At 35.6% G+C, this 71,556-nt stretch overlaps 5 protein-coding genes and 1 long non-coding RNA gene across 17 annotated transcripts in view; 3 read left to right on the top strand and 3 right to left on the bottom strand.

Moving 5' to 3' along the window:
- Positions 1-14,928: 14,928 nt before the first annotated feature.
- Hdc (histidine decarboxylase) lies at positions 14,929-29,024 on the top strand. 3 transcript variants are annotated; one of them, XM_017610635.1, is made up of 11 exons: positions 14,929-15,420; positions 19,046-19,624; positions 19,730-19,839; positions 22,984-23,037; positions 23,098-23,273; positions 23,335-23,603; positions 23,670-23,924; positions 25,277-25,422; positions 25,522-25,573; positions 25,685-25,846; positions 26,201-29,024. In XM_017610635.1, the coding sequence occupies exons 1-11, from the start codon at positions 15,393-15,395 to the stop codon at positions 27,286-27,288; spliced, it is 2,919 nt and encodes a 972-aa protein (XP_017466124.1). In that variant the 5' UTR covers positions 14,929-15,392; the 3' UTR covers positions 27,289-29,024. The 3 variants fall into 3 exon arrangements, with proteins under 3 accessions (XP_017466124.1, XP_017466207.1, XP_017466064.1); XM_017610718.1 differs by lacking the exon at positions 22,984-23,037; XM_017610575.1 differs by having other exon boundaries at positions 19,046-19,839.
- On the bottom strand, positions 19,764-25,738 carry LOC108360990 (uncharacterized). Of its 2 annotated transcripts, XR_001847213.1 has the most exons (4): positions 25,647-25,738; positions 25,496-25,570; positions 25,260-25,420; positions 19,764-19,851 (listed from the first exon to the last, which is right to left on the bottom strand). It is a non-coding gene; the product is annotated as an uncharacterized LOC108360990 (long non-coding RNA). The 2 variants fall into 2 exon arrangements; XR_001847224.1 differs by lacking the exon at positions 19,764-19,851 and having other exon boundaries at positions 25,346-25,433.
- Positions 29,025-29,082: 58 nt separating the features above from the next.
- On the bottom strand, positions 29,083-32,866 carry LOC108360106 (uncharacterized). 2 transcript variants are annotated; one of them, XM_017612309.1, is made up of 6 exons: positions 32,659-32,866; positions 32,425-32,569; positions 32,232-32,357; positions 32,010-32,159; positions 29,359-29,569; positions 29,083-29,306 (listed from the first exon to the last, which is right to left on the bottom strand). In XM_017612309.1, exons 1-6 carry the CDS (start codon positions 32,790-32,792, stop codon positions 29,239-29,241), a joined length of 834 nt encoding a protein of 277 aa, XP_017467798.1. In that variant the 5' UTR covers positions 32,793-32,866; the 3' UTR covers positions 29,083-29,238. The 2 variants fall into 2 exon arrangements, with proteins under 2 accessions (XP_017467798.1, XP_017467845.1); XM_017612356.1 differs by having other exon boundaries at positions 29,382-29,569.
- A 3,690-nt stretch (positions 32,867-36,556) lies between these two features.
- On the top strand, positions 36,557-43,921 carry LOC108360922 (uncharacterized). Its single transcript, XM_017613427.1, has 5 exons — positions 36,557-36,875; positions 36,943-37,096; positions 38,558-38,683; positions 40,732-40,881; positions 43,211-43,921. The coding sequence occupies exons 1-5, from the start codon at positions 36,565-36,567 to the stop codon at positions 43,370-43,372; spliced, it is 903 nt and encodes a 300-aa protein (XP_017468916.1). The 5' UTR covers positions 36,557-36,564; the 3' UTR covers positions 43,373-43,921.
- Positions 43,922-44,100: 179 nt separating this feature from the next.
- Syb (Vesicle-associated membrane protein synaptobrevin) lies at positions 44,101-53,883 on the bottom strand. 8 transcript variants are annotated; one of them, XR_001847199.1, is made up of 5 exons: positions 53,704-53,883; positions 53,380-53,470; positions 51,929-52,236; positions 44,403-44,622; positions 44,101-44,297 (listed from the first exon to the last, which is right to left on the bottom strand). XR_001847199.1 is itself a non-coding variant. In XM_017612854.1 (4 exons), the coding sequence occupies exons 2-4, from the start codon at positions 53,421-53,423 to the stop codon at positions 44,224-44,226; spliced, it is 426 nt and encodes a 141-aa protein (XP_017468343.1). In that variant the 5' UTR covers positions 53,424-53,470; positions 53,704-53,882; the 3' UTR covers positions 44,101-44,223. The 8 variants fall into 8 exon arrangements, 7 of the variants coding, with proteins under 7 accessions (XP_017468343.1, XP_017468625.1, XP_017468486.1 ...); XM_017612854.1 differs by lacking the exon at positions 44,403-44,622 and having other exon boundaries at positions 53,704-53,882; XM_017613136.1 differs by lacking the exon at positions 44,403-44,622 and having other exon boundaries at positions 51,929-52,194; positions 53,704-53,882.
- Positions 53,884-62,862: 8,979 nt separating this feature from the next.
- Positions 62,863-71,556, top strand: part of LOC108359906 (UPF0396 protein) — a 14,240-nt gene continuing 5,546 nt past the window's right edge. The window contains exons 1-4 of the mRNA XM_017612015.1: positions 62,863-63,126; positions 70,353-70,558; positions 71,102-71,173; positions 71,246-71,377. Of these exons, the coding sequence (XP_017467504.1) occupies positions 63,091-63,126; positions 70,353-70,558; positions 71,102-71,173; positions 71,246-71,377 (446 nt within the window). The 5' untranslated portion in view covers positions 62,863-63,090. The remainder of the gene's footprint in view (positions 63,127-70,352; positions 70,559-71,101; positions 71,174-71,245; positions 71,378-71,556) is intronic.

Raw genomic sequence — 71,556 nt, 5'->3', positions numbered from 1 at the left:
AACTAGAGATGGGCGCGGAACTAAGTATTCGGTCCCGATCACGCCCATCCCGACATTAAAGTTTTTGGTACCGCATCCGCCCTTCCCGACGTTTTTCAGATTTGCACTGCAGGTCTCGTGGGTCCCGATATGTATCAGTAAATGAAATTCGCATGACTTAAAATCAATTTTAAATAAATACTTGAATCTCTTTCTCTCGAATACTCTAATTTCGTCATACTGAAAGATTTGCCATCTTCTGCTTACCCTGTAAAGTAAGATTTTCTAAATTTTTGAATGTTGGTGGTTTTATATGGAGTGGGGTTTACCGCTCATTGTGCTTTAAAATTGGTATTGCGAGTACCGCGGGTCCATCTCTAGCTCTATATTTTTATCGGTTTCGACCGAAATCAAGAAACTTCGCTGGCTTTGGTTTTCAGCTCTGGAATCGTCTCGAACTTATTGGCATAGAGCACACTTTTCACGCCCCAGAGAAATAAGTTCAATAGTTACAAATCGCAAAATCTCTGCGGCTATTTGATCTCGTTATTTCTTGAGATAATGTTTCCTGGTAATTTCCATCACAAAAGAGCCATTGTTTCATGCGCTGTGTGGTAAGCACCACCGCCTTGCGGAAGCCACATATTGTCCAAGTCCATGTCATTTAATTCAGGTCATACAAAGTTTGTTATCACGAGTACGTTCGGTACCGACATCTTTTTCGAAGAAGTACGGATCGATGACTTTGCCAGCCCAAAAACTATACCAAACAGTGATTCAGATTTTCTTGAATGACATGTCGACTTTCAATATGCAAAAATGCCACAATGCGCGAAGTACACTTCTTGCAAAACGACCATTTCCATCAAAACCTTAGATCACTTTCACGCATTGTTCAACTGAGTATAGCTTCATGCCTCAGATTTACAAAGTGTGTAGTAGTAATTGTTTAAAAAAAGATATAAAAAAAACATTAAAATATCACAAATTATTGCTGTCAAAGATCTGCAACACTCTTTAACCACCCTATGATATATACAATTTTTGGGTATAAAAATGAGTTTGCTTTTTTATTAATTAGCTACAATTTCTCATACATTTTCCATCCCTGCCACCAAGTATAAAAAGTATATGTAAAAGTCAGCAAAAGAATGCAAAGAGAGTAAAATATAAAAGCCATCAATTGGTTGCTATTATTGTTGTCCAAGAATATTGTTTTTTAAGAGAGCAGCGTTGTGGTGTAAGAGAATTTCAGAATTTCTTCATTGCGGCGAAGCTTTGCTAAGCAGCTTACAAATTGGTTAAATACGTATGTATGTATGTATGTATATATGATGAAATGATTGTATGTATGTATATATGATGAAATGATTGCCTGTATGTATAGGTGTGGAGAAAGCAGAGGGTGTAATTGGCGTTGCCACTCGCGTACCCTATAAATAGGTATTCTCAATAAAGTATGCGTACGTGCAGGATTTTTTTTTAGCTTTAGCTGCGAATCGTTCATCATCATTGACATTGGCATAACCCAATTTATTTTTGAAAATATGCCACTAGAATTCTGAATTGCTTCGCGTGGGAAAATCTGATTATCATTCAGCGTATAAATTCGAAAATAACAGCTAATAATTAATATGCAAGTGCAGCTGTAAAAGTTGTATGATCGGAATGTACATATCGTCGCTGAAATGCAAAAAGCCGTTACTAAGTAAAAATCCAAAATTCCCTTTTTGATTTATTATGATGCATTTCATCGAATTATAAGTCCGCACATCATTTCAAGCAAATACAAATTTTAGTTAGTTACGGCTTTTTTGCATTTCAACGACTATATCGAGTTAGCGCCTTTCTATATTAAGGTAACGATATGTATGTACGTATGTATGTATTTTATGCAGCTTAGACCATACCACCTTACAAGCAAGCAAAGAAAGATTCACCGTGCACTCCTGTGTCTAAAATATTTTCGAAAAAAATTTTGTTTTCCGGATTTTTCCTTTTTTCGGTGACCCCAAAATTCGGCACTACACAATTTTTTTATTAAATAGTTCTACTGGAATAATCGAAAATAATGATTTTTGGTTAGCTTTAATTTACTTGCATTAGGGTAGTACCTACGTTAGGGGGTAGAACGGGGTAATTGAGATCAATGAATTAGATGCAAACGTCAGGTCCACTCTGTTTGTTTCTAAACCAGGGATAGCTTTCCATACTAAACCCGAAATAGAAAATCTCAGTGGAAGTGGTCGCAATTTCCATAATTTGGCTCCATTATCTTAAGCCTTAAAGTTCGGATATACTTAGGTACATATTTATATATGTACTTGTATGTGGCGTACAATTGACAGCCTGCGTATGTATTAAGTTCTTATCATACAAGTGGTTATAACGGACTTTAAACCAATAAAACTGAAAGCAAAGTACTTTTCGATTTTAATGTTGGCGTTCGCAAAATTTAGGTCGGAAATTTCCACCCACCTAAATGTTGTATCGTATCTTTTAAGTGATAATTAAATATTCTGGATACAAATGAGTGACTGTGCGTAAGTAAATAAAAGTGTGCAGCAAGTAAAAGCATTTAAATGTACATATGTAAGTATGTAGCTACAAAAATATGTAAATATGTACGCATACATTATTGACATATTTTATATTTTTACTATACATATTGACATAACCGCCTACTACATACATAGCTACGGATACAGTTTCGGACAAATTAATAGGGTCGCGATATTTTATCGCTTTTTTTTGGCTATTTTACAAGTACCACCTGTGTGTAATCAAATCTTGCAATGCATTTTTAACCAAGTTCCCGTTGAGCTAACGACTTGCAGCTTAAAATTTAGCCCAGAACCCGATGGCAATGCAATATGAAAGAGGAACTACAGTGCAATTTGGGCTAAGATAGTAAAAAGTCTTTGGTAAACCAAATGAAAGACGGATGGTAAGATAGTTACATTTACATTTGTTATTCTAATACAAAAGTCTTAGAATAAAAGCTTTTTTACTCACCACTCTTGGTGAAAAGCTAAATTAAGAGAAAGCATTTGTATACCGTTTAGTTCGCATCGCTCCGACAGTCGCAATGGCCGAATGAGCAAAACACTGGTGCACCTTTCGAGAGATGCAGATTCGAAACCTCGTGCAGTATTTTTTTTCCTTTTTTAATATAATGCACTTTTATTTATTGTATTAAAAGGAAAAGTATATATATTTTTGTTAATATCAGTTAGTTTATAGAAACTTATTTCATTTATTTTTTTTTAAATATTTTATTGCTTTTTTCATTACATTTTTCGAAACGTGTTTAATTTTTTTCTATATATTTTCCATTTTTGGATTGAATATTTTTAATTTTTTCGATTTAATATTCATTTTGGTTTAACATTTTATTAAAAAAAAAAAATATCTATATATATAATACGCGAAGGGATTTTTTGTCCAGCGTAAAAGATCTGTACCGTTAGCGGGATTTTCTAAAATGAGATGTCAATTTAAGCCCTTGGTCTATATAGATGTGCAAACTGGTTTTAGTTTTTCGAAAAGAGTTGCCACCTGTTGAACAATCAAACTCAAATTATTTAATAATAAATGCCATCTGTCCGCGCCGTTCGTTCGATCTTCCGAAATGAGGTGTCAAATTAAAAGACTTGGACTGTAGATGCGCAATAATGTTTTACTTTTTTGAAAAGAGTTGCCACCTTTTAAAAATTGAAATTCAAATTATTAAAGATACAAATCAGTTATCACAAAATGGGTATCAATCGAAATGGTTTTTAAAAGCTTTGTTTCTTAGCTGAACTATAGAAGGGTTGCCACCTATTTAAAAAATCATATTAGGTATTATAAATATGTATNAAGTATTTTAAAGAGGGTTGCCACCTACTTGAAATGTTGAATTAAGTTTACTTATATACAAGCTATGTATATGAAACATAAAACTATGGATATCAAACGAAGGAGTGTTAAGAAATCTTTAGATTGAACGCTAAGAATATTTTTGAGGTGTTAAAAGAAGAAGGTTTCCACCGGTTAAAATTTAAATTCAAATTATTTTATAAGTTAAATGAATTATTAAAATATGGGTATCAATCGAAATGGGTGTGAAAAGGCTTTATTGCTGACCTTTCTTTAGGAGGGTTGCCATTTGTCGAACAATCAAATTCAAATTAGTTCATCACTTTATTGAAATAGATTTGTATCACAAAGTCAGACGAAAGAGATTTAAGACGATTTTATTTTGAGTGAAAAGGAATTTCAAAAATGAGAGATCAAATTAAAGACCTTGGCTGTACCGGGTACATATATGTGTGATAAAGTGTTATTTTTTTAAACTAAGAACTTTTTCCATCGGTATATGGTGATTTGGTGAAACTAAAAACATGCACTATGCGAGACTGCTCTTCACTCAGAAACGTCTGAACAGGTTTAGATGAAATATCGCACTCGGATCTCTTAAAACTCTGAATAACATTTGAAATGTTTTTTAAGTTTTTGAGATTAAATTTTGGGCGTTTTAATTTCATGCGGGCTCACTACTTTTTTCCTTTAATTTTTAGGATCTTATTTTATATTTTATTTCAAAATTTTATTTTTATTTTTAAAATGTAATGGCCTTATTCATAAAAAATAAAGTAGCTTTATAAAAGGTTTATAAATTGAAAAATGTATGAAAACGTCAATTTATAAAGCTCTTTAAACCTACTTTATTTTTTATGAATAAGGCCATAAAAGTTTAGCATAGAAATAGCTTATGACCTGGGTTAACATATAGCATATATTTAAAAGAGGGTTACACCTGCTTAAAGAGTTAAATTATATTTTAAATTATAAGCTCATCGAAATTTTACCGTTTTTGGAGGTTAACCGAGATTTCAAAATTTTGTAGTACAAAAACATTTTGAAAAGTGTAGCCACCTATTTGAAAGACAAATCTAATTCTTCCATAAGCTAAATAAAGTATTAAAATATGGATGGTAATCGAAAGAGGCATAAGAAAACTTCCTAGGTAAAATATTTTTAAAGAGGGTTGCCACCTGCTTAAAAGGTAAGTGTAAATTAAACCAATAAACTAGTAAAATGAAACATTCTAAAACAATGTCAATTCACAAAAAAAAGATGTTTAATAACACCCCTATTGCGAATGTCGACTCGCAGTAGATAAACGACTATTAAGCGATTATCGATTATCGATGCTATTGCGAGTGTCGCTTAGTCGCTCAATTAGCGACTGTGAATACTTTTTAATCGCTCATCCTTCTATTGCTGTTTTTTAGTCGTTGGAGTTTGCGTTTATAAAATTTACATAAGAAAGTGGTACTATAATGGATAAAAAGTAAGTCAATTGAACTGGAAGTTGTAAAAAATTGTGAAATATACATATGCATGTATGTGTCTGAATTACAGATCAAAAATTATAAGCAACAAAAGGCAACTTGCGCGGTTGGTCGTACTGATGCAGGAGAGTGAAGACATAGGCAAAGGAATTTCCGGAAAGAGTAGGGTAGGAAGCTCCGCTTCTATTGGAAAAGATACATATACAATATTTCTTGTGCATATAACACCGGCTACGCCATTCACAATGTTTTTGCGCAGAACCAACATCAAAAGTTTATACAAAAAAACTGCATAATTTATTAATTGACTAGTGCTCGGAAATTTGAAATCTTTATTTTAAATTAAAGTTGAATTCTTTCAATACACTTGTTATGTTGTTATGTTAAAGTTTTTAAACTCGGGTCACGCGTTTGGACACAAAAACCCAACATCATTGTACAAAAAACTTAACCGTACCGTATTTCTTAAACTTCCATAAAGTTTATTAATGAGGAAAACAGCTTTTCCTGCAAATCATGTAAAGCCTAAAAACCGTGAAGCATCGGGAACGCAACTTCTATTCATAAAACTCACACATGTACATACACCTTCCAAGTCCAAGGGATCCGACGAATCTCGCAATTCCCTCCTTGCTTTTGCCAACTCTACTAATCTATTAGCTTCCGCATCATCTTCCTCATCACTAAACCATATTTCAACTGTGTCCATTTTTTAAATTTTATAATAAAAGCAATTATTTTAAAAATGATGTAAATAAAACACTCAAGAAACAAATGTAAACAAACAAACAGCTGTTTACAATTCTGTCAACCATTCACAATAGTACAAATTTTTATCGATCAAGTAACACAATAGCAAAATAAAAGATGATCGACTCGATCGACAAATTTCTATTCTACTGCCAGTAGACACTCGCAATAGGGGCCTAAAGCTTTATCTCGAAAATATTTTTAAAAGTGGTTGCCACCTGTTTGAAAACCAAATATAATTTTTCCATAAGTTAATTAAAGTATTACCACATAGATGTTAATCGAAAGAGGTATGTATAAGAAAGCTCTGTTTCGAAAATATTGTAAAAGGGGTTGCCACTTGCTTAAAAGTAAATTTAAATTAAATCTAAAAGTTAGTTCGATGACATATCACAAACTGATGTCAAGTCGAAAATATTTTTAAAAAGGGCTGCCTCCTGCTTAAAAGTACGATTAAATTGAATAAGTGATCTTTACAGCAAAGATTTTCCTTCTTTCCAAGATTTCAATCTATTTGTTCTGCTTAAGCTAAATGAATACAATAAAACAAAAAGTGTAGGTATGTACATAAGTACTATATGCTTTTATTCAGATACATTTTTGAAAATAATTGCCCTACGAAATATAAGTATGTATATTTTTATACTGGAATTTCATATATTTTATTTACTTTTTTCAAATTTGAAACGTTAAACCGAACTTCACGCGGACGCTGTTAGTATTTATGTATAAAGCTGAAATGTAGCTCTGCTCTTAGTTACTTATTTAGTTGACAATAACTGCTGCTAAAAAGGTAGCTAAAACCCAGAATTATTGACCGATGACATGCCATGACACGATCATTAATATTTCCTGAAGAAAAATAATTCCAGCAGGGCGAACGAAGTGTGCAAATCGATGAGCCTTCTCATGGTATACAGATATGCAAACATGTAGATATGTATGTATGTATGTTAGACTGCCGCACTCCCCATACAAAAAAATAAAAAATCGGTACTGTTTTTCCAATGGAATTATAAAATCTATTATATTTTAAGACGTCCACAAAAATATTTAGGAAAAATATTACGATTTAAGCGAGCTTGACCTTCAAAATGGAGTCTTTTATGAATAAAAATAGTTTCTTAAAGATCTTTTCTTTTAAATCCCCTCAAATGACAAAACGGTTTTAGCTTACAAAAATTACATAAAATAACAAAATGAACGGAATCGTAATAATGAGAATTTGATGCTGTTTCTTAACTTTTTTCAAAGATTTGTATAAGAAAAACTTGAATAACTGAACCTAAACTCTAGCGATTTATACTTGTGAGGTATCATTGGATAGGTATTTTCTCACCCTACTCACCTTACTTCTTTGCTAATAAGTTCATTCAAAGGATGAAAGAGAAAGGTGGGATGAACGAACATCATTCAAAGTTGAATTAAGATGGGTTGGTGTTTGAAAAAAAAAAATTGAAATTGGGACACGAATGACTTTTTTGCACATAAATAAAAAATAGTGGGAAAATACCTTTCTCATTATTAGGATTCCGTTGAAAAGATTTTTAAATATTTTTATGCAGATTTTTTTTCAAAAAGTTCTTTAAGAAACTATTTTTATTCATAAAGTTATTGAAGGTATTTTCAAATCGGTCCAGCTAGCTTAAATCTTAATATTTTTCCGAAATATTTTGGTGGACGTCTTAAAATAGAATAAATCTTGTAATTCCGGTGGAAAAATGCAACTTTTTTTGGTGATGCAATCTAATGTATGTATGTAAATGAGTAAATAAAACAATGACAAAGCGGTATCGTGCGACAGCAACAATTATCAGCCATTCCACAAGTAAAGTCGCAAGCAAATAAAGTGCATATGTACATACATACATACCTATGTACATATGTACATAGTTGCGTCTGTCCCTCCCGCCTACCACTCACACGACAGGCGATCGCTTCGAGCTGACGCAGAATTTAAAAATTTCGGCAAGTTAACCAACTTTTACTTAAGTTTTCTTGGCGAAATTTTTCGTGTGTGTGTAATAAATAAAATTGCCAATACGGCTAACGGCAAAGGCAACAACAGCAACAAGCCAATACATAGTGACAAAAGCGATGTTGGACTAAAGCGGTACGTAGCGGTCGTAAAACGCAACAGCAATAACTGTTCTTTTGTTGAAAACTGAAATTCCTGTCTTGTTGCTTCACTTTTTTTCGACTTCATTTACAGCTTTTTATTGGTGTCTTGTTCTTTTTTCTTTAATTTATTTTCATTTTCGTTCTTTCGCTTACTGGTTTGGCAATTTGTATTTCAGAAGCTCCAAAATATAGCGGTATTTGTTTGTTGTACAAGCCAAAACATTGCGAGCGGTCTCGACGCGGCTCATTGACCCCAACCATGACGCCATACATAAAGAGTGTTGCTAGCTGAGCAATGGATAGCTACATAAACGCTTTTAAGCATTTTTATTTCGCTTTATTTATTTTTTATTTTTATTTTAATTTTTATTTTTTAATTGTTTGTAGAGAAATGCGATATCTTTTTCTATAATTAGCAGTTCTTTAGCCATTGCAGGTATATACAGTGCATGTACATATGTATGTATGTATGTGTTCTTTTGCATGTTGCTGAGACGCCTGGGGTCTGAATAATCAACTACTTACCACTCTTTCCCTCAGCATGAAAACATCGTGTTTAGTAATTTTAAAAATCTTTCAATTTTGGATTTCCTGATATTTTTAAATTTTTCATCTCCTCGCCTGCGGGATGTTCTTTGTTCACAACTTAGGGCTTTACTAACATTGATAGCCCAGTTATGAATACTTAGTACTGCTATACCATTTTTACATAAAAATCTAAACCCAACAGAATTATACATATGAAGTGCTATGCGTTGGGTAACCGCTTACACGCGAAGCCCATTTAACTGAGTCCTTATGTGACATCTCTCATGCAATGCTAAGTATGCATAACTGAGCTATAACAGAGAATAGCAAAATACATACATAAATACATATGTATATTATCAGCAAGAGTTAACAGTATCGTTATCCACCCGCAAAGCCGTTTTCTGATTGGTGCATGAGGCATTGGTCTACGAGGCAACTGCACGACCAATACGAATAGCTGTCCAACAAAGCTTTAGCGCATTGTTGTAAGGATATTTTGTAAATGCTACCCTTTTACGGTAACTTAGCCAATTGCAAGATATTTTGCGACATTTTTGTAGATATATGTACGCATATGTATAAATCAAAGTACATACATGTATGTACGGCAGATTGCATTGAGTTACAGAAACATCTTTCGTTTTTGTCAAAGGACTCCCTGAGCATATAAATAAGCATCCTGTGCTAAAAATGTTGCAGTCGGTAATGGCCATTGGCCATGCTCGAATAGCTAAGACAATTTTAAAAGTGAATTACTAAAAATATTAATCAATTGTTTCAGAAAATGTGAACCTCTTTGAAAATTTTTAAATGTAGTGAAATTGTCATTAAAGCTTTATCCAGAATTGCAGCGGACAACGGCAAAGAAAGCGGTCGGCGGTTAACGGCTGTTAAAATTAAAACTAACAAAGGCATATGGAATGGCGCATAATTGCGGCGGCAGCGTTTTTCCCGCCGACGTTTTTCGGTTGATTCAAATTTATTTCTATTTTTTACCGCCCAGCGGGGACGACACAATGTGAATTTTTATTATCTTTACAGATTTGCCCATGTTTTAATCCACTTTTATTACCAGAAAATCTACATACATGCACGTACCGAAAAAAAAAAATTCAATTTTAATGATAACTTTAAAATCAAAATGACAACTGAAGGAAGCCGCCATGCGCCGCAATTGTGTTTACTCTGACGGATTTCACTACGACAGCTGTTCACCTGTTCACTTACCGCCGACCGCTTTACCGTCGTCCGCTGTAATTCTGGGTAGAGCCTTAAAGTTTGAAATACACATTTAGATAGTGATTTTATTGTGAAAATGTTACCAAGGTATGAAGTGTCTCAATGTTCGAATCAGCAAAGCTAGTTTTTGCGAAAAACAGCAATGTATAAATATGTACATATGTATATAAATACATTAAGTTATATTTTGAAGCAGAATGACCACAGTATATTTTTTAAAAGTGGCCTTAATGCTGATCATTTTCTCTGAACAAAGTCAAAGTCGTTGAACATTAAATTAATTTTAAAGAAATGAAGTTTTTTTTCAGAAGAACACATGTTTTTTGGCGAAAAGCTTGCTTGCTAAAGTATGCGTTAAATAAAATGCACCTAGACAAATCTTCTGGATATTTCGAATTTTTCGGCAGGGTTTCTCAAACTAGTGCCAATTGGAAAAAATAAGGGTATCCCTGCAGTGAAACCGCAAGCTATTTAGTCAGGAAAAATTCTAGTTGGATAACCGTTTGATCATTAAATACCAATATTAACACCTTTTTAATGATTAATAATCAATTAAAAGTTGTTAATTAATCCGTAAATTTTGATTACATGATTATTTTGTTATTTTTGATCATTATTAATTATTTTTGACTTTTTTAATTACACGATTAATATGATTATTTGATTAATTTCAATTATCAATCAAGAAGCCAAACTATAGACAAAAATTAAGAATATTTAATAACTGCATGAATTATTTATTTATTCATTTTTATTAAAATTTTAAGCGTTAAGTAATTTCTTTTATAAACATTTAAAAAGAAATGAAAATGAAAACTTTTATTTTTATTTAAATTCACTCGAACTTCTCACTCACTTAGACTGCATCACCAAAAAAAGCTGCGGTTTTTCCGGCGGGATTACCAAACGTAGTATATTTCGGAAAAATATTAAGATTTACGTGAGCTGGACCGGTTTGAAAAGATTTTCTCTAAAAATTGAGTTTTTTTATGACTAAAAATGGTTTCTTAAAGGATTTTTTGGAAAAAAATCCCTCAGATGACAAAACACTTTAAGCTTAAAAAATCTACTTAAAAATATTAAAAAATGGTATCAACGGTATAATAATGAGATTTGCGATGCTGTTTCTTAATTTTTTCATGATTTGTGGAAGAACAACTTAAATAACTGCTCCAAAACTTTACCGATATAGACTTATGATGTATCAGTGGAAGGGTATTTTCTCATCCTTTTTATTTCTTTGCAAAAAACCACATTCACATACCATTTTTTTCTTTATCAAATACCAACACAACTCAACATGGAATGACACTCGTTTATCTTACCTTTCTCTTTCATACTGTAAATGAGCTTATTCGCAAAGAAATTAAAAGGGTGAGAAAATACTTTACCAATGATACCTCATAAGTCTAAATTGGTAAGCTTTTGGCTGAGTTTTTCAAGTTTTTCTTAAACCAGTTTTTGAAAAAAGTTCAAAAACAGCATCACAAATCTCATTATTATGATTCCGTAGAAATTTTTTTTTTTTAATATTCGTATTCAAACTTTTTAAGCTTAAACTGTTTAGTCGTCTGAGTTATTTTTTACAAAAAATATAAAAAAACTGTTATTATTAAAAAAAAAACTCAATTTTTGGAGGTATTTTCAAATCAGCCCAGCTCACGTAAATCTTAATATTTTTGCGAGATATTTTGGTGGAAGTCTTAAAATGTAATCGATTTTATAATTCTAGTGGAAAAACAGTACCATTCTTTTTTTTTGTATGGGGAGTGATGCAGTCTACTGTTCATAAGTTGACTATGATTACTCGGCCGTGCTATCATAGTAGCACAATGCCACTAAGTGCATTTTAAAATTTTCAGGCAATAGCCTCATGCGATTATTGATTATATATTTTGATGTTTGTATAAAATATTTTATTTTTATCATTATTTTTCTTTTAATCAAAATATGTTGAAATAAAAGTGAAAAAAAATAAATATTTTGCCAGAACCCCCACTGTTTGTTTAAGGACAGGAGTAACTTCGTCTTGTCCGCGTTTACCACCAGAGCCATTTGCTTTGCTTCCTTACTTAACTTGAAAAAGGCAGTTTTTGATGCCGAAGTCATCGGCATACGCCAGTAATTGCATGCTCTTATAGTAAATTTTACATGAGCGTTTGAGTTATGCGGCGCTTATTATCTTCTCCAATATCAGATTAATGAAATCACACGAAAACGAGTCATCCTGTCTGTAACTTCGTTTGGCAGCAAACGGCTCGGAGAGGCTCTTCCGAATTCTGACTGAGCTTGTGGTATTGCTCAACGTAATTTTACACATCAGTTTCGCGGGGATGCCAAATTCAGACATTGCGGCGTTTAGGCAACTGCTTTTAGTTATTTTTTTTTCCAAGATTTGGAGTACCGTGAATACCTGATGTATGGTGGATTTGCCAGGTCTAAAGTCACAAGGCCCAATCAGTTCGTTGATGCAGGGCTTCAGTCTTATATACAATTCGCTTGATAACACCTTGTGAACAACGTTATTTAATTTTTCCGAGGTTTCAGACCAAGGGCCATCGTTTGTGTGTATTATTGGTAGGAGTTATTCTTTGCTTGATCTCCAGGATGACAGTATTGTTGGTGCTAATGCTCGAATTAATGAATGGCTTGTTTATCTCCAGGATTTGTTAAACTATCAAAATCGGTTCGATGGTGAGTTTTCCAAATCCGAAGCCACACTGATATGGTTCAATCAGTTGGTTTATGAAGGGCTTCAGTATTTCAAACAGTATCATCGATAAAACCTTATACGCAATGCTAAGAAGGCTTAATCCACGATAATTGGCGCATATAGGGGTATCTCCCTTCTTGTGGATTGGGCAAAGTACACTGAGATTCCAAACTTTGGTCATGTATTCATTAGACCAAATTTTGCTTAACAGCTGTTGCATGCACGCTATTTACCAGTTCTTCGCCAGCAGCTTTGTACAGCTGTATTTTTGCAGAAGATAAAACCGGTCCTAATACCATTAGTTTTCTGCCTTATTCTTGTTTTTTGATAGAATTTTCGGTTCGCATTCCTGTCTGTAATAATTCAAAAGGTTCCTTTTGGTTTATTAAAGATGACACAACGACGAACCGTTTTATTTCCAAACCAAATTTGACAAGGGATGACGGAAATTCGTTCCAAATACTCCAATAAAAATATATACACATTAGGGCGGGTCAATTTCTATGGGAGATTTTTTCGACAATGAGCGTATAGTACAGGAGGACTCTACGTATGATTCTAAGCAAATTTTCCGAAGAAACAATGGGTCTAAAATCAATTTGGAGTTTGTCAAATTGCTAAAATAGGTTTCTTAGCAGTTTGCTGTAGTGTAAAAAGTGCTTAAATTTTGTATAAAAGCATGCTATAATGGGTGTTCTTGTATGAGGAATCCATTCCTGCACTTATCTTTTTCTTAAAACTTTCGCCAGAGGGCGCAGCAGTATTTTCTTCGAAAGCTATTTTCGCAATTTGGCAAACTCTAAATTGATTTAAACCCATGGTTTCTTCGGTAAATTTTCTTAGAATTACTCGTGTAAGCCTCCAATGCTATACGCGCATATAAAAAAAAAAAAATTGGCCCGTCCTAATATGCAGACATATACCTCTTATGCTATAAAGAACTAAATTTATAAGACAATCTCAGGTGGTTCTCGTTGAAGTATACAAACAATATTTTTGTTTATATTGAATATGTTTGTAACCAAGTATGCACATTAGGCCGTACACCCCTGAGTCTAAAGTGTTTTTTCAAAACGATTTAGAAAAAAATTTACCCAACCAAGGGTCGCCTTTTTACATTTTTCTGTGACACCTATCCACATTCGAAAATACAATGTTCTTATGTTTATGTTTATGTTAGTAATTAACTGGAATAATCAATACATCCTTACAAAAGTTTAATGGTTTTCGGCGAGCTTCAATTTACTCCTATTAGGGTGGTACGTTAGGTTGATAAGAACTGAGATCTGTAGTGCGATTCACTAACTTTTAACAATGCGACTTGTCGAGATGTCAGCTAACAATTTTTGTTGTTTGCAGTAACGATTGTGCGATTCATTAACTGTGCTGCGGCTAATGGCCACAAATCCCTTGCATATGCCTAGGCGCTCGTGTGTGCACAAAGTTGACAAGCATTTTATATGGAAGAAAAAGTGCAACACCCTCCACGAAAAAATTCTAAAAAATCNGGTTAAGTACTAGATGGAGATACTTGAGGTCAGTAAACTATGAAACAAAAAAATTGTCTCAAGAACGTCGATATAACAGTAATAATATTTGGCGCTTACACTTTTGCTAGGAATTTGTCTGAGCTTCTCCCCCAATTTGTGGTGTGAGTATTGATAATGCTACACAAATGGAGGGACCTACAGAAGTACGTTTCTAATTTAGATGTTTCTCGGACCAGGGAACGAACCCACTCAGCCACAGCAGCAGCGATACATATGTCATACTGTAAATGCCATGTTCGGCGAAAAAAAAAGAAATCGCAATTGCCTTGCAAAATACTTTAGACTCGGGGGTGTACGGGGAAGTTTTAGATAATTCTGTTGTATTCTAATACAAATACATATTTATTTTCCATACTTTTTAGCAGCAAATTTAAAGAAATGATTTCTCTATTTTCTTTTCACAGTACCCACATGCATCGTGGTGCATCTATGCGAACCCAAATGTCAACTAATTGTCAGACTATAATACCCAATTTTAACGCCTACAAGAACACCCTTTCTGCCAGCTAGCCCATTTCGTATAAACGTTGCAGTTGCCTGCTTTTGAGAAAATATTTTCACTGCTGCTATTTGGTAAGAAAAAAAATCGCTATTTCCTTTTTCACGCGTTTCCCACAACAAAATGAAGAAGCCTTATAAAACATTAACAAAATATACATGTGTATGAGAGCTAAAGCCCCCCATGTGCGTGGGCGTTTGTATGAGTTGTGCGCGAAATTTAATTTCCACATAACGAATTTAGTGCTGTGTCCAAAAGAAAGAAAGTGTTGAGTTGCAGCAGGTAAAAAGGCCAAACGTAAGGCAAAGCGCATTTCGTTCATCGAACGGCGATATCTATTAGTTTTTCACTCATTCGAATTTTTATTTGTTTAGATGAAGTTGCATTAGAAATCACAAATCATCATTTTCGAAATTTGCCAAACAAAAATTACTAAAATTGTGATTTGTGATTTCTAATGGAAAATTTCATTGTTCAACTGAAATCGATTCAGTTTTTCTTTTCAAACATTTTCACGCTTGCTTAGTGAGTTTAAAATCGGACCACTGCAAATTCAAAAAACTCAGCGAACTCAGCGCAGTAAATTTTTAAAGTTGAAGCTGAAGCTAAAGCGAAGTACTAGCGGGATTGAATAAACGTCGGAGTACACAGAGAAGAGGCTGCAGTAAAGCATGGATGTCAACGAATATCGGCGGCGGGGTGAGTAGCTAAACGAACGTTACGTATTATATTTTATATTTGCAACGCCATAAAAGGCTTTGTGTATGTGCATTTGTGAAATTTTGTGACCGTCGACTTTTGGCTAGAAGCAAGACGTCCTTCTTCTTTTCCAACGCAACTGCCTTTGCTAAGTCCACTCTGTGGGTGTTCACACATAAAAATTGAAATTGGAATTGGATTTACTATTTTACTCTGTTGCAATCACATTCAAAGCAGCAAAAAATTGTGTGGACATTTCCATTATCTGCATATAAATTTCAACTTACTTAATTTAATTTGCCAATCCTTTGAAAAAAAAACAAATAAAAATAACAATAACACAGGGATTGTGAGAAAGCCAGTAGAATGAAAAAACGTGCATGCATGGTTGTGCGTATATGGCTATGAGTATATGCAGTGGCGGATCTAGGATTTTTCTAAGGGGGGTTTTGAATTTTTTTTAAATCTTTTATCACCTATTTGATTTAAAGATAATGTTATTGTTCTGTGTGGGCAACAGGGAATCGCTCTTCGAGGACACATCGAGTGGGATGAGGTGAAGAGGTGGTTGGTGTCGTGCGCGGAGTCTCTATACGCCGGGCACTCATTGGGTACATTGGGGTCGAGTCTGGGCAGGTAGCTATTGAGGAGGCTACAGTATCAATACCGTAATTGGGCCAGGGGAACGCGGGTCTCTCTTGGCAAATGAAGCTCCATGTCTGACACAGGAGGTGATTGGGTTCCAATCACGGCATTGATAGGCCGACAGTCGTGGTAGGTGGTGATCGACTCCCTGTGAATGCCGTTGATCGCTCGTCGGCACGTCGTCGCGTCGAGTAGTTGGTCGATGTAAGTCTGAATGCCAAAGATCGTGGTGCACATTAAAATTGTCTACTACCATTCGGTTTTCACCTCTGAGTAGCGCACCTATGTCAGGGTGGTATCCTGCCGGGCAGCAAGTGACAGCGGATATATAGATATACAGCTATGCCCTGACATTCTAGAGTGGTGTCCCTCGGGTCTATGTCTTCTTCGATTAGACGATACTGCACTGTGTTGTATAGGAAACAACAGCCTTTGGTCGCGTAAAACCTGAGTCATACTGGTACGTAGAACCGGCTGTAGCGAGAATATTCATAACTCATCTTCGTAGTCGGTTTATCAAACACAAATCAGTTTTTGAAAATCTTCGACCCGAAAACCCATCCGTAAATCCGCCACTGAGTATGTGTAAGTAGCAATGTGTCAGCTTTGTGTCTCATGCATTATAAAACCATTTAGACTTTCGCATTCCAACGCCTACGATTCGTTTCACTCGCCTATTTATAATCAGATTCTCTAATTTTCTTCTGACATTTCGTGGGTCCTCCATGTCTTTCCACTTTTATCTATCTATCTATCCGCTATTACCATAGTCAGTTTTGCACTTTGCCTTGTTAGTTAGTTTACTTAGATGTATGTATGTTTGTATGTATATGGACATACATACATACTTATTTCTGCAAAAGTTATTCATTTACATTTTGCTTCCTACTCGTAATCTACAACCTTTATTTTGACATATGTACATACATATTTATGTACATATTTACGTAGATACATAGTAAGTTAGCATGTAGAATGCACATATGTATATACATACATACATACAAACAAAATGTTGTGAATCATTGCGATTTTTGAACGAAATGCAAATATGTAACTTTTTTAAATTTGTTGACTAATGAAATAAAATTTTTGCAGTGAAAGTTTTGGTTTTTTGCTGACTGTTTTACTGCAAATATAAGTTCGTGTTGGAGAAATATTTAAAAGGGTTGCGTTGTGACGAAATGCGAATGTCGTTTAAAGCAACTCATGCTATTTAGAATAATGCGTGCTTCACTGCGCTTTAAAAGTATTTTTGTGTTCTTTGACAACCGCATTATAATATTTCCTTTATTTTATCAATTAAATTAATTAAATTTTTTCAAACAGGTAGCAACCCTCCTAAAAAATTTGTTCGACAGTAAACTTTCCTAAGCCTCTTAAGTTTGATACCCATATTGCAATATTTTATTTATCTTATCAAGTAAATTAAATTAAAATTTTCAAATATGTGGCAACCTCCACAAAAATGTTTTCAGCTGTAAGACTTCTTAGTTTTCGAGTGATGCGCGTACAAACGTACGGGCAGACAAAAATTCTAAAAATGGCTGATTTGGCTTCTAACTATTGCTCTAATAATTCAAAATCGGCTGCGTTGCAGAGGTCGGCAAACGATTTTCAAGTTTTACGACTTTTTGTAGTGTTTTCGTTTACAATAGTTTAATAATTTTTCCGCATATTTTTGAAATCGATAGTATTTTTTACCGATTTTGTTTACCCAAGGTATCTCTTAATAAGAGTCCAATACTTCTCGATTGGCAATCAGGTGGATTAGCCTCGATACCAGCCCATAGTTCTCCTTGATTAGTGACTTCTTGCTAAATCACGTTAAAACAAAGCAGAACCTTGGTGATTGCGAATAAATGGCAATATATGCGATTAAAAGCATTTTTCTATATGAGTTGAGTTATCTGTGCCTTGCGTCGCAAATTTTGACCATAAACAGCTTGGCAAATTTACCAATCTTTTGAGTTGAAAATTTCTTATTGATGTTGCCTTTTTTTATGCAGTGTAAACCGCTTGACCGGGTATTTGAGAGAAATTGGCTTTACAGTAACTTTTGTCATCCATTACTAAGCAATCGAATTTTGTGAAAAACTCCTCATGAAGTTTTCGGGTACACTTTTTTGTAGCTGATCAATCGGGTTCTTTATAGACCTTGTGGCATTTTAATTCAAAGTTTTCTTTTATCCGTTGCACGATCTATTTGGAGGTTCCAAACATTTTCACCATGTTTTTTTCATACATTTTTAGCTTGACCTCTTGCGCCAATTTATAGTTAGCGGGAGCTTTTTTCTTCCCGAATCTGTCTTCCGTTGAGTACATAATAATTTTTTATTGTCCGAAATAACGCGCTTTGCAGTATTAACCGTCACGTTTACCTCTTTTGCTAACTTTACCGTACCGTACAAATTTATTTTCCAAGTACGTGGAAAGAAGCAAACTCGGACCGGATGAACTAATACAAATTCTTAAATAAATTCTTATTTTGACAGCTTTTTAGGATAAATATATTTTTCTTATTAAGGCGGATTCATCGTTGCAGTTTAGAACTTTTATTCCATGTGGTTATTGTTGCGTTTTTCTCTCTGGGAGAGCAGCTAAGAAAAGTTCTGAACGCTTTTTAGTTGTGAACTCAAATTTAACTTTAGTACAGAACTACTTCCTTGCGTCAGACAAAACCTTGCCCTTTCTTGGTTACAGAATGGCATCACACAATACCCCCAGTCCCACAAATCAGTTGCAAATTCCAATTTTCGATTCTTATTTTACAGTACTGTAGATAAGCTATAAATTGGCTTTAAGTGAAAATTATTTTATTTTTTTGAATTTTAAATGGAAAATTACAGGAAATAAAAAATCATTTTCCATTTAAATTGCTGATGAAACCGGATGTAAGAGTTTCACAATATTCTTATCCAATACAAATTATTTCACTTACCTCACCATATTTGTATCCTCTTCTTCTCACCTAACCTAGGCAAAGAGATGGTAGACTATATCGCCGACTATTTGGAAAACATTCGTGATCGTCGCGTATTTCCTGATGTCAAGCCGGGTTATATGAAGAGTCTGCTGCCGGAATTCGCGCCAATTGAGGGTGAAAATTGGGATGCCATATTTGCTGATGTGGAGCGGGTCATTATGCCGGGCATCACACATTGGCAAAGTCCATATATGCATGCCTACTTTCCAGCGCTCAATTCGTTTCCTTCACTGCTGGGCGATATGTTGGCAGATGCCATCAATTGCTTGGGTTTTACATGGGCCAGTTCACCCGCCTGTACAGAACTCGAAGTGATTGTCATGAATTGGCTAGGCAAAATGATTGGATTGCCTGATGATTTCTTGCATTTGCACAATAAAAGTCCAGGCGGCGGTGTCATACAGACGACTGCGAGTGAATCTACGCTGGTGTGTCTGTTAGCGGGGCGTACACGTGCCATACAACGCTTCCACGAACGACATCCCGGCTTTCAAGATGCGGAAATCAATGCGCGACTTGTTGCCTATTGCTCCGATCAGGCACACTCGAGCGTCGAGAAGGCAGCGCTTATAGGTGGGTGGAGTATATTTTTAGATTTTTTTTTAATCAGCTTACGCGCTGACCGTATTTACTGTTTGTCTGTGTATGTACTTATGTATGTTTTTTTTCCTTTTACAGGACTGGTGCGTATGCGTTTCATTGAGGCCGATGACAGTTTGGCTATGCGTGGTAAAGCGTTGCGCGAGGCCATCGAGGATGACATTAAGCAAGGGCTTGTGCCGTTTTGGGTAAATCTGTAACTAAAAAGACAACAAATTATTTATATCCTATTAGTTTTAGATAACAAAAAGAGCTTATCAATTAAATAGGTCGTGTTACTTTTCAACTTGTACTAAAAGTTGGCACTGTCCCATATCCTCTATTCTATGGTCAATTAAAAGTGACGCGTCTGTTCTTAACTGATTGCTACCCTTTGTGTTTGGTCCCGCTGGGGCCAATTACTATAAGCATCTACGCGGAGAAGATAGATTTCACCGTTAAGTAACGGCATGCGGCACATGTCAACAGCCATACAAATAGCTTTATATTTTGTTACAATCAAAGCAAAGAGGATTAAATCCTGCAAATGTTACCGCAAAAGTAATCACATTTCTGTGTGCACAAGGCAAACCTAGAAATGAGCGTTGGTGAAAGGGATGTGAAAGAGTAATAAACAATAAGAAAATTAGCAAATGACACACTTATATGAAAAATTGCGCATATTACTTGAAAGTGAAAATGTAGGAAAACAAAAAAATATACGATTTTAGCTTACGGCAGAACTTTAAAGGTTTTGCAGGAATCGTTGGAATTTAAAACTGACAGCCAATCTCACGAAAGCAATTTAAGTGAAAAAGTAAAGTAAGGAAATTGACAGAAAATAAAAAAATCATTTTCAATTTAAATTGCTGGTGAAACCGGCTGTGAAAGTAGTATATTTATTTCGACAACTAAATCCGAGCGAAGGTTGATATTTATCGTTTCGGCGAAAAAAATTCGCCTATTTACCTTTTTTTAACTTAAAATATATTAAGTTTGCAGCAGCTGCAAAAGTTTGTGAAAATACAGAGTAAATTCAATAAGACCACCGAATTTATTTTCTACATAAAACCCAACAAAATTTATATAAATGATTTTTTTTTTTATCGTCACGTTTTTTAGACTATGAAATACAGCATCCGTTAAACGCCGACCACGACTCCTCTGGCAACACAGGGTGCGCGTATTAAATTTTTCCAGAACATTTTGGCATAGTGCTTATGTTTTTGTTCTTCAGCTCTGGAAACGTTTCGGCCATATTGGCATAGACCACATTTTTCACGAGGCCGTAGGTAGAAGTCCAATAGTCCGAATCGCAAGATCTCGGCGGCTATTGGACCTTGATGTTTTTTTTAGATAATGCGCCCTGGGAACTTCGTTTGCAATAGGGCCATTGTTTCATGCGCTGTGTGGCAAGTGACACCGCCCTGTTGAAACCTCATATTGTCCAAGTCCATATCTAATTAAAGCCACGATAACGACTACCGCTCAGAGTTACCGGCTTAATTTTCGAATAAATACGGTCCAATGGCTCTACCAAGGCTAAAATCACACCAACACAAAAGACAACTCGTTCTGAGTGCATAGGCTTTTCTTAAATGACATGCGAGTTTTCAGTATTCCAAAAACGGCCAGTTTTGCTTGTTAACGTATCCGTTTAGGTGAAAATGTATTATGAATTACCATTTTTGTAAAACGTTTGGATAACTTTTACGCGCTGTTCAACTGAGTATCGCTCCATGACTAAGTTTGCCAAAGCCTGTAGTATCAATTGTCTGCAATGAATGTTTACGAAAAATAATTGATATCAAATTTCTGCGTCACCTTTGAATAATCCTGTAAAAGAGTTTGTGCACCGATCAAACACTTTCGTGTACATAAAATAGGAGATTGATGAAATGCACTGCATATCTGCACTGACGACGGACCATGTTTTCATCACCCAATAGATCTCTTACTGAAAGCAAAAACTAAAAACCCACGATATTTGTATATGGACTCGAACTCGAAAAGCTTTTCGCAAACACAAAGCGCAAATTAATGAAGATTTTAAAGCTAATTTAGTTCAAACCACTTTGACGCTATGAATTAGGCCAAAGCTCTTATTTCCACCTGTAAGATCTCTGCAAAGTCTTAAAAGACTAGATTGCCACCTTTAGTCTCATGGCTTGTATGCCAATTAGGTAAGAGTGTTTGTAAATAAGGACATTTATTTTCCGTTTAACCCTCTGCAACTGACGTGACTAAAACTTCGCTATTTTAAACTGAAAATTCTATCAATATTTTTAATTCTTATTACTGAAATAGTGGTATAAATAAACCATATGACGAAAAATAGGCATTTTTAATATGTGTATGTCACACTACCACATCAGTCGCAGAGAGTTAAACCTAAAAGCAACGATGTGCCTTTCCAGCTACATATAGGACGGCCGGATAGTCTTGCACGTTGCATAGTATAAAGGCATGTTTCAGCATTCCTTTCCTATTACACCGGTGTGACCTCTAACAATAAAGCACTTTTTAAAGTAGACCATTGGTAAAGCTTCCAAGTACTTTCATGCCGGAAGAATGGGGGTGGCTGCAATTTTCCTTGCCAATTCGTCATCTTTGTAATTGCCCTCAATATCCTCCGTAATGCAAATATCGCTCCCCTGAGACGACAGAAATAAATAACTCTTTGCTCATCGATCCTTGTTTACTTTTGTATTTATTTTACAACTCATTCTAATGTCAAAAATTTAATCAAATCGAAGATAGACTATACTAGTGGATCCTCCGAATAATTTTGTATGCTGTAAGTCACAAATTGTAAGAAAATACTCGCAGCAAATGGCTGAATGAACCTAACCAATATGGCTATAAATCTAACCAGATTTCTAGAGTGACTAAATGTAGAGACCTTGTGGCGTCTACAATCAAAAATATAAGTAAGGTTATTAGAGCTTGCAGCGAAAAAGTAATGAGTCTTTGGGATGCCTCAGAAAATGAAAACGAAAAACAAGTCTGTGTCCGTTCGTTATTAGGTGCTTCCCACCCACGCAGTTAGCTGTCGAAAATAACCATCTCCGGCAGTATAGAGAAAAACTTATCAGAAGTCTCGAAATTCACCATATTAATTTGCCTGAATAAAGAAGGGAATTGATATACATATTTCATGTAATAAGATAAGACTGCAATCGCAGACGACTTCAGGACTCGTTCGCTTTGTTTACTATATACATAAGTAGTACAGCATAAGAAAATCAAGGATTACCAAAATCTGTAGAAGATACCGACGATACAGTCCATATTGCATTTGTACATCATAATTTTACGGTTCATAGAACTTTCTAAAACATATATTCTTACAGGTTTGCGCCACCTTGGGAACTACAGGTTCATGTTCTTTTGACAATTTAGAAGAGGTGACACAAATTTAAATTTTAAGTCCTTTATTCATAAATTATGCACTCTTTCCTTCACAGATCGGTATAGTGTGTCGTGATTTCAACATCTGGCTGCATGTGGATTCCGCCTATGCTGGCAGCGCTTTCATTTGTCCTGAATTTCGTACTTGGCTAAGAGGCATCGAGCGTGCAGATTCAATCGCTTTCAATCCATCCAAGTGGTTGATGGTACATTTTGATGCGACAGCATTGTGGTGAGTGGCTTTTGAGAGATCAATGAGGGCTCTAAGGTAAAGGTTCTTCATTTTTACCAAGGATTAAGGACAGCACCGCCGTACATCGCACTTTTAATGTGGAGCCGCTCTATTTGCAGCACGAAAATTCGGGTGTCTCCATTGATTATATGCACTGGCAGATACCGCTGAGTAGACGCTTTCGCGCCTTGAAAGTTTTCTTCGTTTTGCGCTCGTTCGGCATCAAAGGCTTACAAAAGCATATACGTGAAGGTGTGCGATTGGCGCAGAAATTTGAAGCGTTGGTGCTGGCCGATCACCGTTTTGAGATACCAGCAAAACGTCACTTGGGTAATTAGTGACTTAAAAACTCAATTCTAGATAAATCATAATTATTGCTTAATTATAATCTTCAAGGCATGGTGGTGTTTCGCATCAAGGGTGAAAATGAAATCACCGAACGTCTTTTGAAGCGCTTAAATCATCGCGGTAATCTTCACTGTATACCGTCATCGTTAAAGGGCAAATATGTTATACGTTTTACGGTAACATCTACTAACACAACTGTCGATGACATAGTAAAGGATTGGAATGAGATAAGACGTGTAGCATCTATGATACTTGATGAGATGAATATTACAATATCGAATAGAAATAAGGTTTACTTGAAAGGTAAGCTAGGAAGATGTAACTTATATGTATATGTACATTAGGTTGCGTCACTCTCCATACAAAAAAAAAAAAAAACATCGCTACCTAGTGTTTTTCCAACCAAGTTATATAATCGATTATATTTTGACACTTTCATTTTAGAAAAATAATATGATTTACGTAAGCTCGACCGATATGAAAATACCTCCAAAAATCGAGTTTTGTTAGAAAATTTTAGTTCTAATTTTCTTTTTTCAAGTCAAGCTTAAAATTTTTGCGTACAAATGTTTAAACATTTTATCAATGGAATCAAGCTAATGAGATTTTTGGAGGTATTTTCAAATCGATCCAGCTAACGTAAATCTTAATATTTTTCGAAATATTTCGGCGCAAGTCCTAAAATATATATAATAAATTTTATAATTCCGCTGGAAAAGCGCTGGCAAGGCACCCTAATGTACGAACATGTCTGGCTATTCATAGAGATTTTACTTATCGCCACCCAAGGGTGAAAAGGTGTCAAGTCCATTTTTTTTTAATTGTTCAGGAGATACGAAAAATCAATGTAGTTTGGTATTACCTGCCATTCTGCATCAAAAACTAAATTTCGGTTGCTTGTTGCTTGTGGTGTAGAAGCGAGCTACATCAGATACATAGCCATTTGCTTTCGAGCAGAGGTCATCAATGCCATTGTCGGACGCCTATATCCCGGCAATCGTTCGCATATGAGATCAAGAAACTACCTGTTGTCTGCGGGGGGCTTCGAAAAGAAAACAGAAGTGAGGAGGTGCGACGCCCTTTTTAATTCTTCTGTGTTTCGATGTTTGATCTCAAAAGGTGTCTGACCATGGCCGACCATTCGGACAATTCTCTGTCCACATTTTGAGTGCCTGTGAGAGAGAGTGGGCCACGATACAGCGTGGACTGCCAAGTCTAACGCTCTTATACCGATTCTCTCACAGTGACGGTTACGGTTAAGGCCACGAGCTATCTCAGAAAATGCCCTATCTCAGAAAACTTTTCCAGAACGCCCAAATTCAGAATTTGATTGAAGAACACCCTGTCTCAGCTGAAAATGTATTGAAAATGTGCTGAGATAGGGCGTTTGTGAACCGAATTTTGAGTTAGGGCGTCCTTGAAAAGTGTTCTAAGAAAGGGCATTTTCCAACTGGCTGATGAGATAGATCGATCTTCCATTCAGGTGTCGCAATAAAAATGAAACAAAAACAGCTAAAACTTTTAATTGTCGCGCCCCTATTTATTTTCCCGCTACGGCACATATTAAATCCATTCTGACCAGTGTACTATATACTTATTTATGTATATTATATTGTTAGCTGTTGACTACATACATACCCATTTTGATTCCATAGATGCTAAAGAGAAAAATGAAGCTTTCGGCTCTAGTCTACTACTATCAAATTCACCACTCTCGCCGAAAATCGTCAACGGTTCATTTGCAGCCATATTCGATGCAGATGAATTTTTGGCCAAAACTTATGCCGGTGTGCGAATTGCTGTAAGTAATCACTATAAGTAATTATTTTTGATCACATTTGCTCTTGTTGTTGCTAATATGTTTGACAATTTACCTTATATTATTAATGATTTTTCACAGCATCAGGAATCACCATCGATGCGGCGACGTGTACGCGGTATTTTAATGTCTGGTAAGAAAGAAATACATACATTGTAAAAAAAAAATAATAAAAATATGTGAAAGTACACGTTAACTTGCCTGACTTATTGACTATTAATTCTTTTTCGACGTTCCCGCATAGGCAAACAATTCTCATTGGACTCTCATATGGATGTGGTTGTGCAGAGCTCTTTCGATTCCGGTACCAATAATTCCAGTACCGAAGCAAATGGCACGGCATCACCAGTTAAGAAAATTAAAAATCCAAATCCTATATGTGAGGATAGTGAAGAGTCCACGGAAGGTATGCAGTCCAGGTAGAGTAGTCCCAACCGCCTTGCAAATGCTAAATGAAGTAGAGTATTCATATTTGTTCTTGCTATTGTTGTTTTAATGAAGCTTCACCTGCAGTGGAAAGTAGAGAAGAGCTCGATTACTAATTGACTAGTTACATATTTTCCAAGTTAAAATCGGTGCAGTTGCGCATAGAGTTATGGTTTGTCTAAAAACTTGCACTTTTTAAAATGTATTTGTTGTACTTTTTTCTTCTTTTTTTTACATTCAATAAGACGGACCATATCCACTAAGTATTTGCGCATTGCACTGATTTTACGTTTACATTACTCACTTAATCTTTTGTTCCACCTTGCACGCATAGATTATCCAACGGCTAGACGCAGCGCAACGCCGCCCGCCTACTCCACGACGAAGATCGCAGCTGAATATCTAAGTCAACATTCCATCACCTCTCCCAGCACACCGCTACCATCGCCACGACACAAAACTACCGCCACGCAAACATCACAAAACCCCTATAAACCGTTGCACGCTACTGTGGATGCAGTTTCCGATGAGATAGCCGACGATTTGTCCTCTGACCGTAGTGCATTGGAAAAATCAAATGCACAGTTAGTTGCTGCGACTTGCAAACTATTCCTCGCCAACACACAACCAACACTCGCGCCAACCTCATCAACTGCGCCAGCTTCGCTGCGTACCACACCATCGCCGCCACCGCCACCGCCAGCATCTGCCGCAGCGCAACCAAATGTGGATAACAACAATTCCACACAACAATTGCAATCCCAAGCGCGTATGTTCATACGCGCGAATACCATGCAGGAAGTCTATCATGGCAAGCGCTACCTGGAGGCGGGTCTAGCTGTGGCACCCTACAACAATTACTTTGCTAACACTATAATAAATGCGGGAACACCAAGCGGTGGCGCCACACCGACCACACCTAGCAGCGCTGATACACCTGACGCTGAGTCGCAATGGACCGCGCTATTTCACAGTTTCGATACTGCACCTGCGGTTTCGGTGCGCAGCGCTAGCGCTATACCAGCGCGTCTTACAAATATGGAGAGCGCTTCAATGCGTTCCACTTCGACGCTACCCAGCATCGATGAAAGCGCATCCGAATGTATGTCCATATCAACCGCGTCAACGCAAGCTGAGACGTGTAGTATGCCAGCACAGCTGTTGTCCAAACGACAAAACGTACCACGATTCTATAGCGCGCCCACTGGTCGAGCGACCGCGATGGCAACGACGACGACGCCGGCGATGCTAGTGGGGTCGGCCGCAGCTACGTTGGCTTCATTTGCCGCGAATGCTGCAACGCTCTCTGAAGACGAAACGGATGCGGATGCGTGGCAGGTGGCGTGTTGTGGCAGCTCGGAAGAATACTCCATCACATCATCGGGTGTACAGTCGCGTTCCTCGTCGTTAGATCTAGGCTGATTTTGGTTGGACGCTTGCTCGGAAGTGAGTGAAGAGAGGGAGTGATAGATAAGAAGTTGATTTAAATTAGGATTGTTAAATATAGCGCATAGTTATAGTGTATACATACATTCTATTATTGTATTTGGTAAAGTTTGCTGTTGACTTTGGACGGAACTTAAGGAAAGATGTATGTAAACATTAGGCAAAAATGGAATGGAATTTTAAGAAAATATATAAAAAATGCTATTTCTTTAATGAAATTTAAAGAATTGTGAATATTTATGTATGTGATCGTATTATTTTTTTGGTATGAATCGAAAATTTGGGACTTGCAAAAAAATAATCTCAATATTTTCGATTCGTACAATTTAGTCCTATCTGGATTTTTATTTTTATAGCTCAATATTCTTTTAACTTTATTTCAATTTTAGTTTACGTAAATGGTATTTAATTCTACTTATTTTAATTAATTTTATTTAGTCTAGTTAAATTTTTCATTTTAATTAATTTAATTTTTTTTATTTTATAAAAATCTATAAGAAGATATTCGTATTTAAAAGGTTACATACATTTGTATTGGAAGGGTGGAAAATCTTCTGCTGTGCTAGCAATAAATAATTTGGAAAATCTACATTAATCGTAGCAAAAAAACGCAAAAAAAAAATACTTCAATGTTAAACTAATTCAATTTCTGTTTATGTCTATACAAATAAATATTACGCTGAAAACGTATAATTCTTGAATAAAGAGTATATCTAAATATATAACTTTGAAAAATATTTCAATCCAATTCCGGTAAAGGACTCGATGGCATTAACACTTAACGAAGAATATCTTATAACAAGTGTTAATGCTAAATATATACTTAAATAATCACTATATTATACTCTATATACATACATACATATTTATTAATTGTTGTATGAAAATACATACTAAAATATTCAGCAATATTCCCCATATATTATACACATATGTAATCTATATAAAATATATCTTATCCCCCTAAAAGTGAATAACATTTATGAATATTACTGGCATATAAAATTTTTTTTTTCTAGAAATCTAATGCAACGAACATCTTTGCGAAATGAACACTGATTATTAGTTAAGAATCTTATGAATCTAAATACATAATAAACATATATACATAGTTGTAAGCAACAAAAACATGTTCACTACTGCATACAAATAAAAATATTCATAAATCCATAAGTAAAGTTATAAAAACATATAATTATAAATAGTCTGCATGCTGCATAGATATGTATGTATCCACGTTTACCAAAGAACTAAACTACATACATGTACAAATATGTAAAAAAAATGCTAAAAAAAACTAGAAAAAAGCAAAAACAAACAAAAAAACAATGCCATTTTAGGCGTATAAAATCGTATAAAAGATTTTTTAGCTGTAAAAAAATAGTTTGAGTAAATACACAGCAGAAAGATATTAAAAAAAAAAAATGAAAGCGACTTGTTAAATAGTAAAAATTTCAAAACCAAAATGTTACATGATTTAAAAATTTCAAAATGAACAAGCCACACTTTTCTGAATGTACTAATATTATAATCAAAGTCCAAATACATATTTTCAAAAAACTGAAATTGTGCTTTTAAATGTAATTGTGTATATGCTCTACCAAAACGCCAAAAAGAATGTAATTTGAAAATTTCATGAAATAAAAGAAGAATCTCTATACAAATACTTAGTATGTCTAAATTTGAAAATAAATGTAAAACTAAATCAAAAATAAATGTTCTGGTGTTATCTAACACTGTTTGATTGAAAATACTTTAATACTCATTATTATATACTTATGTATATTTATACACCGACTATATACATATACAGCAAACATATAGCAAGTACAAATTACATTACAATTTATATAGCAAAACAGCGACGATTTACATATGCGCATAGTTTTCAAAAAAAAAAAAACTAGCGCAGCCATTATTCGCTTGCTAATACTGGATAAGTCTCTCCGCCGCCGTAGTCAGCCGATCGCTCAGATTCGGTTTCATTTCCACAGCTGCTTTGAAGAAATTATAATTTTTATTAAATGCTAGATGAATGTGGTTTACATACATATATGCAAAATACGTACCATGAATCGCCTCTCAGACTTAGTCCCGTGCCACCTGCTAAAGCACATATTTTGGCGATCAAGTAGAAAGACATGATCAGCAAGAGCACCATATCGTGGTAGATAATGAGTGCGGCCAGCAAATAATCATTGATCCGCATTTCAGCATATCGATAGCCATTTATAGTTTGTGCGTGGTACATGAGGAACTGAAATGATATAAAGGCAAGGATATGGCAGTATACGATTAAGGTATTATAGCACCACTCTAGCGGTCGGAAAGAATGCCTAAATTTTATCTATAGTGTTTTACGGGAGTATGAAACAAGAAACCGGAAGTCTGTTTAGCGAATTTATTAAGTAGGAATAAGGTATGAAAGGTTTACGCAGACGATTTAACGATGAGCTGTATGTCGTTATTACAAGCCGGGGATCCCATGATTTAGATATTCATTACTTTTCAACAACTTAAATAGAAAAAAGTGCTTCCATATTGTTTGAGAAGTTCTCTTACCTAAATGGGTTTGAAACCTACTTTTTTATTTAAAGTGGCGTTTTTATTTTTCCTCTCTGACGCCAGGATTTATTTAAAGGACTTTGTAATTTCAAAGATATGAATTATTTCAAAAATTATTTTAAAAAATTCAATGCAATGTAGAATAAAAATATGGGTACCAAATGAAAGAGGAGAGTTCTTTAGAATTAAAAAAAAATTATTTTCTGAATTCACAAGGACGAATAGGTCATTTTTTAAGCTGATAAAGTTAGAAGCATGATAAAAGCATAGTAAGGTAAAACCGTTCTCTCAATGCGTCGGCCATGATTTTTTTTGAAGTTTGCCAACATTTTAAAATCCTATAAAATTGAGAAAAAAGGAATTGTTTAAAGTTGTTATTTGAGATTGAAAATGAGAATGTGTGTGTGAGTTTGTGTGTAAAATTTTAAAATTAAATTGCTTGCAAACGTCAAGAATTTGAAAAATTCTTCTCGGCGGTTCTACCTTCCTATTTTTTTATCATGGTTAGAAGGATGAAACTCGAGCATGTTATCGAGTTTATATAAGTCCTTAATATATAATTTTTTCAAAAACAAATATTGCGAAATTTCAAGGATAAAATTTTAAAAGGAAATATTTAATACTTAACATTCCTAGTGGGCACATATCTCGAACGATATAAGACTTGGAACAAAAAATCAAAAAGTAGGTAATTTGCACTTTCTAAAAAAAATCGAATTTTTACAAAAAGAAATCCGCCTTAAATTATATCTCGAAATAATATATGTATGTATGACAATTTTTGTGAAGCTTCTATTAAAATTTCAAAACGATCTGTGCTATAGTCTGGATTTGAAAACAATGGTTTCGGAAAAAATCGCATTTACGAGCACTGAAATCATTACCCAGGTGGTGCGGCAAATAAATATATCTAAACTACAAAATAAATCGAACGCCGAAACCGAAGCATAACCCAAATGTTCAAAGCTGCCACCGAACCCGACCTATTTGAGTTGGCTACATATTAAAATTGTTTTCAGGTTATAGAATCATTAAGGATGGGAAAGCCATAGGTACTTAATTGAAACTTTTCTGGAGCAATTATAATATAGAAAGGCTTTTAAGTAGTTCCACATGAGCATCCTCACTCCCTCACTCTCAACTTGTATAGTTTGGCTGCGTTAATAGAAATCAGCGGATCCACTTAGTCAAATAAAAACTATGCCATCGACGTCAATGATGTATTTCCTATAGATTTATCTTGAGGGCGTTAGTGCAAACAGCCACAGATTCCTCTACCGTTGGCTAAATTTATGCAATAATTCCATGAACGTTAGGCTCATTAATGGCTGTCCACGGGATGCTTTCTTTCTCACTACATTGGTAAAATAGTTCGACAAAGAAATTCACAAATTAGAAGAAATTGGCGACAGACAAACAAACGATTGGAGTGACCAATAAAAAGTTGTGGTGCTCTTGAACTGGGAGTATTTGGTGCTCACTGCGTAGATGAGTCTCAGAGCATAGCATAAGGCATCCCAAGGCAAGCTATCAAAGTAAACACAACAATTCTCGGGATATTTACGGTCAGTATTGTAGTACCATGTAGTATGCATTATTACGATTTGTCCTCCTTCGCCAGCGTTGTGATCATTCTGAGTTCCAACACCTCCAAATACAATCTAAAACTATGCGGTTATCATGTGCCACGATTAATTTTAAAACTTGGGTATTTCAATGACTTTTCCAATCACTAGTTTTAAAGATATTTTCGAGATAGTGAAGACCAATATTGGCCCCTATTGAAAAAAGTGCATATTGAGTCTGCTTTCATAAGCAAAAGGTAATGCAGTGGAACTTATAGATTAATCAACAATATAGGCCTGATTTAGGAGACGTTAGCAGTGCTTGTTCAAAACGTTCAAGTCAGTCTACAAAAAGGGTTACATTTTTGCTATACGATGCAAAGAAATCATAATTTTTTCTTCAAATGTTTTAATCCAGTCAAACTAACTTTTGATATCTCAAACCCTTCAAAAAAATTATAATTTTAAAGGATTTTCATGATAATGAAATAAATGCTTCAATAACCTCTAAAAGTAGTTAATATATATACAGCGTAATTAAGAATATCTTCCTGCCCAAATACTCACCATTAGTACCGTTATTATAATGAATAACGAATATAAGTAAAAGGCTATCTTAACGCCCGACAATAGTTGCAGCATCACCAAGAATACTGATGTAATAAAAAATATAACCGCAGCCACAAACATTATCACCACATCCAAGGTAAAATCGTGCTGAAAATATTTAAAAAAAACCAAGCATTAGAACTAGCAGAAAATTGAAATTTAGAGACTGCGTCAGCTTACATTAATGAATACTCCAATTAATATAAAAACCAGGGCCAAAACTAGTACCACTATTACAGTAACGGCGAAAAGCAAAAGTTCCGGTTCAACTATGGCGCGTGAAAGACCCCATGTCATCATGATAACCTACAATATATAGATTTTTTTCCATTATAGACAATCATAATGTGTTTTTTTTCATATTCGCGCTTACTATTATAATGGCGATAATCCAATTTAATGGCGCTGAAAAGCGTAGATTCTCGAAGAATACAAAAGCTGTAACCATTAACATGCTGATAAGCAGCGCTATTATAGAAATAAAGTAAAAATCAATAATGAAGTCCCGCAGTCCATCACTGTTGGGGGGAGGAGAAAGCAAGAAAAAAAACAAGAAGAATTTTAATTAAAAAACCATAATCACAACAGCCAAATAGTGTCTACTTACACGGCGATCATTATGATCCATTGAATTACTGATATAGCGAAGAAGATGAAGGCCAATGTATAGACAATGCGAGCGAATCTTGAACGGTCCTGCCGATATTGGAATAAACGTGATCTGATGGGATCATCCGCCATTGTGCCACTTGGCGCTCAAAACTCACTTGAAAATTTTGTAATCTCTGGTCTGAAGTTTCCAGAAGTTATGTGTTTTTTTTTTACAAACTTAAGATTTATTTTATAAACTATTTTTTTTCTTTTTTTATTGTATACAAAACAAACTGATAATTTTTCAAAACAATTATGAAGTTTATTGTTCCACAGAAAAAGTGAAATGAGCAAAATTTAGAGCAGGTATTCACAATGGGAAATATACAAACTTGATGGTTTACCTCGACTATATAAATTAATTTCGTACAAATAATATAATAGTAAATGCATTACGGAAAATAATCTAAACTAGGGTTTTCATGTTATGTGCGCGTTGTTTTTACAAGCTTGTATTTAGTTTCACCTGTCCCGGTGTTTAAAAACATATCTTGCAATAAATTTTTACACAACTTCCCCATGAGCCAGAGGCCTGAAACTTCAAACTTAGCTCAAACCACGATGACAATGCAATATGAAGCATCCCGAGCACAAATACCAAAAAAAAATATTTCTCCAACCTTGGAGAAATTCCAACTCATCTCTAACCGAAAGATACGTAAAAAGTGATAGAGAAACGAATTTTTAATTATCAAGTGAAAAACTAATGGCCTTATTCATAAAAAATAAAGTAGGTTTAAAGAGCTTTATAAATTGGCGTTTGCATACATTTTTCAATTTATAAACCTTTCATAAAGCTACTTTATTTTTTATGAATAAGGCCATAAAACTATATAAAAAGGAAAATTACCAACAAAAAGTAAATAATCTTAAAAGAAAATAAATCGCGAAGTGAATCAAGTGGCAGAATTACTATAGAACTGTATACTGTGAAGTGAATTATTGTAATACGGTATTGATTAACTACATAAAACAAACGGAGAAATAAAATAAAAAATTATTTAAATTCATCTATGTACATATGTCATTTCAATCAAAAAGTTATAAGTTATTTTACTATTTCAATTTCAGTATTTCAATGATAGGTATGTTTGAGACCAATTGTAAAATCAAATTGGAGTTCAAGTTGAGAACTAGCATTTTCTCAACTTGAGAAATGGTCCTATTTTCATACAAAGAAAAATACACTTTTTGTTCAGAACGCTCCACTTAAGGTACTATTGAGAAACAATGTTTGAGATTTGAGAAATACCATAGCTCTCCACTTGCCCTCAAGTTGGGCTCAAACTTAAATGTTTGTTGGGATGAATTAATTCACAAGATAGCAGAATTTTTTGAAAACCCCGTATTTATGGTCTGATGAAAATAAACACATCCACAAAAATGGTATCCGGTAGGTGCCGCGGGGCTCGATATATGTTGAAAAACTACGTCTATGGTCGATTTAGTTCATATTTAGAATAAGTATATATTACCTGTGTACATTAAGAAGAAAGTTTCAAAATAAAGTGTGCCGATAGGTGGCGCAGGTACATAAAAGGAGATTGGATGTCCGGTTATAGTTTCAGAACTATGGCTCTTAAGACTGGCCCTACACGTCTTCTGTTGTCGCCTGGGCCAACAGCTCCTGTCAGGATATTACCGTTGGGACTACCCTGCAAAAGTCATCTCATGAATGTCAAAGGTCAGGTTCAGCGATGCGCACACCATGCGCTGAGCCAGGCGGGCATTAATCGAGACTCATCAATCAATAATAGCTTGGTCATCTCCTCACCCCTGGATGCCGTCATTAAAGGCGAACGAAGATCTCGAGTTGCCTTGCGCGACTTACTCTTCAGAAAGAAGTTCTACGCAAAAATACTGTGGATTACGCTCAGTGGAAAATCCCCTCATAAGTTACGGCGAAAATTAGTGAATATACTACGATATTGCTGAAATATGATACAAGGACATGTCATTCAAGATAATAGCAAATTTTTTCCTTTACTAGCAGACACTATTCACCAAACCATAAAAAACTGTTTACAACTCTGTAGGTCCCTGACTTTACGTAACAAGAAGGGATCGCAAAAAAAGTTTGTGATTACTCTCGGAGGTCTAAAAGTTATAGAAACCCCCGATTATTTGGCGTTCTTGGAGGGTGACTATGGAGGAAATTATGACGCCCAAAACCTCCTCTCGAAGTAAGCTTTCAAACTAAGGAGGTGACTACAAACTTTCTTCTTTTGTATGGCAAGCTCAGCCAAATATCCAACAATGCATGTACGACCATCTGTTGCTTTTATTTTTAAAACAAAATAACCGAAAATGGATTTTCTTTTCAAACTCTAAAGACAATCTTATCTATATTTATTATATATACCTTTATATTATTGCATCACTCACCAGGGCATATTTGAATAAAATGCAAAACAGATGAACTTAAAGATACAATGTTGTTGGACTTAAAAACTTAAGATTAACTAACCTAACCGTACCAAAACCGGACTAAGTTGTCAAGTCAAACGGGACTTCAATGAGCGCACCCACCACAAACTAACCTAAAGTATATGGAAAATATTGACTCAGATGTAAATTCGGAAGCTAAACAAAAGCAAGTAATGCCGTTTAATGACATAGGTTGGGGTAGGTAGGTAGGTTAAGCTTGTTGCCTCAAACAGGAGCACACTTTGCCCAAAAGTATTGATTCGACGAACCAAATTACTCAGACGGCATATATCGATTCCCAAGAGTTGATTAGTACTGGGTAAGACGTGCGATCTTAGGTGCTAAGACCGCAATCTTGGAAATGTGGAGATTATTCCATCTCTCCGTCGTACAAGCTGCCAGAAAGAATCTCGAGAGATTTTCAGTCTCACCGCATGAAGTCGAATCGATATAGTTGAGATTTGGCGCGCTGTGGCTCACAGCGAGATCCATGGACCGACTCTTGTCCACCCTCAGTAGCAAATTTGCTGGTTTTCCCCCAGCATTCGCTTAGTTGACGCGCTACCCAACCGCCCAAGATTGGTGTACATATAGCATACAAGAGTACTCCCACTCCTTTTTTTCGGTGCGACTGTCTTGAGGGTGGCTTTCCTGGCACCAATATAAGTAACTAGTAAATACTCAGCAGCGACCGAAAGAGGGATCAGGCATATCCCAAGATTCTGATTGCCGCTTGACTATCAGAGTGGATATTTACCTCCCGCCATCAAAGCATCCACCTATACCTGGTGAACGGTACAGTGATCTGGAAGTCGAAATTTTAGTTTGAAGGAGAGCCCCAAAATACCCCACCTCCGTCAAGCTTCTATCCATCCGTGTAAAAACTCATCGGCGCCACTTTTCACCCATTGCCTCCGATTATTTCATCCCTAGACGAGAGGTTAGTGGAGAAAGAGCTAGCCAGGCAGTTATCCGTGTGGTCAGGAATAAAGGCAGAGAATCCACAATGTCGACTTACGCCATCTTTGTTAGTTATTTTGTTTGGCCGTTGACTTCCATGAAATATGAGATATTGGATTGTCTGAATGACTAAAACTTGAACGCCGTCATCATTTGCGCGCTTTAAGGCCTTAATCTATTTAAGAACCATGGTTGTGTCTATTTAGACTGCACTTTTAATTACAGAATTTGGTTCTTTGTAATTACGCTTACGTTGCATATGCACTCTGAAATTTCCTAACCAATATACTTAGCCACTTACGTATGTATAGATAAATTTGTAAATGTGGCCACCCAAAAAGATCGAATAAAAAACATTAAAAAATCCTATTACAATGAAACCAGCATTGACATCGAATGCCAGCAAAATAAAAAACTATTTGCAGTCGAAATTTCCTTTGTATACTTAACATCGGTTTATGTGTTTCAAAGTGGAATGCCGTTGGCTAAGATAATCGGAACTAAGCCAACCGTAGCAGAAGCTGCTGAAGTGGCATTAAGATTAGCAGAAAGCGGAGAAAGTCCTCGAGATGTACAACCAGAAGGCTCAGCAAAAGTTTTGCAACGACGAATCACAGATGAATCCGACACACAAATTAGGCTACAAATTAAAGAAGTGGAGGATGATACGCCAGAAGGAGTACGCGCTATGCGAAAGGGACATAGCGCTTTCGTAGGGGAGGTGCATGCGCATGCGTTAGGTTACCTACTTTTTGCCATATTACAATGGCAACTACTATATCAGATGTAAGTTTGTTTCAATTCGGCGGTAATGTTGATTTTTTCTTTTCTTTTCACGTATTTTTTGTTGCAGCGAAGGACTTGTTAAATTTGTGAATTCGCACTACTACATCTCGTTGATTCCGTTCACGATAAGCTATGTGATGTTGATGTGCTTGGTATTTTTCTATAATCTACTATCCCAAGGCAGGAGTAAAGTGAGATTTTACGTATATACAGGAATAATGGTAAGTATGAAAGCGTTGACATTTCGTGGCAATTATGATAAGTGATTTGGAAGCAGAGTGCAGAAGACTCCACTGAACTGAAGATCTCAATAGGGAAAGATAATTCGAAAGAAATGTCATCTCAAGGCTCGAGAATAATAATAAAGAAATGAGTTAAAGCCCAGAGGATCAGCCATAATTTCTTTGAATATATTTAACTTTTGAAATTTACGCGGTAATGTCTTCGTGGGCATATCCTTAATTTTTCCCTGATAGTAATATTTTGGCGCTTACACTTTTCCAAGTGTTTGGCCGAGTTTCATCACCTAATATTGTAACACGAAATGAAGAGGCCTGCAATTTATGCCCAGCAAATAGTTTTTATGAGAAGCTTCTTTGAAGGCAGATATATTTAGGTACAACCGGATGTTTGTCATTGCCTGCCGAGGGGCGCCTGCTGTTAGTTGGAAGACTTTTTCTAATTCAGATGTTGCCCGGACCAGGGATCGAACACAGATCCTACGAAGTAATAAAAAAATAAAATTTGTATTAAAAAGCGTATGGATACGAAAATCTATAACGAATTATATTTATATACATACGTAAAGATACCGCTGTGGTGTAGTGGTAAGCAGTGCGCGCTTCCACTCCGCACGACCTGGGTTCAAACCCTGGTCAAACCAACATCGCAAAAAAAATATAGAAAAAGGTTTTTTCTTAACAGCGGTCATCCCTCGGCAGGCAATGGCAAACCCCCCGAGTGTATTTCTGCCATGAAAAACAGTTTCTCATAAAAAATACAATCGCCGTTCGGAGTCGGCGTAAATCTGTAGGTCCCTCCGCTCTGTGTGGCAACATCAAGGCGCACGCCACAAATCGGAGGAGAAGCTCGGCCAAACACTAACATATGTGTAAGCGCCAATCTATTATTATTATTATTATTATTAAAGATACCGCTTATATTCGAACTACAGCTCTTTTAAGCCACTTGACATCAATTTTTCAATATAATTTGCAAATAAATAACTCCCTTCATTGAAGTTGGATTTGATTTTTTAAAAGGTGGCAGCCCTCATCCATGAGTAGATAATGATTATATATATCTCCATTCCAAGTTCCAGTAATCTATCAAAAATATTTCTTGAGAAATGCAGTATGAAAAATTCCATTTGTATGGGAGGTGCCACGCCTCCTTGTCTAATCGAGATTAAATTGCTCCTATATTTTAAGTTGGGCTAAATGACACCAGTGTACAAAATTTTATGATTATCGGTTGAGTTGTTAAAGCGTGAAAGCGTAGCAAACAAATAAACCCACTTTCGGATTTTTTGATATTAGTGAGGATTAGTAAGGATATCTCAATGTTCACCATAAATTTACCTGTTTCACTCGATAGTCAGGTTTACATTTCATTCAGATATATGTAGATGTAATAACGGTTGCTCTAAATAAAAATTATTTTTTTTTATCCCTCTTTCAAAGCTTCAGCTTGCCACTGTCGCCATTGCAATGCCGATATCCACTTCCACTAATATGCATTTGGTATATTCGAGTATAGTTTCATCAATTGTGATAATAAGCAGCATCGTGTTGGCGTGTTGCAGGCAAGTAAGTATATAAATTGTTCATTTAAGGGGTTTACAAGACAGGAAAAAGTTTTAGTTTGATTCACATCTACCACAAACATTTTAACTGCTATTAAATTTGTGACATTATGGAAATGATACTGTTCTAACAACTTGTGAACCCCCGAAATTGAATTACTTGTTACACCGAATAAATTTGGATTATGTGCCACTACGCTTCTAACTGCAAATGTTTAGGACGCTTAAATTTTCAAAGTGGTCCCACTCTTACAAATTTAAACGGCTTTTATATGCTTTATAAAATGACGCTGTTATCATTTTTATTTTTTTTTTACGTAGAATACGTCTTACCTTAAGGTATGGGGGCTATGTTCAAATGTTGTATTTGTAATTTTTAGAGCTTCACAAAAACGCTTATTGCACGAGAACTAATAAAGCGATTTCAAAGAAAAGTGTGGCGTTTCAAAGATAAAATTCCAAACCTGTCGACAGATTCATTTTTGTAAATAACCAATTCGGTTTCTGTCGTAAAAACAACGGTAAACATTGCCTTATTTTGGGGTCAATTTTGAGCCTTTAAAGTGCTCTAGCAACTTATTGTTGGCATATATAACTTTCATTTTCGGGATATAGGTTCTTTGGAGATTTGGAAATATTATCGGGTACAAATTTTATATAAATTTAACAAATATTGAGCATTTTAAGGCAAAAAATTGTTGAAAAAATTTGCAAATTTTTTTCATTACCAAAATGCTCGAAAACCGCTCGAATGATTTTGTTTTTGTTTTCTTTAATCAAAAATTCAAGAGTTTTCCTTTCGTTTGGTATATGGGAAGTATTGGTTGATATCTTCTATATATGTTTATTTTATTCAAATATATGGGCATAAATGATTTTCCATACAAAATCACCTCGTCATCATTTTGCAAACACGTGCATATGTTGGAAGTGTGGGAAGGAGACAAAAAGTATGTATGCGTATGTAATGCGGCTTTTGATCGCAGCGTATGTACATATGTAAATGCATATATACGTACATATGAAAGTTTCAGTTAATGTGGATCTGTTTGGTTTTGTTATCGATATTTTTATCGATTTTGTTATCGATTTTGCTATCGATTTTGTTATCGATATTTTTATAGATTTTGTTGCCGATATTTTAATCGATTTTGCCATCGATATTTTTATCGGTTTTGTTACCGATATTTTCACCGATTTTGTTATCGAAATTTGTATCGATGTTGTTATTGATTTTGCTATCGATATTTTCGGAACTTATCGATATAATGATCGATATTTTTATCGATTTTGTTATCGATTTTGTAATCAATTCTGTTATTGATTTTATTGTTGATGATTTATCGGTTTTGTTATCGATATTTTTCTTGATTGTTTTAACAATTTTGCTATCGATATTGTTATCGCTTTTGTTATCGATATTTTTGTCGCTTTTGTCATCAATATTTTTATCGATTTTTCTATAGATATTGTTATCGCTTTTGTTGTCGGTATTTTTATCGGTTTTTTTACCGATTTTGCTATCGATATTGCCATCGCTTTTGTTATCGATAGTTTTATCGATTTTTTTATCGAATTTATTACCGATTTTGTAATGGATTTTTTGATAGATTTTGTTATCAATTTTGTTATTGACTTTGGAATCGATTTTGTTATCGATTTTGTAATCGATTTTTCGATAGATTTTGTAATCGATTTTTTATCGATTTTGTAATCGATTTAGTTAACGATTTTGTTATCGATATTTTTATCGATTTTGTTATCGATTTTATTATCGCTTTTGTTATCGATATTTTTTTCTTAGTTTGTGCTTTCGTTTTTGACTTGGATATGCTCTTAACCATACGACGTATTCTACGTTTAAATTTAGCGGGTGTATCTCCGATACAGCCTGCAGACCAAGACGAAGGCGCTGGACTGTTCCTTTTTTTTTTTTGTTTAAATCTATTTAATCTGTTATGTATTTGAATATGTCGTTTGGCCTAACAAAATTATTTTTAATGCTATGACTTCCTATGTTCTACTTGCTTTTCTCTTTTTTTCAATTCACAGGATTACATTTTACACAAGCCAGAATTTATATTCATTTGGACTGGTCGATGTTTTGTAATCACCTCAATGGGCATTATAGTCGCTATATCGTTGAAAAGCCCGTATTTCGATATGGTTATGACATTGATAATGATATTCTTTATGTCAATTGTAAGTATTCTTCATTTGATAACGAAAGAATTATTTTCTTCTGATATTTTTTGTTTTGAAAGCCTCATAAAAAAGCTCCCTTGCCCCGTTTCATGACCGAGTGAGCAAAGCACTGGCGTGCCATTCGATAGACCCGAGATCGAATTCTCGGGCAGCGGTTTTTTTTATATATTTCTCATTTAATTTTTTTCTCCGTTTTTAATTTAATAATATTTTAATTTTTGAATTTTATTGTTCAAAAAAATATGTGAAAAAAATTAGGTACTGATTTCATTTTTGTTTTTTTATTCTTGTTTAACTTAATTTTTAGATTTTATTGGTTCAAAAGGGAAATTTTTCTGTAATTTTAATTTAATTTTGAGAAAATTAAATTAAAAATAAAGATACTTTTTATTTCATTTAATTTTTAGGAACTTAATTATTATTTTTTTCTTAATTTATTTTTCTTTTAATTGGAAAATCACACCGTGCGATAATCAATTTTACACACGAAAAAATCAATATATTCACAAAATTGGGGCCAAATATTGTAAAACTGCGTTTTTAGTTTTTCTCTCTGACGTCGGGATGTTTTTTGAAAAACTTTGAAATTTCTAGAATATGACTGAATAAAAAAATTATTCAAAAGATTGGGTGCATTGTACAATAACAATATGGGTATAAATTAAAAGGAAAACATCTGTAGAATAGGAAAACAATTAATTTTTTCGGTGCCCTTGGACGAATAAGTATTGAAAATGTTCTTTTATAATTTTATCCTTAAATATCCTTGGGAATTTCCGATATTTATTTTTGACAAATATATATGTCAAGGACTAATATGTTAACTACTACATCCTCGAATTTCGTCCTTCTAACTTTATTAATTTTACACTTCTCTTTATATGATATTGATAGCTACAAAATTTTTTCAATAATTTTTTTTTTTTAAATGTAAAAAGAAATTTTTGAGTTTAAGAAAGTATAAGTTTTCTGGTATCATTTACAACGACAAACGTTTTTTAAAATCGGTTTGTAATTTTTTTTTTTTATAAAAGATACATACGTTTTGCTTTGCAGTGTTTTTTCTCAAATCTTTATATACGAAGCACCCCAATACGCATATTAGAAGAAAGGTTTGATTGCTTTTACAACGATATAACTTTTTTTTATCGGTTTGTAATTTTTTTGTTTAAAATATTTTTTTTTATAAAAAAAGTATTTTTCCCCTTTAAATGATTTTCTCAAATTTTTAAATACGAAGTATACAAATATGCATATCAGAAGAAAGGGGGGTTTAATCACGTTTACAACCATGCCATCTTTTTTAAAATCAGTTCAAAATTATTTAAAATCTAAGGTTTTTAATTTTTCTAAGTGCCGACCTTTGAGACCTTATAGCACCTGTAATATAAGCTTGCACACAAAAAGTTATATCCCATTTAAATAAGAGCAAAACCCTGACGCCAGACGGAAAAATTAAAAACCCAGTTATACTATATAATAGGCTCCTAGTTTTGTGAATATATTGATTTTTTCGTGTGTTTTAGAAACTTTTGGTTTTTCTCGCACGGTGTTATATTGTTTTAAAAAGAATTTTTTTTTTAACTTTTTATTTTTATGACCCTTTTTTATTTTGTTTTCTTTTTTTATATCTCTTTTAAATTAGTTAATTGCCAAAAGACAGTAAAATTTCCTCGTTTGCACATATTTCAATTAGTCTTGCGAGAGGCAGAAAAGAGCTTTCAAGATAGTTGCCAGAATTGACAATTGTCTTGTGGTGAGTTGAAAGGCAGTTGCCAGAATTGTCCTGCAAATTATTTCTTCTCGGTTTTCATCATATAAATACTAACGTAATCATATTGCGGACTTTAGAGTACTAGAAAGAAAGACCATTGGTGCAGTGTTTGTAGGGCGTTGCAGTGTTTACAGGTGAAAGGCAGAATGAGGGGTACATGCAGGAATTTTCATTGAGCAACCTAATAATTTGACAAGATTAAATGGTAGTGGTTAAGATCTGACGATCTCTCTATTCAGAAATGCATCACGCCAAAGCATCAGTGCCTTTTATTTGTAAAATCTAATTGATGGAAATGTCCAATACGCGCAACCACTGCTAAATGCCGAATTGAAGCTTGGTTGCGCAAATAAGCCACTTCCATTAATTATAGCTTAGAAATAAGAGCCTGATGCTTGAGCTCGATGCATTTCTGAACAGACGGTTACTCAGATATTATAGTGTTGTCAAAGTTAACGAAAAGTTAACCAAAACAAAGAAACTAATTTATTAAAATATCTTCAACAAAAAAGTGCTATATTTTTTTTCTTTTCTATTAACTATAATTTTCAGTACATATTAATATGTGGGAGAGTGCTAAGTCGTGCGGAATTCGTCTGGTTGGACAAATATGGTCCTCATATGTATGGAACGCTATTTTACATGAACTACATGACGCTTTATTCGATGTGCGTATTACTATTTGAGCAAATAGAGCGTGTTACGAATCAGTAATTTTGCAACTACATGAAACGTATACTAAGTATAGAGCTGTATACTAAAATTGCATATTAACTATTCGTGTTTTTATTATTAATATAAGAGTATTAATTTTAAATTTGTACAAAGTTAAGCAAAATCTATTATCTACACAAATAAATAAGTTTTCCAATGTGGTATAGTAATAAAAAGGCGTTTAATGTTTTTAAGAAGTTTGCTTAATTTATTTCAGATGTGTACAGTTTACATTTTTTTAAGTTTGTATACATATGTATTTATGCATGTAAATAGTTTCATTAAATTTCTCATACAAAGTTAGTAAATGTATGTGTGTATAATGTAAATACTTCAAAATCGCAGAAAACCTCATTCTAAAATAGTTGTGTAAATGTACATATGTATGTATATATAGTTATTTAATTTTACAATTTTGTTTTAAAGTTCGCATGCACAAACGTCAAAGTAATGCGTTTCCTGTTTTTCATCTAACAAAGTTTAACACGAAAACACCAACACAATAGCTCGTACATTACAAGGACCTTTAACCATTTTATAAAAAAAAAAAACGAAAAAACGTATAAATCAAACAAATTCTTTTACAAATCAAATTACAATTTCATTCAAATTTCAATTTTATATGTAAGGCATACATTGTATATATGTATTAATTGTAGTTATATGTATTTATGCATGTATATATATTTTTGTATACTGTTTTAAGATATTTTTTTAGTGCTCTGTTTAAAAAATTCGGTTCAATACATATTGATTGTGTTCTGGCATTTTGTGCTTGTAAATCACGATTTCGACGGCGTTCAAACAAAACAATCATGAACCGTAAGGCCACTGCAATCATTTGAGCTTGTTTAAGGTGAAGAAGAACCGTTTTGGACTTCATTGTGCGTGTTTGGGCTGCTGCCGCTGGATGGCAGGAAGGAAACTGTAAATGGTAAAGAAAAAAATTTAATATAAAATAAACAAATGTTCTATGTAGTGATTTAGAAAAATTAATTTTAGGCTAAGGAGTTAGCGTTGATTTACTTACACTTTATAGAAAATGGCTAACGGACGTGGTGTGTCAACGCAAACCTCAACGTTTTCCTACTTAAACAAAATTGACGCATATTTGTTTTTACTAAAATCTATGGAAAATACAAGCACTACACACACACACACACTTATAACGAATATAGTTTTATGCATAGCACTTAAAATGCTGATCAAAAAGGCTTCGAAAATTGGTACCAATTAATTAAAGAGCAAAACTGTAAATAAAAAAGCAAAGAAGTGACAAAAAACGAAATTTGGTCAAGACATGTGTATACTTAAAAAAATATAATTTTTGGCTTTACTCGTAAAGTATAAATTCAACTGACACCATTCGAATAAGAAAGAAATTAAATGCAATACAAAATTTAATTTGAATGAAGAAGTTATAACTGTTAGTAATTCAAACCAAAAGTCTAAAAGCCACCGCAATGTTAATGATATGACAGATAAATATACCGTTCCAACCAATGCAAAAGAAACGTTTTTTAAAACTGCGATTTTTCAAATAATAAGTTAGTTTTTTTCATACATCATACACCCACCCTGTCGGAAACAACAACAACCAAAAAGGAAAAATTAGTTTTTTTCATCTTCTATAAATCTGTAAAGAGCTGTGCACAATTTGTATGGAAAGTATTCTATACAAAAGTTGGTAATGTCACTTAGAGATCCTACATCCCTGCTCTTCTTGGTAAAAGGCGCAGTTAGCAAGCAAATAAGTCCATTAAATGGCTAGAGCACAATCAGTCCTGTAACCTGTGAGACGGTTCCAGTAAATTGTGGACAATTGCCATCGAATTTCGGCGATATATGCAACCAACATAGACCCCAGGAAAAAAGCGCGGAGTTCTGCAAACCTTGGCAGGGACAAAAACATTCGCAACAAACGGCGCACTAACATTCAGGCCAAAGGATCTAGATGTGTCAGCCGGGCAAGTGTAAAGCCTTTCGTTAGCTACGCACAACATTCTAGAGATATAGAACAGCGTAATAGCTTCATCTTTCAAAAGTATGGAAAAGACCTGTACGACCAATCAGCCGCAGCTCCTGAGACTCTTGAAACAATACTTCTACTGCAGTTGATGCAACACCTGCACCTCGCCTATCATCCGAATGGGCTTCGAAAAATTCGTAGCACCACCACCAATTCTGTGGAAAGCAATAGTTGAAGGGGTTAGAATCATAAGGGTCTAAGTGAAATTTTTTGAAAATATAGGTTATACCCATATTTGTATAGTTAAATATAGTGTTTATTAGGAGAAAAAGAGTAAACATTCTTTGAATTAGTTAATTAACCTGCATTCATTTAGGCAAGAATCATTTCAAATGCATTTATCCATAATTTACAGTAAGTAATCAACTTTAACCTTAATTATCTCAAAAAAATGTCAGATCTACTTAGATTCTTTTGATTCTAACCCCTTCAGTAGTGGTCCAAAAAAATAAAGTCGGAGTTTTAATGCCGGCACACCCTAGGATTGATCCATATCGAAAAATATACCCCTATTTTGAAATCAAAAAAATATTTAAGGAGTGCTCAAAGCGTTCAAAGTTTTCCATGTATTTTATATGGAGAAAAAACAATTTTTCGTAGAAATGGCATAAAACTCTTGAAAATCAATATTTTTCGACCGGAAAACTATGGTTCTCTTCAGGAGACTAATATCCAATTGTTTATTTAACCATTTTATATGATTAAAGATTTTTTATTGGTCCCCCCATTGCATTTTCTAAGGGCTTTGGAGGATCTATAAAATATAGTTACCATGAAAAAATTGTTAAAGAAACAATTGAGTATTATTACTAGGAATCTCCTGAAGATAAGTAAAGTTTTCCGATCGAAAAATATTGATTTTCAAGAATTCTACATTATTTCTACGAAAAGATGTTTTTTTCTCCATATAAAATACATGGAAAACTTTGAGCACTTTGAGCACTACCTAAATTATTTTTTATTTCAAGATAAAAAAATATGGGTATATTTTTTTCGGTATATAAAAATCCGACCTTATTTTTTTACATACATTTTTGGACCACTGAAGGGTAAAGTTTTAAACTCTCGAAACAAAACAACAAGGCGGCAGCAAAGCATCAAGCACGGTGTGGCACAAGGCGAGGTAACATTTGACACTTTGTTCAAACTGTATCCCTTAAAAATCACGCAATCACGAAATCAGAGATATTCGGTGTTACTTTCAATAGCCCCTTATCCTTGTTGGCGCACACCACAATAAATAAGCTGAATAAAGGTCCCCAAGTCGTTTGCAAGCAGGTGCTTGGAGAATGGCCGGTAAAGGAAATAAAAAACTGCTGTCTAAATAGTTCCTCGTGGGATGTCAGAGGACGAGTCAACCCAAGTACAACTTGACGGATAAAATAAAACCACACTGTCACGTCATGTAAGGAAACAACTCTGTCACCAGGCATCAATAATTTACATCACTACGTTTTCACCAGCGCTACCAGCAGCGGAAATCGTAGCAATATAACAATAAATATTTCATCGCAAGTATCATTCGCCTACATTCAAAAAAATACTCAATGGCTTTTTGTTTCTTTTATAATCCCTATGGAGTAATTAATAAGCTTGGAAGAGAAAATTAGCTCAACAGAAAATGATCGATTTGAAGCAAAAACGGCTAATAAAGTTTGATATACGGCACAGATTAATTGCTAAGTGGTTATGAGAATAGTTTAGACTGTGGGTTATACGTAAATAAATAACAAAATACTAAAGCATAAGTAGTTGTGATGAGAGTATTAAATATTAAGAGCGATTATCACAGTGCGAGGTAACTCTTGTTCAGCAGTTAACTTGTAACTTACGTAACGTAAAACGAAAGTTAACTAGCGAATGCAGATGGTTATATCTGCACTGTAAAAACGGCCCTGAAACTAAAAAACTAAAAATTTGCGTTACAATGACCAATGAATAGAAAGTGGTTAGGAGTATGTGATGTTTGAAAATTACCTATTTAGCTTTTAAAATCTGTGTTCCAATGGAATAGTAGCTTATGTTGTTGTTGTTGTAGCGGCTACAACAACCCCGCCCAGATCGGTTGGTATCTCAGTCGTTGTCGTCAAGTTCCACTAACGGCAACCCTAGGAAGCGTGCAGCTTCTGCGGGGTTTGCCCATAAGGACAAGGTCGTTAGGGATGTCGGGTTTGCCGGGCATGCGAAGAGATGTTTCGAGTCATGTGGGGTCTCTCCGCATGCCGGACATTCATTAGGCACATCCTCATTCAGCCTACTCAGGTAGGAGTTTAACCTGCTGCAGTAGCCGGAGCGAAGTTGTGCAAGTGTGGTGCGCGTCTCCCGAGGCAGATGAAGCTCCGTCTCGTCTATGTCCGGGGGTGGTGTGCCTAGAACGGCATTCACAGGTCTAGAGTCTACATAACTCGAGACTGAGTCCCTGTGAATGCCGTTCAGGGCCTGTCTGTAAGCTGTCGGGTCCAGAGGTTGCTTAATGAACCTCTGGACTTCGTCCGTCAGTTCATATAGATGCCTCCTGACGTGCCTAGGCGAGGGCTCCTCTGCAAGCAGCTGTCTGCTTGGGTGGCCACTTCTGTGGCTCCCGATCAGGAACTGCTTGCAGAGCATTATATTGTGCTCCTTTACAGGGAGCATTTGCGCCTCGCCGTGCAGGTGGTGTTCAGGCGACATCAGGAGGCATCCTGTCGCTGTCCTGAGTGCGGTGTTCTGTACAGTCTGTAGCTTCGTCCACTGCGTCCTACTAGTCCCTGGCGACCACACTGGCGCTGCGTAGTTTAAAACCGGCCGGCCTATTGCCTTGTATGTTGCCAGCAACGTTTCTTTGTCTTTGCCCCAAGTACTGCCGGCTAGCGACTTGAGGACCTTGTTGCGGCTCTGTACTTTATTGACAATAGCGGTTGAGTGCGCAGAGAAGGAGAGCAGGCTGTCGAATGTTACTCCGAGTATTTTGGGGTTATTCACCGTCGGAATTGGTGTGTCATCGACGTGAATCCCCAGCGGTAGCCTGACCTCCTTCGTCCAGGTTGTGAACAGGGTCGCGGAGGATTTCGTAGGGGAGAGGGCTAGACACTTTGCAGTGAAGAAGCGAGAAAGTTCGGAGAGATAGCCGTTTACTTTCGAACACAGGTCATCAATTCCATTCCCAGTCGCCATGATCGAGCAATCGTCGGCGTAAGAGACAATCGAGACTCCCTCTGGTGGTTGAGGGAGCTTTGAAATGTAAAAGTTAAACAGTAGCGGGGAAAGGACACCACCCTGAGGAACCCCCTGTTTTATTTTTCGCTGCTTACTCGTTTTGTCTCTAAACATTACCGACGAATGTCGACCACTCAGATAATTTGCCGACCACCGTTTGAGCCTCTGTGGGAGAGAGGAGGCCTCTATATCTTCTAGTAGCGTGGAATGGCAGACGGTGTCAAACGCCTTTGACAAGTCCAACGCTACTAGAATCGTTCTCTCACAGGGACGGTTACGGTTAAGGCCACGAGTTATCTGAGTGTTTATGGCGTTAAGTGCTGTTGTTGTACTGTGCACTTTACGGAAACCATGCTGATGCTTCGCTGGGGTCAGGTGGTTTGTGAAGTACGGGAGTAGCAAGGCCTCGAGTGTCTTCGCTACCGGGGAAAGGAGTGTTATCGGACGATACGAATCTCCTTTGTTGGCAGGTTTCCCCGGTTTGAGCAGTGGGACCACTCTCCCCACCTTCCAGATGTCTGGGATGATGAGAGTGGCCATTGACAAGTTGAGGACCTCCGTTAGGTACGCTACCCCCGCAGGACCCAAATTTTTCAGCATCAGCATGCATATTCCGTCGGGACCCATGGCTTTGGAGGCTTTCGCCTTCCCGATGGCCACCTGAACTTCACCGCAAGTGAAAGCAAGGGGGGCACAAGTTGTTGGCAGTTTGTGCAGCCTTCTGGTCACTCGACGCTTGGCTTTGTCCACCGGAGGATGCAGTATGAACTGCCGGCTAAAATAGCTCGCGCATCGCTCCGGGTCCGACGAAGCATGGTCGCCGAAGGAAATTTCGACTCTGTCGTCGTGCTTCGTCGGATTAGACAACGACCTCACGGTTGACCAAAGCTTGCTCACACCAGAGGTGAAGTTGCAAGTCTTCAGATGCTCCTCCCACTTCTTCCGCTTATGTACGTTTACAAGTTGCCGAATCTCCGCGTTGAGATCCCTGATACGGGGATCTCCGGGATCGGCCTGACGAAGGCTATCACGCTCATCGGCTAGAACAGCCGCTTCGGCAGGGAAGTTTGGACGTGGGTCCGATATACATCCTGCCGGTATGAAGCGAGCTGCAGCAGCAGTGATAGCCCTGCGGAACTTACGTTCACCGAGGTGGACGTCGGTTGGTGTGGGGAGCGATGTGAAGGTGTTTTCAGTAAACTCCGCGTAACCTTTCCAGTCAGCTTTAGAAAAGTTGACATAGGTCCGGTGTTTGGCGGAGGCAAAGTCGGTTGGTTTATCAATCGAGATGACTATGGGTAGATGGTCTGATGCTAGAGTCAGCATAGGTCGCCACGTTATGCTGTTTATCAGACCAGCGCTGACTATTGTGATGTCTGGCGAGCTACTGCAGTTACCCATAATCCTGGTGGGTGCGTCGTCGTTCATTGTGCAGAATGTCGAATCGTCTATCTGCTCAGCCAAGTCTGTTCCCCTACGATCGTTTGACAGGCTTGAGTGCCAAAGATCGTGGTGCGCATTAAAGTCACCTACTACCATACGGTTTTCACCTCTGAGGAGCGCACCTATATCAGGGTGATATCCTGCCGGGCAGCAGGTGACAGGGGGTATGTATATATTAAATATTTCGAGCTCGACATCGCCTGACCGGATAGCGATGCCCTGACATTCTAGGGTGGTATCCCTGCGGTCGATGTCTGCTTCGATAAGACGATACTGCACGGTGTGGTGCGTGATGAACGCTAAGCCACCACCATTATCTCGCTCGCGATCTCGACGGTGCACGTTGTACCCGGCACAATTCAACAAAGTTGAATTGCTGTGCAACTTCGTCTCTTGGACCGCAGCTATTAATATACCATGCCGACACATAAAGGCGGTTATCTCCTCAATCTTGCTCTGTAGCCCGTTACAGTTGAATTGGAGGAGCTTCATGTGGTTCGGGAGACGTGTTGTGATGTGGGGTGTGAGTGAGGTGTATGTTCTTGCCGCCGTTGGCTGTGTGTGCTGCTGAGGTGATTGCCTCCCTGTGGTGGTAGTGGGGGGCGTCGCAATTGATGTCAGCGACCGAGCAGCGCAACACGGGCCCTCGAAGTTCCCCGTCCAATCTCGCGTGGTGCGCAGACCTGAACATGCCCTAAAGTGGCACCAGCCAAGGCAGGTGTTGCACTTGACTGATGTCACATTACGGAATATTCTGGTCTGACATACCGTGCAGATTGTAGGGGGAACCAAGAGTTGTTGGCGGCGGCGTGTGGGTGGTGGTGCGGTTGTGTGTGTTATGTGGTCTGTGGTGGCTGTGGTATGTTGTTGTGTTGTGGCGACTGTGTGTGGTTGCTGTGTGAGTGTGTGGGGCTGCACGGGCGGACTATGGGTTGCCGTGGAGGCTGCTCTATTTGAGCAACAGGGGGCCACGTACGACGTGGTCCACTGTCTGTGTGTCCGTAGTCCCGAGCAGACCCTGAGGTGACTCCACCCCTCGCAGGCATTACACTTGACTGAGGTGGAGTTGTGGTGTAAACGTCTTCGGCATACACAGCAGGTGTATATTTCTGGCCCAGGGTTTGACTCGATGCCAGCCCTGAGTAGGAGAATGCGTAGTGAATGTTGCCCTATGGACGGACAACTTCTGAGATATTTCGCCGACCTAAACGGGGTTAGATCGCCGAAACAACAGCCCTTGGTCGGGTGAAACCCGAGTCATTCCGGTACGTAGAACCGGCTGTCGTGGGAATGAGTATGAGCTTATGTCGAAAGGCTTGCTTTAGTATAATGCGGCCATTGCGAATGACTCACTGACACCGAGCCGTCGAAGAACTTTTTGCAAATAACCGTGCAAAAAATAGTTCCGATACTAACAAGTCAATGTTTTTATTAAGTCTCATCAGAAAATTCTTTGTCATTTAAAGAATAAAGGGAATGCCGCATTTTACAAAAGCCAGCTTCCCTACATAAGTTACTATCCCACACGAACACAGAAATATATCTGGCCTTCAAACACATTTCTGAGGTCAACAAATGTGTGTTTAAGGGCAGATAAATTTTAAATTTGACTTGCAAAAAGGCCTATTTATAGTTAAAAATTAAAAACGAAATATGTATGTAAATATAAAATAGTGAAAATACGCAAAGCAGTTATTAGAAACCAAATAATACACATCTTCAACTATTCAAATGATCAAGCTGTTTCAAAAATCTCCTAAGCAAATTGCATCACAGTCCAGATGTTATAAGCCATACTTGAGATGTATGAATTAAAATCCCATACTATACGAACTAAATTATTGTTAATCAATGTATAGAACTAGTAAAACAAAATTGTATGTACTCACCAATTATGATAATTAAGAGCACCACACCGATCACACCCATAATGATCATCATTTTCATATTGGCCCACCACTGCTTGCGTTTCAATTTACCGGCTTGTTGCTCAAACTGTGATGCACCAGCTTCCAATGCATCAGCTCGCTCGCCCAATTCCGATAGTTTCTGATCACGTTCCAAGACTTTCTCTACATTGACTCGCATAATACCGACCACTTCATCGACCTTGGCTTGAGTTTGTTGTAAGCGCTTCTGTGATTGATTGTTATTGCTGGGAGTGGTTGAGTTTGGAGGCGGGGGTAAAACAGGAAAACTATACAATTATATATGGTTAGATTACAAAAAAGAACAGGGTGTCTTATTAAATTGTGGTGAACAGCATGTTATGCAACGTATGACCTACCTACAACACCCTGTATATTAATGCTTTAAAATTTATGTATGCACATACATTTCCATTTATATAAAGAAGAGCAGTGTCGAAATAATTAAGAACACTAGTTGGTAGTGAAATATATTTTTTGTTTAATTTTTACCTACACCATTTTATCATGAATTGCTTCATGCAAGAAATACTTCATGAACATATAATTTTTTTTAGGCATAACTGGCAGACATAAGAACATACTTAAATAGTGTGGGAGCTGTTTTTGCACACTCAACTCAAATTATTTTATGGTTTATGCCGTTCTTCTAGAAAATGAGCACGATGACAGTGGAAAATGTAAATGCGTTAATGTTCGTTATTGATTCGCCACTAGGGTTTGTAAATGAACTTTAGGTAATGCTTAACATTCAACAAACGTATACAATTAATGACCTAACAAGAACGCGATATGGTACTATTTTTCAATCTATGAAATCTATGAACACTACATACCAATCGGCAACTACCCCGCACCCCTTGCACTTATCCAAAATAAACAAAACATGTAAACGTATCAATGTTAATACTATTGTCAGTCTGCTTTTTTAAGGCGATTAAGGTCACGTCTACTGCACAAAAGAAGTCGCAAATGGCCACAACTGTCATTGCTTCTAGACTATCTTTGCACTTTCATGTTACTAATGAAATTTTAATAAAACGTTTTTGTATGTACATACATAGTACGTTCGAAGTTACGAGCATGTATGCATGTCTGCGGCTATAAACCATATAAGTAGTTGTACATATGTAAGTACATACATACATATATGAATAACAGATAACCAAAGACCATTTTAACCATTTTCCGTACAAAAGAACATACGCATTGCTTATTGGCTAAGATGGCGAATATGCGCTAATTGCACCCGAAAGCACCTTATTATCAACTGATAACATACATTCTACACACATATATAGTAGTGCAATGGTTTAGCAAAAATAAAAAAACATTAAACAAAATAAAAACTAAATGTTAATTATGCAAATGAATATAAAATTAAACAAAACCCCAGAATTGTTCATTCTTACTCAGTCGATCCAGATGGTGCGGGTAAATCATTTGGGTTCTCCATATTTTACGAATAATTTAGCTGTTCTTGTGAACTTTGTGCGTCAGTAGCTGGAACAAAGAGAGTAAAAAATATACACTTAATTCATTACTAAGCCATTGTAAATAGGCACCAGGCCTCACAAAAGAAAATTGGTGCTAAAAACTAGTAGCTATCACAAAGCGCCGGATGAATCAGCCCAATAAAATGTTGTTTTTTCTTTTTCCAGCGACTTGTTGCGCTGTTCTTAGCTGCTTTTAGAGCACCAGGTTTTAGCATTAAAAATATTAGAAAAACACAAGACCTATTACTGTATTTCTTTTGCGCGTCACTTTTGTAGCGTAGATTTAATAAAAACGATTTTACCAATTTGTTTAAGCTGAGTATTGAAGCAAAATTAAAAATGATAGTGAAAAAATGAACTTACTGCCCGTCGTCGTTGTATTTTTTTCACCGCCTTGTCATGAATGAATACCGAAATGAATTCTTTTGAGGGTTGCTGTGACGTACCAACCAAATGCGTGCTTGTGGAGATATGGCAATATTTCATTCCCTCATTATGAAAGTTAATAGCTCGAGAATTCAATTAAAATATATATTGTGATAGTTGAAATTTTCTAAACAATAAATTAGTTGAGTTTTAAATAGTAAATGCGAACTAACTCGATTTTATATTGTAATCTCAAAAAAAAGGGCTGAATAAGTACAGCTCTGAATTCAACAGGGCATTACATATGCAAAAAAATATCTGATGAAGAACACCCTGTTGTTAAAGAAACATAGCTCGAATTTGGTATTGATTCTACGGTGTACAATGCGCAAATTATCATTATACGGTGTTTACATGAGGCGATTTTGCAGGCAACTTTTAGTTGAAAGCAGCAATCGCCTGCTGTGAACGGCCTCTCAACTTTTTGCTTCCAATGAAGTTGGAGGCAGCGAACTTTTGATTCAACTAATCGCCTCTAAAGTTGCTTGGTAAATCGCCCCATGTGAACACCGTTTTAGGGCTTTAGTTATTTATATGTTAATATTACTCTAAATTGCATTGTGGCGGTTTTTTTGTTGGTAGATTATTTTAAGTGATGAAATTCTTAAAGGTTTGCTTTTTTGAGCTCATTTTTTAATATTTTATAATTTAGCAAAGCGGGCATACTTACATATACCGGAAATGAATCGAGATATTGTATTCTTTTTTCTAACACACTAGGGCTGTTCAGGATCTTGCGCATATGCTCTTGCATTTTGATATTCGTTGCATTTATAAATTCTCAACCACATGGTGACAGCAACCATAAAATTTGTAAATACATTTCCAACTGCAAATTCAAGATCATTTCCACAACATCCTGAACACACCTACTCGTTAACAAATATAAAGTCAATAGATCACCAGTGAAAAATATCTAGCAGAAACTTGCAGGAGAGTAACGAACGATTATAAATAATTGCATTGGTTTACAACAAAAATGGATGCCACTATCTAATTCCTATATAGAACCGCTCGCTGATTCCGAAAACCTACTTAATTTTTTATTAGCTTAAAACAAAAAGTGGTTCCACTTAATCACGTATATCTTTCGAACCAATTTAACAATCTTAATATGAAATACGGCTAATGAAAGCTAACAAAATTATGGGTGATAGTTTTTGAAAAATTTTTTTGATGAAAATATGAAAAAAAAACTTTAATAGTAGAAAAATTTTAAAAATAACAGGTTCTGTGTTAAATTTTGCATTTGTGCAAAAGCCTGTCTAAAATGAAGAAAATCTAGAGATAAACAAAGAAGTCTGTAAAGAGTGGACAAATGAAAATGCGCAATGATATTTTGGATTAGATATGAGCATAAAAGCGTGCTACTTATGTAGGTGTACATGGCGTATGAGTAACATCATTTCCTGCTCATTTTTCATACACATGCACATTTTCATTTGACCACTCATTACTTCTTTACTTATCCATTGATTTTCTTCATTAGTAACTTGATTTTTTTGTAACAGAACAGGCTTTAACACAAATGCAAAAACTTTACACAGAACCTGTTAATTTATGACTTTTTCTCATGTTAAAGTTTGATTTTTCTTATTAAAAAAAACAACTGGAATGATTAATTAATTTGTCAGTAACTATCAGTCCTATCGGAAAGTGATGTGTAGAGGGTTTATGGAGAATTTCGGTTTGGAAATTGGTTCGTGAGATATACGTGACTAAGTGGAACCACCTTTTGTTTTAAGCTGAATAACGGAAAATTGAAAATATCTCGAAAACGTCTCGGCGGGCGATTTTACATGGAAAATGGAAAGGGGCATTCGTGGAACAAAAACCAAACACAAATTTGTGATCCAGTGTTATCAGCTTGTCGAAAAGTTTCGCAAAGAAAAACCGGTGAAATCCGGTGAAAAGAAAGGGCCAATTTTGAGAAGGGCATATATATATTGACCACTTTGCGCGAAATTATCGTATGTGGGTCTGCCAGAAACCAAATTTTACAGGATACGCTTTTTATTGGAATTTATTTTTTATTTACATATTAATTTTTTAGCACGTACAAAATACTTTTGTATGGCACATACGATAATTTCGCCAACAACAAAAAAAATTGCATTGTAGCATATGATCAAATGTATGTACAGTAGTGGAATTCGCTCTTCTGTGTATTTGTTGCATCTTGGGTAATTGGGTAACTGAATGAGCGTGTGATTTGTTGTTGCTAGTGGTACAATAAATATACTTGCAACAACAATCACACGCTCATCCAGTTACACTTAAGCAAGATACAACAAATACACAGAAGAGCGAATTCCATTAGTATATTCTTGGCGTAACTATAGGGACTTAAATTTCGAAAGAAAAAGTTGTAGATACGATATTTTCGCGCAAAGGGCTGATTCAAGCTATGCATGTCCATAACTTTTACACCCCTATTCTGCAACTGTTTCGTATTCGGATTTTGCTACAAATCGTAGAAATAGTATGCTGCAATCCGAATCGTATTTTCGAACTTTCGAAATTCGTAACAATGGCATGCTTAAAAACGAACGAGTAAGCTTTTTTGCGTAATTTTGTACGAAAACAATTCTGTGACGGAGGCGAGATAAAAGATGTATATCGATGTGTGTTTGCAGGAAATATTAGCGTTGTTCATTTAAACAGATAAATTTGCCTTTCGCATATACGTATATTTTTATGCACTGCTTTATATAAACAAGCAAAACCGAATCTTTGTTGCCCCTTATCGTGAAACTTGGGTATAGTTATTTGTACAACGATTTTCGGTTGCTGTGTCCAAACGCATAACCCGAATCCAAAAACTTTAATATACACGTGTAATCAAAGGATTCAAATTTTATTTAAGATAAATGTTTCAAATTTCCTACCACTAGCTTATTAATAAACTCGGTTTGCACTATGCACTTTTTTTTGCAAATTTCGACGTGGGTTCTGCGTAAAAATACTGTGGACGGCGTAGCCGTAGTTATATGCACAAGAAATGTTGTATACCTTTGACATGCGGAAGCCCCTCTTTCACGCAACACAGAAAGGAGAATTCTACTTAGTAAGGGTTATAATCCCTAAGCGCGGTCGAAGGCAGAAGCAAGCGCAACAGGTGGTGGACCACAAAGTGCATGTTTTCAATGGCTTGGAAGAAGCTGTTCCTGCATTAACTGGATTGAGAACCAGAGCTTCAGGCGTAGGAGGAGTTCTGGCTTGTGGTTCAACAATTCAACCAGAAGCTGACATAGATGCGCCCATGGTTACTATGCCCGACAGCTCCGCATACCTTTGTGAATCCATTGCCATAGCGCCCGCTTACTTTGCTGCTATAATTGCAAATACATCAGAATCCATAATTTTCCTCGAAATATGTAAAATTAACCAATGATGAGTGTTTTTTAATTCCATTCCACTTTGTTTTCCTTTATTCAGCAATGCTGCACATGTTTCCGGAAGGATTGCAGCATGTGGATTTTTCGTAGCTACGAATTACGGATTACGAAAATTCGGGTTCTAGAATAAGGGGGTTACTGTAAGAAGTTCGGGTTCGGTTCGGTATCGACCGAACTTCCCCAAAAGAGCCGAGTGTTCGGTTCGGGTTCGGATTCGGCCACAAATTCGAGTTCGGTCGGACACTACATAAGATTTATTGACTGGCGAGAAATAATCCAATTTCAGGTGGCAGATTTATAGTTCTGGCCTTTCTTTAAGTGGATATATTTGTCAAGAAATACCGCCGAGGCACAACAACATCATGAGATGTAATATGTTTTTTTTTTCAGAAAAGGCTCATCAAAATCGAACCACAACTACGAATGCCAATTGAGGCAAGGATGAAGATGGCCATCACCATCCAGCTACACTCCCCAAAAACTCTTTGGGGAATTCGTATGCTGCTACAACAACAACAACAACAACATGGCCATCACCAAAAATTTTTGTTTTCACGTTTGGTGTATGTTGAAGGACTTTATTCACCAATAAATTGAACTTGAATCACATATTTTACTTGTATACAGCACACATGTACATACCTACATAGACACATGTAATTAATTTTTACAGATGTCACCAAAAAATTATATTTGACCTGTAAGTGCTGGCGACCTTCTTTAAGGTCTGATGATTATACGATGGTATCGTAAAAATTCAAGTAAACAAAAACGGTGAGTATCAAAATAAAGTATGTGTGTATGAAGATTTGTAGTGTAGTGTATGTATGTATATATGTAGGTACACATTTATAAGACGCACTTTACACCCACTCGTGGCTTCTATGATCTTTAGTAATTACTAATTTAAATTTTCACTAGCCAACTAAATAAGTAGTGTACAAATTAATTACGCACATGAAAATCCCCACCATGCAAAACATGAGAAATAGGCAACAATCGTCAATGGCAACAAATTGGCGACTCACCGATTTATTGCTGTGGTGACAAATCGGCAACATCACTTCGTTCATGTCAATTTTTAATAAAAAAGTTCTCAAAAATTCCGAAACTTATGAATATGGCGTCAATAGTATTGGCCAAAAGCGTCTAAATTATGCCCAAGGACAAGATTGAAAAAATAGGAAGTCTCACAGCGAGAAAATGAATTAATTCCGATTGTAAGTTGCAATTTGGTATACAAAAAAATAAATGAGGTATTAAAAAGAATAAAATTATTCCAAATATCGCCTGAAGCGATAAGAAAGGGACTCCTTCAGGTAATAAGAAAACGACTCGCCCAGGCGAGTTGCCTTCGGCGGACGTTTTAGAGCGACCGGTAATAGGAAATCGATTCGATGGCAATATTACCGGCAATAAATTTGTTTCCGAGGGCGACACGTTTTCTTATTACCGGCAACACAAATTGTTTGGTGGGTCTTAACAAATATCTAAGTGCATACATGCTTCAACATGTGTATGTGTGTGTTTAATGGCACATACATACTTAGGTGTAAGTTAAGCAACTTTCGGCAGTGTACCGTAAAGTTCATTATGTCATAAATTCCTTATAATTCGAGCGCGAAATAAATAGGCGTACGCTTTGCAATGAAAAGCGATGCGTTGTTTTGTGACTAAGCCGGATTCATGGTCATGGTCAGAAGATTAGAAAATTGCAAAAAGTTCAACACTCACCCACCATTAAAATATGCATTAGGGTGGCTTTAATAAGGCATTTTCCATGGAAAAATCAGTTCTGCGGAACTTAGTCTCAATGCGACGAAGGAATGACATCCTCTAAGAAAAAAATTTGTTAAAAATAACTGTATGGAAAATGTAATGGATGGATTCTCATTTGTATATGGGACAGTGACCGCTATTAGGATAGATAGCGATATTTCGCCAAAAAGAGGTGAACATTAGAAATTAAAATTTGCTAGGCTACTTACTACTTTTCCTTCCTAACAAAACGCAGCGTAAGTAAGAAGTCTCTCATAAAAAAATTATGATGAATACGAGTCTAATGGAAATCCAATTCAATTTAGCACAATTAGCAACGCACCTTCGGTAGAATCTTTAAGGCGAACATACCGTCCACCAAGATTTTTACACTGACGGGTCCAAGCTAAGCAAGAGGGATGGCTACGCAGTTTTCTGTAACGAATTAGGACTGGACTGGAATTATCCGTCTATCAGGCAGAAATTCTAGCTATATAGAACGGCATGCCGTAACGAACACCACGATTAATATCTTGTCAGATAGCCCGGCGGCCATCAAATCAATGAATGTGGTAATGCGAAGATTAAAAGTTATATAGGAGTTTCTTCAAAGTCAGCCTCATATGTGTCCCGGAACATAGAGATATTGAATGAAATTGCAGAAGTAAAATTGGGATAGCCTCGTAACCTGCAAATTAAGGATTGGAAATAACATTATTCAAGAGGCCAATAGGACATATGTAGCTAGATGTGGACACTTGTATAACATCTAAGCTACTTTGGCTGCAAATTGTTAAGAGAAAATACGGAAGTACTGCTGAGCCTCTCAAGAAAGGGCATTTCGATGATCATTGCTTGTGTAATCGGTCATTGGCTATTTGGTAGACATACTTTAAGATAAGGAATATTCTCCCAGGCATATTGCTTTAGTGGTAGAAATGAGGAAGGGGAAGAAACAGCCGAGCACTTCTGCAGTTATCCAGCAGTACAGGAATAAAACCAGGGATCGTAACGGTTCATGATTCTTATAATAAAAATCATAATTCAACCGTTAAAATAGGATTTCTATTTTTCTATCAAGATTAAACGTTATTTTAAGATTTGATTTTTTTAATCATAAATTTACAGGATTTTTTTTTTTGTAAGGAAGCAAAGCTGTCATAGAAAAAATTATCAAACTTGAGAAATAAGTACTAACCTAATGTGCATACATACATACATACATATGTAAGCATGTACAAATGATTCTATTCACCAAGTAAAATGTTGTTTTAAGTAAGAATTTCCATTCATTCATGTACTAACGATTGCTTGGGGATTTATATTTTTTTTTTGAAAATTTTAAACAAAAAAATCATATTATTTCGACCAAAAAATTACAGTCAAACAAGCAGAAAATTGTATAAATTCAGTGTAATATTCTGTCTTTTTTTATTAGAATTCACATTGCGAAAACATTTATCAGAAATAAGTTTTCTTGGCTGAAGTGAAAGATACACTCGCATGCACTTGAATAGAAACAATTCATTTTCGCATTTTTTTGGCAATTTTTATTTAATTTAATTTCCATGACTTTTAGTTAAAATACAGTTCATTTTCTAATAAAAACTATACAAACGAAGGTTTCAAACTTCGTAGAGGATTAAAAAATGCATACAAATTTTCATAAAATTCATAAATTCATAAAATTTCAAAATTTTTTGAGTATGCAGTTTTGTAGCCCAAAATTAAGTGCAAGCTTGAAGTACAAGTAGCTACAAATTACTGTTGATTTTTGAAAATTTTTTACTTAGGCTCTTCCACAATTTTTTTTGCAAATATGTAAAATAAACGGAGCATTCTTCATATGAAAAAAATTGCGAACATATGTACTAGGAGAATGAGGCGTAGAAAAATCGGACAAAAGTTGGTTTTGCGGCATACATTTTCTATTGGTCAGATCGATTAGGTCTCGGTTTCAGAGCTTCCTCGAATCACACTCCTCAACTACTGGGGCCCATTATTTCACCAGGTAACCGGATTGCGCCTAAGGTGTGAACGAGGTGAACAGGCCTTCTCGCTAATTCTCGCGAAGAGTAGGCATAACATTAACGACGGCCTTATCAATGTCCTGCAGGGATCGGATTCCAGAAAGTCCGTTTTAAGTCCGCATTGGCGCATAGCATATATAATCTACACCAACTGGAATTCAATATATTTGTGGCTCGAGAGCGAAACGTCATTCAGGACTCTCGAATTTGAAAATGACCAACTCACCCGGGAGTTGAAGTAAAAAAGTGGGTTTTGGGGATAAGAACTTTATTCTGGATATTGTAACATAAGTTCAGACCACATGACGAGGCAACTTCCGTGGAACTAGTGGTAAGACAGAGTAATGTGGAAAATAAGCAGAGGCAACCACAAAATGTTTCTACCCCTTCTTGCTCCAGAAACTTAGCAAAGTAGGAGGGCACTTAAGGCTAATCCTCGGTCTGACCGAGAATTCGAGGATGTTGTTGATCCCCGTAAGACATCCACTCCACATGCAAGTTCTTTAAACACACACAACTCTTGTCCATAAAGATCATGAGATCTCACAGTTGTCCCGATTGATCGATAGGTCTTTAGTTAAGGCTGTGGTGTATTCATCAATCCCCCTTCGTAGAAAAGAAACCGGTGATAGTAGGGAGCTATCCACTTCGTTAACCTGGATTTCTGAGCCGTATCATGTCATCCCAGCGGCTATATCGTTACCTTCAATATTGCCTTGTCCAGGAACCCAGCATAGGGAGGTTTTGCTGTGACTCAGTGAAGCCAGCGATGCGCGACATTTGCGCACCTCTTACGATTTATTTGGTTTGGACGAGGTTTTCGCCGGGCAGAAGGAAATTGAAAGCGCGCAGAATTGGAAAATCCTGAAAAAGTCTGAAAAATCCCGACAACTGAATTATCAAGAATCGTTGCAATAAATGCCACTTATGTACATATGTACATAAGAACTAGAGTCCGTACTTTTGAAATTTCAAAAGAATATCATTTATTCTAATTAAATATTTACCTACGCATATACCTAAATATGTATGTGTAATTAGTTTACCCTACTATTTAACATATTCGTCGAAAGTGTGTTGATTCCGCTTTTCATGAAAAATTAAATTTAACCAGCTATTTAATTAGTAAGAAGTCGTTGACATTGAAATAAATGGATTTCAGCAAAATTTTCAACGTAGTTTCGAGGGAGATTTGCATATGTTTTTATAATCGTACAAACTTATACAATGTACAACACTTTATCAACATACATACATAGAGAAAAACCACGCATGCGCCGCATCGTCGCTATTTGGTTTCCAGCAGAAGCTCATTTTTTCGCTGTTTATGTTAAATGTTTATTGTACTTGTTGACTAACACACATATGTACCACTATTTGACTCTAATTATTCCACATGATTTTTACGAATTTTAGCCAACCATTTTTCCACGCTCAGCTACCTACCACTTTGCCAATTTTCTGATTCTAAGATAATTAAAATATACTATGTGCATATGTGGGGAATTACTCTCATTGGAAGAGAGACATACCTACTGGTTGGTGTATGCCCCATTGCCGTTAATACGGCCTCTGATCCACTCAACCAACCGCTCATGGCTTTTCTCTTCGCTTCACTATGACCCAGCGGCAGCGCTATTACCAATGATTTAAGCCAAAAGCTACCAAAAATTATTACAATAATGTTATTAAGCGGCCAACTGATGGGTAGCAAAGAGGGAAATATTAAATAAATACCAGGTCAAGAGCCGGGATGCGCGCATTCGCATTGTATTCATAAAACTAGATAGTCAGCGGCTTGGTGAGCAGAGCGACTGATCCCGTCTGAGGCTTTGATTGAGTAGTGATTAGCCAGCTGAAAATACCTATATTCTAAAAAGACAAAAAAAAAAAAAAACTACAAAGCGCTGAACAAATGTGGTGCTAAAGTGAAAAAAAAACTGATTTTGCAAAAACATATAAAATTAATTGTGTTTGGTGATTAAATTTAAGTAATTCTGTGCACAGTGTTGCTGATGCGAAGGAGAATTAGAATGAAGCAACTGAAGTGGGTATGTAATTGCTGATTCACTGAGGAAGATTTTGAACAAACAGCAGGAAAAAAATGTTGAGCTTTATACAAGCCAAATAGGTAGATACATATGTATGTAGTTAATTATGAAATTTCCAGTTGTTTTCTTTATATCTGGTCTGTTGATCGATACAAATAGAGAGATGTTTTATACAAACACTAGGTGATTTGACCCATTTTTGTGGCAAAAATTAATTATGACCAACTAAATAAGTAGATTATTTACCAAACAAAAATTTTAACCCTTGACGAGGAGAAGTCGTTAGGAGTCACTTTGCAATTTGTGTTTTTTTTTTTTAACTTTGGAAAGAAACTTTTCTATATATTCGTATTAAAAAATGGAAAATGCCAATTAGTTGTAAAAACTATTTACATAAGGACTAGTTTTGAAAAACATTTCCAAATTATATTAATTTCAATTGAAAATCTGAAAGGTCTGATTTTCCTAATTTGTCTGCTGAAAATTTGCAAGAATCAGCCTTTGCAGTAACAAAATTTTAAACAGCTTATTGTTTCCTCTCTTGGTTGAATTTTCAACCTCCGTCCGTACTGACAGTATCAAGAATATGTACTTTCAAAAAAAGCCATTTTTTCAGAAATTGCAAAAAATCGCTACATGAAATTGACGAACTAAACTAAAACTCTTTATTTTGACAGTTTAAACACGGCCAAATAAGGCTAACATTTCAAAAGCGTTTTTAAAATTAATTTTTAAGAATGAAAAATATATGTATTTTTTTCTCCAGAAAAAGTTAAAAAAATACGAGTTTTAGTTCATAAAAGTATTTAATTTTTTCTTTATTTCCTAATAATAACAATAATAATGATGATAATCGGGAAAAATTTGAAAAGTAAAAAAAAAACTTTAATAAAAATATCGTAAAGTCAAAAGCTTATAAAAAAGTCGTGGCTCATTTTAAAAGTCCTCAAATTTTCAAGGTATGTGTTTTATGAATATAAGAACTTTTGAACTTAGAATTTTTTCTAAACTCTAAATAAAGTTGTAAGAAACAATTTTTATTTAATTATAATTTATTATTAATTTAGAATTTGCAATACAATTTTTTTTTTTAAGTTCAAATATCGTATTCTTAAAAAAACACATCCATTAAAATTTCAGGACAAAGAACAAAAAAAATTTAGTCAAGAATGTATATGTATAAGTTTTTGCTTTTACGATTTCAATTTCAAAGTTTTGTAATTTTTTTAAGAACCAAAAAGTTAGCCATAAATGTATATGTACAAGTTTTTGCTTTTATGATTTTTTAAATTTCAAAGTTTTCAAATTTTTTTTAATATACATATGTACATACATACATATATTTTGAATATAGCCCCAAATATCCCCTTTAAAACGAGGCTAGAGCAATTTTCGTAATTGCAATAGTTTTTGAGATATTCAAAAAATAAAATGGCTATTATGAAATTTTGAATTTTCGAAATTTTTTTTTATTATTTTCTTTTGGCAGAACCAGCGTTGCTGCGTTGGTAATTTTTTACCAAAACTGGTAATTTTTTTCTTTAAAGAAAGAATTTGGTAATTTTTTTTTCCATTTCGTACATTTTTTTTCAATTTGGTAAATTTTTTCATCGTAAGTCTTTTAAGTTTTTAATACTAACTTACTACTTATAAAAATTTAGATCTTCTAACCTCTTTACAATTGCAGAAAACAAAAAAATTGCTTATGTACATATGTATGTGTCTGCACCTTAAGAGAGCCAACAATTTAAAGGTCCCTTTCACGTTACAATTTGCTTTGACAACACAAACCTTTTTGTATGAGTGTGCAATATAGATGTTTAAAGATACCGCCAAATATTCCCAATATGGCGGCTCGATCACAACCCCTACAGTCCCACAAATCAGATTCTTGGATCATTTTTACCTGCTACAACAATTAAAAATCTTTGTTTTGGAGAACTTTGTTATACGAAAACTATAGAAGAAAACTTCCGACCAAAGTTCGTCCAAATTAAAAATGGTCAATTCCAACCCGTTGATCGATTTGACATGGATTGGCCCATTTGTATATTCTACCATATATATTTGGATCATAACTCGCAATCTTCTCAGTTTACGTAAATTATTTTAAAATATTAGCTCGTTTGGTAAACAACAACAACAAAAACTTTCTTACAGTTTGACTTGGAAAGAATCAGACGCAACCGAAAGAGAGGTTATATGTTTAGAGCACACCGTGAGCGAGCCCAAAGCCACGACTGCAGCTTGGCTAACAGAGTAGATGTTAACCATCTTCTGGCTCTCAAGATATATGATTTTGTTCCTTTTTTCCAAAAAAATAAAAAATTGTGCGTCGCCACCAATCGACTGTTTCCTTAATAACAGCTATCTCTGCCAGGAAAGTACTACAATGATCTTGATGAACAGAGAACTGCCTGTAAAAGATCCCTCCACCAACCCATCCGTCAAGCTTCAACCAATTCATGTACAAGTTCAGTCGCGCCTCTTTCCAACTTCTACTTCCCGTACACATATTCCCTGGGGGAATGTTCAATAGGTGAAGAAGCCCTTTATAATCAATGTATTGCTGTTCTTGTTTTATCGTCGAAAAGTGGTATCATGAGAAGATGGGTCCGAGACAAGTTTTAATTAATGCAGATTTGGGGATAGTATGCAATAACTATCTAAGAGCGCGGAACATCGATATTTGATCACACAACTTGATCTGTATTCGATCGGAGTTTCTTCTGTTCTGCTGTTGGTATGGTACGGAATCTATTTTTTCAGCAATGATTCAATGCAAATATTTCAATTATGGAGAGCACAAGAATTTTATTGTGATTGTGTAACTTTTGCTTTCAATACGAAAAAAATAGTTTTTGGCACAAATTTAAAACAATGGTCATATTATCACTTATTAATGGCAATAAAGCTTTTATACTCACACCAACAGAAAGTTAAATAATGAAAAAATGTAATAAAAGAGGAATAAAAACACAAAGTCCAATTTTATATTCCCAAAACATTTTTATACTACCGCGCAAATGACCACGACACGTTGGCGCGCATTTAGCCATTTATTAATTTTCCAAATGTACATATGTATGTACATTAGGGTGGTCGAACTTTTTTTTCAGCTACCCCCAGATATATTAAGTTAAATATTAAGTATTTCCCTTTCCGATTGCCTAAAACAAAAAATTTATTTGTTAAACAAATTTGAGGTTTGTAGTTACACTATATTACCTATATTTTCAATGTAAATTTATTTCGTTGAAAATAAAAAAATACTAAAGTTTAAAAGAGTAAATTTGAAAATCATGTAAAATCTTGATTTTTTATTCCATAAATCAAAAGTATGGGCGGCTTTTATCCGTTTGAAAAACAAAAAAAAATGTACTACCTGCAATCGATGTAAGGTTTAAAAGTGTTTATTACTTAACTGCAAGTAGCAGGGTTGCCAGCTGTTAAAATAATCAATTCCATTTGAACTAAGGGATTTAGGTAATTGAAATATGTATGTATGTATCAGTCACGCGAAAGAGGTTTAAGAAAGTCTTAGCTTGCAAGTATTTTGAAAAAGGTTGCCGCCTGTTTGTAAACTCGAATTTAATTAAATTATAACAAAATTTATGTATATGAAATTTTATAAAAAATTTATGTCAAACGAAAGGGTTACGACATCGTATTCGTATTGATATGTTTTGAGTAGATGCATTTCTTTTATGTTACTGAAGGACTCTTAAATTAACATTAAATTTTCAGAAATTTTTTTCTTCACTCATTTCTTGATAAATATGTAAAATTTTTTCTTTCGTTTAACACTTATGTTGCTATACATATTTCAGTTGCCTAATTCCCTTAATTAAATTGAAATGGCAAGCCTTCTACGTGTAGCTTAGAAGTAAAAGCATTTCCAAAACCATTTTGATTGATACCCATATTAAAATACATATACATATACTGCATTTAACTTTTTAAATAATTTGAATAAAATTTTTTAATTAAAAAAACTTAAAAAAAAAAACTATTGCACATCTACAGGCCAAGCACAGTCAATCGTACATATCCTTAGTATAGTATGGAAAGAGCGTAACTCACATCTTCACTGAAATGCAAAAAAGCCACAACTAACTAAATTTTTTTATTTATTGCATAAAAGGATGTGTGGACTTATAAATCGATGAAATGCATCATAATCAATTCAAAAGTGAATTTCGCATTTTTAGTCAGTTACGGCTTTTTATATTTCAATGACGATGTGAATTATGTCCTTTCCATACTAACTAACGATATCTATGTATGTATGTAAATGCTACAAGAACCCGAATTTACAACTTTAAACTGGATTTACAGTGAAAGTTTACTCGGGTTCACTAAGAAACAAATTTTCGTTCAAATCTCTCCATAATTCCAATTTTGCCCACATTTTATATGGAAGGGAAACACTGTGTGACTTAGAGCTTCAATTTTTCGTATGTAAAATTTATGGATACAAAATAGTTTACCACCCTAATGTACTTATATAGTATGTATGTATGTACATTTTGATTCTGTACTTAATTCGCATTGAAAAATCTATGCTGTTGTTGTTGTGCGTGGGCTACATGTATACTGTTTTTTTTTTTATAAACCGCAACATAAGCGGAAGTCGCTCCTGATGCTTGACTAGCAATGCGTGGAAAGCACGAGCGCGCACTTTTCAACATTTGGCCAATTGAATTTTCACGTATAGCCTGTGTTGCGGTTACTGTTGTTGTTGCAATCATTTGTACACATCGCTCCACAATTTTTATATATATATTTTTTTAACATTTAAGCAGCCGGTATTGGGGCTCTCAGGGCTACTAATGGCATAGAATGATGTCAATGTTATTTATCATAATTTTATGAAATTAAAATTGGCGTAATGTAAACTTAAAAATTGTGCTTAAAAATCCATATTAACTTTCAGTGTTTATATAAGCGAAAATTTTTTTGTTAACAAAATATTGGTATTGGAGTACGAACAAAAAATTATTTATTTAACTGCATTAATTAGATCCGGTATAGGTAATCATAATGGCGCTGACATGGACAGTTTTGTGAGCGAATACATATCACCGAGCGGTTGTGTTTGTGATGACAGCAGTGTCACCAGGGAAGTGTTAAACGCAGTCACTTCGCTTAATCGTTGATTTGTCATGCTGGTGTGCAACTTTGTATGAATTAGCAGCAGTCGCGTATTTTTTTTTTTGCTGCACAATCAAATTGGGATAAGCGTCTGAATGTGTGGTGGAAAATTATGATTTACGATCTGTGATGTTTTAGTAGTTGTATGCGTTTACAGGTTCAAAGCGAAGTGGTTTCCACCGATACCTGTGTGCGCCCATTTGCCCATGTTATTATTCTGTTTATTTTGTTTTATAGATAATGTACATACATGCATACATAGGTATGTGATTGTCCATATGTATGCATTCCTCCATATTTTTCCTCTGCAAATATTGTGTTTTTTTTTTTTCATCACGCATTCCACTAATTGTGTGGCGCGCATTTGTCCCAAATAGTTGCTGAATTGTAAAATTAAATTGAACTAATGCGTTTGCGATCGACGCCGTACACGGCATGAAGATCGATGGGTTCAGTGGCATGAAGATTTATCGATAACGAAATCATTGCCCTCATTTCACTGCAACTATTTTTGGTGTTCTGCCATTTATGCATCTGCGTTCTAATAACTTTTTCAGCAACTATAGTTTTCTCTATAAAATTCTATTACCCGAAATTATTTTAATGAGGTCAATTTTTTTATAGCAATTTTTCGATGGAGCGGAGCTGAAAGTTTGGACTGTTGAAAATATTTTTAACCAAGTATGTACCTCAGACTGTACCACCTTAAAAGCAAACAACGAAAAGTTCGGCATACACCCCTGAGTCTAAAATAATTTTGGATGGCAATCTGGCAAAAAAAGTTGTTTTTGCCGAACTAGGGCCGCCTTTTAACGTTTTTCGGTGACATCCACATTTGACAACAAATAGTTGTTTACAATAATAGTACTGGAATAATCAAAGTAATTCCTCAGGAGAAATTTAGTGATTTTTGTAGAGCTTAAAAAATGTTCTCATCCAGACCGAAACATCGTTATGTATATATCTATATATAATTATTTAGAAGAGAGCCTAAGTCCGCCAAAAAAATTCGAAATCGCTTTCGAATCGAAACACTTCCTTAGCAAAATTTAAATGATTTTTGGCGAGCTCTGATTAACTGGCATTAGGGTGATACGTTAGGATGGTAGGCACTTGAGTTCCAAGAGCTTTCGAACAAAACCCGAATTTCTCCTCGAGACAAGAACACCGATGTATCATTATTTAAAATCCGACTGTAAATCGAAGTTACGCCAGCCTCTCATACCACCTGTATACAGTTCTTTCTGCACTTGATCCTTCTACTGTGGTCTTGAGCGCCAACGTTTTCGTTGTCCAACTCTAGGTGCTGGATCTCTCCGTCGGAGTATCGTCATCCAAACGAACTATTACCCAGGCCTTGAGCTGCCTAATTTCTAGAGCTTTCCCCAAGCCTTCTCCTAATTGTTAGATAAAGTGACTTGTATAGCGTGATGTTTATTCATCGAGCTGCTTTTCAATTGCCTACCGAGCTAGTTTAGTGAACAGAAAAATACACTGAGAATAGCATAAAGACGAAACCGGTTTGATGCCAAACCAAGAAAGTAAGAGGGAAATTCGTCGTTGGTGGGAAGAATCTGCTGACTTCCCTGCATGAAGGAACGCGGCACAATTTAAGCTTAACTTCGAGCTGAATAGGTATATTATATTCATCGAGTACCATTCTAAACGTTTATGTATTAAGAAGCATATTAAGGCGGATAAGGCGGATCTCTATGCTTGCATTAAATACACATACATACATATCGTCGTTTAAAGTACAAAACCGCGTATCAACAAAATGCAAAACCGCGTATGTGAGGTTGCATAAATTATTTTTTAGAGAGTAAAAACACTCAAATTTCAAAATGGTTCTCTTTTTTATAAAGCAATCGCATTTCTGGATAGTATATTTCAGGTCGAATGAATAAGGATTGAGCCAAGAGCTTGTGTGAGCAAATCCAATTTTTGCCAGCCAATGTCAGTTACGCGGTTTTGCAGAATGACGATACGCGGTTTTGCACTTTAAACGACGATATGTACATATACGAGTACTTGTGCATAATTAATCTAAACTTCCTTCTCTATTTATGTAGGTTATATGGCTGGCTTTATTGCTCCAACAAGAATGGATCACAGCTGCACAAAAACAACAAACCACCTCCTCTAAAACAGAATCATCTATAGTACAATTGTACGATTCAAATCGTGAAGAAGCAGCAGCACCACCACCAGAAAGTGCTTTGGGTTCAATATATCGCAAGAGTCGACAATCGAGATGTGTGCGATGCTATGAGGATCGGTGAGTAAATGTTTGAGGAAAAATTACAGTTAGGGGACTCCATTAAACTCGTAAAGTCTTAAACTGTGTAAAACTTGTAAGTTTCCGAGGCTTTTATGGGAACGCCCTCTTTGTAAAAAGGTGTAAATAGATGCGTAAAGGGACTGTCTCACAGATCAACTAGAATTTTGTGAAACAATTTTCGTTTTGTAGTATTTTCCATAGCATCCCGCCATCTTGTCTATATCACTCTTGGCTAAAATACAATTAAAAATGTTGAAAATTAGCAGAAAACTTATTCGTATTTATTTTCGTTATTTTATCATACATTTTAGTATAGAAATTTTGGCCCCTCGGCAACGCTGAAGTTTACGAGGTCATTTGCGCATCAAATTTGACTCGTAACTTTACGATGGGTTCGTAAATAGAGCTCCATACAAATTTTTTACAGTTCTTTTACGAGGCTCGTAAATTTACAGTTTTACGAGGTTTCCGAGGCTTTTACGAACTCAAGGGAAAACACCTAGTATGTTTATGAATTAATTGCATAATTTTACATTTTAGTCAAAGCGATGATCGCAGTCGTTACTACGGCAGTAGTGGTAGTGGTTACTCTAGTCGGTCAGCGGATAATTGGTAGGTAACAACTAAATCAATTATAAAATAGGAAACATTGCACAAATCAAAGTACGCATATTTTTTTTTTAGGTATTACCCATATGACCGTTATGACGATCGTTATCGTTCAGAAGATCGTTACCGCCCTGAGGATCGCTATCGTCAGGATTATGATCGATATTCCGCTTCCTACTCAGCGGGATCTTCATATTATCGTGACAGGTATGTAAAATGCTATAAAAAATTTTGTCATTGTATCTAATTTTCATAATTTGTGCAATAAAAGTTATAGCTGGTTATTTTACATCGATTTAATGAAAAAATTCCAAATAGTTACTTAAATTTTTTTTGTTCTCTAAACTATTTTTATAAGTGCGTCAATTGCCATGAATGATACAAAA

This window comes from Rhagoletis zephyria, unplaced genomic scaffold (genome assembly GCF_001687245.7).
Source record: "Rhagoletis zephyria isolate East Lansing unplaced genomic scaffold, Rhagoletis_zephyria_1.1 Rzeph_scaffold_00001, whole genome shotgun sequence".
Classification (NCBI taxonomy): Eukaryota; Metazoa; Arthropoda; class Insecta; order Diptera; family Tephritidae; genus Rhagoletis; species Rhagoletis zephyria.
The sequence above is the reverse complement of the archived record's forward strand: the minus strand, read 5'-3'. Positions and strand labels throughout refer to the sequence as shown.

Bases quoted from the DNA above. Each gene is read 5' to 3' on its own strand.
- Hdc (XM_017610575.1), top strand. From the start codon at position 15,393: ATGGATGTCAACGAATATCGGCGGCGGG. The intron at 15,421-19,045 runs GTGAGTAGCTAA...CACCTAACCTAG, and splicing joins CAACGAATATCGGCGGCGGG to GCAAAGAGATGGTAGACTAT. The intron at 23,038-23,097 runs GTGACACAAATT...TTTCCTTCACAG, and splicing joins CTTTTGACAATTTAGAAGAG to ATCGGTATAGTGTGTCGTGA.
- LOC108360106 (XM_017612309.1), bottom strand. From the start codon at position 32,792: ATGGCGGATGATCCCATCAGATCACGTTTATTCCAATATCGGCAGGAC. The intron at 32,570-32,658 runs GTAAGTAGACAC...TCCCCCCAACAG, and splicing joins TGGATCATAATGATCGCCGT to TGATGGACTGCGGGACTTCA. The intron at 29,570-32,009 runs GTGAGTATTTGG...ATATCATTTCAG, and splicing joins TTATAATAACGGTACTAATG to TTCCTCATGTACCACGCACA.
- LOC108360922 (XM_017613427.1), top strand. From the start codon at position 36,565: ATGCCGTTGGCTAAGATAATCGGAACTAAGCCAACCGTAGCAGAAGCT. The intron at 36,876-36,942 runs GTAAGTTTGTTT...TTTTTGTTGCAG, and splicing joins TGGCAACTACTATATCAGAT to CGAAGGACTTGTTAAATTTG. The intron at 40,882-43,210 runs GTAAGTATTCTT...TATAATTTTCAG, and splicing joins TGATATTCTTTATGTCAATT to TACATATTAATATGTGGGAG.
- Syb (XM_017612854.1), bottom strand. From the start codon at position 53,423: ATGGAGAACCCAAATGATTTACCCGCACCATCTGGATCGACTGA. The intron at 52,237-53,379 runs GTAAGAATGAAC...ATAATTGTATAG, and splicing joins GCACCATCTGGATCGACTGA to TTTTCCTGTTTTACCCCCGC. The intron at 44,298-51,928 runs GTGAGTACATAC...TACCATTTACAG, and splicing joins GCTCTTAATTATCATAATTG to TTTCCTTCCTGCCATCCAGC.